The sequence below is a fragment of the Camarhynchus parvulus genome, chromosome Z, assembly GCF_901933205.1.
Source record: "Camarhynchus parvulus chromosome Z, STF_HiC, whole genome shotgun sequence".
NCBI classification, from domain to species: Eukaryota; Metazoa; Chordata; class Aves; order Passeriformes; family Thraupidae; genus Camarhynchus; species Camarhynchus parvulus.
Window position 1 is genome coordinate 22,229,327 of NC_044601.1, and position 54,782 is coordinate 22,284,108.

General features: G+C 41.5%; 2 protein-coding genes across 4 annotated transcripts; both read left to right on the top strand.

Annotated features, from left to right (window-relative positions):
• The first annotated feature begins 15,652 nt into the window (after nucleotides 1–15,652).
• On the top strand, nucleotides 15,653–21,951 carry TMED7 (transmembrane p24 trafficking protein 7). Its single transcript, XM_030969067.1, has 3 exons — nucleotides 15,653–15,962; nucleotides 18,281–18,526; nucleotides 20,416–21,951. Exons 1-3 carry the CDS (start codon nucleotides 15,795–15,797, stop codon nucleotides 20,650–20,652), a joined length of 651 nt encoding a protein of 216 aa, XP_030824927.1. The 5' UTR covers nucleotides 15,653–15,794; the 3' UTR covers nucleotides 20,653–21,951.
• A 9,949-nt stretch (nucleotides 21,952–31,900) lies between these two features.
• Nucleotides 31,901–38,113, top strand: LSM5 (LSM5 homolog, U6 small nuclear RNA and mRNA degradation associated). Of its 3 annotated transcripts, none has more exons than XM_030968505.1 (5): nucleotides 31,901–32,032; nucleotides 32,489–32,584; nucleotides 32,813–32,840; nucleotides 33,456–33,528; nucleotides 37,925–38,113. In XM_030968505.1, the coding sequence occupies exons 1-5, from the start codon at nucleotides 31,987–31,989 to the stop codon at nucleotides 37,928–37,930; spliced, it is 249 nt and encodes an 82-aa protein (XP_030824365.1). In that variant the 5' UTR covers nucleotides 31,901–31,986; the 3' UTR covers nucleotides 37,931–38,113. The 3 variants fall into 3 exon arrangements, with proteins under 3 accessions (XP_030824365.1, XP_030824364.1, XP_030824363.1); XM_030968504.1 differs by lacking the exon at nucleotides 37,925–38,113 and adding an exon at nucleotides 34,450–34,714; XM_030968503.1 differs by lacking the exon at nucleotides 37,925–38,113 and adding an exon at nucleotides 34,215–34,413.
• Nucleotides 38,114–54,782: the final 16,669 nt, after the last annotated feature.

Consider the following 54,782-nt stretch of genomic DNA (forward strand, 5'->3'; position numbering starts at 1 on the left):
CCTCACTGAAGTTCCTACAGCTTGTAGCTAGAATTTTGTCTTATGGCAGCATTGTATGCTTTCTATTTTGCAGTAACATATGGCATAATGATAATTTAGAAGCCTATTTGTGTCAAGCTAGCAAGGGAAAGCCAATGAAACAAGCAATGTTTTTAGGAGAAATTGTGCAACTCACTCTCAAGTACTCAGTGCTCTGTTAAGTGCCAGTGAAGAAGTTCCTACCCACTTTTAGCATTCTGCTTTAGAGGCCAAAAGTAAATTGGGATCCATAAGCACTGTGGATTCCTGTAGCTCCACTTATTATCTGCTACTGCCAGATCAAAGCTTTTAACTGAGTAAACCAATTTATGCTTCCATATTTGAGTCAAATACTCTTGATAATGCACACTCTGCTGATTAAAAAAAGGTGCTTAATCAGTATAAATGCATGCCTTGTGCGCAAGAACCCAGAATTTCACTGGAAACAGGCTGCAGCATTTAAGCTGGGAAAATGGCTGTTGTCCAGATCACCAATGATTTGGAAGGTTGTTTCTGTGCGGACACATTAGGTACACATAGAGGCCTCTAAGGCAATGGCTGCTGGATGACATTGGAGCCCTATGGCCACAGAGAGGGTCAGAAAATTAATTGTTGAAGAGATTTTAAGGAGGAATGGAAAGAAACTTGTTATAGCACCCTGAAAAGTGTAACATACAAAAAGTGAACGGGGGAGCTCACACAGCAATTACTCAGAAGTAAAAGGGTATCACTGTAGCTTCCTGCATAGAGACACAATGTAGATAAGTGTTTGCGTCGCCTCCAAGATTTTCTTATGACAAGTTGTTATTTAAGACAATTAAGAGTTATACAAACAAACAAACAAATCCTCCACTCCCAATGTTTTAAATAACCTAACAAAGGTTATTTTTCTCTTCCAAAAAAATTTTTTTGCTCTTCTCTATTGTGGAGTCACGATTTCCTTTGTTCTTCATGCTCAGTAAAGTAAAGAAGTTCTTCATTTCTGAAGTGAAATAATGTGGACTTAAGGCTAATTTAGAAACAAATTTGCAGCTTCCCTCAAGCCCGCTGGTCTAGGACACAAAGATCTAGTGTTCTTCACTTTCAGGACTGAGAAGCAAGAAGAAGAAAAGAAAAACTCTCTTTAATTTTACTTATGTATTACTTGTGCATTTCCTTAAATAGAAGGTGAACAATATAATCTAAAGCATCTCAAAACTGTTTTCTTTGACTTTAATTGGCTGGCAGTTTGAGTTAAGATTCTTAACTAACCTGAGTTTCAGTGTTGTGCTCCAATCCATTCCTTCCGTGCTGTAACTACTGCTTTGTTTCTGCAGTGTATACCTACTGATATTGGACCCACTGGGTACTTAGGCATAAAATCTGGTCTGTAGGCATCAGTAGGAATTTTGCTACTTTCTTTTCAGTCTAGAGTTCACTTACAGCTTGTTGAATGACTGTTTGGTTTGGTTTGTTTGGTTTTTTTTAAACAGGGGGCAAGATGCAATTAGATGCTATATATCACATTAGTATTTCTGATTACTCCATTGATAACTGATGGTTTATGCCTGAGATTTTCAAACTGTGTGATATGAGAAAACTTTCATTTTCTGTTTTCAGTATTGCTGCTTTTTGAGAAGAAACGTTTCTTGTTAATCTGCCTAAATGGGTCTAAAAAAAAACAAAAAAGAGGAAAGCAGAACAAGAAACAAACCTGCTGGTTCTATGGAATGCAGCAACAGTTGCTAAAGCCATATCAGCAGGACAGAAAAGCTGTCATCACACCAGGAAAATGAGCAACTAACCCCTGGAGACCTTGCTCTTGAGATGTTGGAAGATATTATTATTATTATTATTATTGTTGTTGTTGTTGTTGTTGTTGTTGTTGTTGTTTTTATTATTATTATCATATTTTAATATTATTATTCTATTATCATAATAATTGTGTTCGGGAACATAAATATTAACCTAACATATTCGAATCTATCTTCCTTGGAAATGTGACTCTTTTCAGGAAAAACTGATTTGTGTCAGTGAGCCTCAGACTAAGTGACCTCTGGTGATTTCCCATTAAAGTAAATAATCATCCTTTTTTCTAGCTGTAATAAAGATTTCTCTTGTCCAGTGGGATAGTGGTTCTTTCTCTCTTTTTGTTGGCAAAGCAGGGGGAATATCTTCTTCAGATTAGGAGTACGTGTATTGGTATATTATAACACAACTTAAGAGACAGATCTTCTTGAACCACCCCAGTATATAAAATCACTGCTCCAGGTCACTTAGTTTTCTTAGAAATGAGCAGTGCAGGATCCTTCTTTGCCCCAACTCATAATTTCTGATTACTTTCATTTCTCCATCTTTCATTAATATTTCCATTTAGCAAAGCAAATTCAGTTCAGTTTGGCACAGATGCAAATGACTGAGCAACTGCAAGCACAAATGTCCCATTATACAACTACATTTGGTTCCCATTTTAATCAGTGCAATAACTTTGTAGTTGTATAAATGTGCAATTAAAAAACCTGCTGATACGATAGCATGATAGAGAAACCGTCACTTTTGAGATGCCACTACCCTCCAGCTGAGTATATCATGTTCAGTGCTACAGTTCTTGTCTGTAATAACACCCTACCTAGTTCACCAGTTTACACTCTAAGAAATGTGCTGAGTTGTAACTTCTGTGCCCTTCTGAAGAAGCAAGAGAGGCCAGAATGTGATGCCTTCATTTGGGTGACCTCTGCAGGTGCAGAGATGATCAGTTTGCTGCATTAGAGGTATCATGTATTGATCCTTGGTAAAATTTAGCTATCTCCACACTCAAGATCCTTTTAGACTGGGGGTAGCTGACCTCACAGTGAAAGAATTAGCTATTTCTGGAGAAAGAAAAAAGTTGTTTTCCCTTCTTGTATTTCTTTATTTTCTTGGACAGATGATTTCAAGACAACAGATTTTTCTCCATTTTCTATGTAACACTAATAAAATAGAAAAGCCCTTGTTGAGGACTGCCATCGTGGATAACTCTTCCCCTCAAGTTACGGCTAATATTCTGAATGTCTGCACTAGGAGGAAAGGAATGCATGTCCTCTGACATACACAGAAAATTAAAAATGATCAACAACTAGTGACAATCTACAGAGAGATATCAACAATTTTTAAACCTAATATTATGAAAAGTATTATGGTTTCAGGGGTTATTTTATTGCTTGTCCAAACCCAAAGAAGCTTCAAGAACGCAATATAAGCATATTTAACATGCTTATTCCAGGAAGGAAACAGAGGGTTTTTTGTTCTTATGTTCTCTCACTTTTTTCAGCATCTAGTATATTAAATAAGTAAAAATGCAAAGGGTGTCCATGAATGAAAGATTCCACCAGTTCTCTTTGTCATCAGAACCACATATATTGGCGTCCAGACCTGCAGACTGCAGTAATGATGATTACTATCATTTTTGCAGTTACAGCCCTAAAATTTAAATCCCTCACCAATTAGTAAAAATATCAACCCAGAGACATAAATTTTAACCCAGAAAAATCAGCAGAATATATACTATAACAATCTAAATTCCAGGGAAAAAAAGTGCATGGTTGCATTGCAACCTCCTTACAGCTGTTACAACAAAGTTCTTTATTATCAACATCAATATTTTGAAATGTAACCATGGGTGTCATTTTTAAAGTCTTCTGGAATTAAAATGCTGACACATGTGACTCTCAAAAATGGAAGCAGTATTCTAAACGAAGGCCCTGAATTTCCTGAAATACTTTATTTTCTCTGGAGTGTTTTCTGATGTCAGCTTTCTGTTTCATCTAATGTAGAAAAAACTGTTGTCACAACAGTGCCTGTACCATGGTAAGTTAGTAATTAAATAAACCATACTATGACTATGATTAAACCAGATCTTGGGTTTTATTTCTGTATACAACTTTAATTATTACATCCTTGTTACAACATAGAGAGCTTTCAGTCTATCTTATTTTTGTATTGAAAATGTGTCACAGTATCCTAATTAGTACAAAGATGCTGAAAAATAAACAACTACCTGTTCCTGGCACCAAGATGATCTACAAGCACTTACAATTTTAGAATAAATACATGTCCTAAGAAACTGACTTTTGTTAACTGCCTCTCACTCATCTTCAATAGTATCCTAACCTTTCCTCTTCCATCTATAAGCAAATTTAACTGTTGAAGGAAACCCTTGTATTCTTGGTCTTGCTTCCCTACCACAGCCACTTTAGAACTCTCCCTTCTCTGCTTTAAAATGTCCCTCTGCCCCACCAGACCAGGTTTGTTAGATTATCTGTTTACCACTTTTGCTAACAAAACAAATTAACCTTTTTCACTGAAAGAACCTGTGAGCATCTGGGACACAAAGCATATTGCAAAATTATCAAGTCACTAAAAGCATCTTTTGAAGGCAGCTATGGACATATTTTTATGTAATTTTACAGATTGGCATAAGCACATAATCTTTCTGTGTCTGTGATTATCTACCAGCCATCATTGAAGATTTCAATATGTAATTCAAAACACAGCATTGAAATCTCTCTGGTTTCATAGTTCATACTGTTATAAAACCTGGTTATCTATTAACCTAGTGATAGCTACCTGTCTTACATGAATAAGTCCTGCGGACTAGACTGTATCCCTGATAGAGACAAATAATAAAGATTACAAGTTTGGGTAGATTACTTATGCAAATAATTTGAAAATATCTTCAGAAGGGTCAGATAAGATGATAACCCAAGAAATTACAGGAAGTGGAAACAGAAAATATGAGATTGGAATAAAAGCCTGAAGAGAGAGAAAGGGAGCAGGTTTCATTGTCCACAACATTACTGTTTTCCTGTGCCCAGGATCCAATAAAGAACAACACCAACAACAATAATTTCATAAAAGCCTGGCATCATGCTTGTTCTTTCTTTCTTTCTAAAAATATGTCTCCCTCAAAAAATAGGCAATCCTCTTGCCTGGTGGATGTCCTCATTCATCCCATCCATCGGATTTTGTAACAGGACTTGGGTTACTGTTTCTCCTAACAGAGTGGCAGATGAGCAGCAGATGCTGATTGTAATATCACCTCTCATATGAGCTGTTTTTGTACTTCTTCACAGGTGTTTGTCTTCCACATGACTGACGGCTGAAGCCAGTTCAAAAAGAATGATTAAGGCTGGAATAGGTGTGAAGCCAAGTTTCCTCCTGGTTTCTTTTCTTCTTCCTGCTGTGCCCCAAGTGGCTGGCAGAGCTTGGTCATTGTGGAACAGAGGCTGCTGGAAGTGAATTCTTCTTAAGCAGACTGGCTTTTGTTCAGTTTTGACTCAGGCTTCCAGCCCAAACTCTTGAGCAATCTGTGCTGAGAAAGCTCTCTGTGTCTGTGTACCAGGTTTGTGTTGGTGTTTTTTGTTTTTTGTTTTGGTTTGGTTTTTTTTATTTTGTTTTTTTTGTTTGTTTGAGTTTTTCAGTTGGTTGGTTGGTTTTTGTTGTTGTTGTTGTTCTTTTCTAGAGGCTTCCAGTCAGATTCAATCTGTGATTCAGAGAACCATTTCCTGAAACACTGTGTTCTGTGCAGACGATCTTTATTATCAGCCTTGTGCTAGCATATCCTTTGAAATTTACACTAAATTAGGCTTTAGGTTTAGATGCGGATGAAATTATTCTTAGGTTTCTACACCTCTATTTCTTTATGTGGGTGAATTGTGGAACAAATCAGGGAGGCATACTGCATTATTTTATTTCTTGTCTATTAATTAATTAATTTTGCCCCCGTACAAATGGGTGAGAAAAATGGTGTCTACACATTAAAGTTTTCTTTCTGAAAAAGGAACACATGATTCAACAGCTCATATTCTGTCACAGCCATAATTTCATCATGTGAAATCCAAGGGTGCTCTGTGTTCTAAAATAGTCAGTATGGTCCTCATCTTTTTGTGGACATGCAAGAGGCCAAACCGTTTTATGGGTTTTACTAATCCTTTTCCAGTTCTCTTGGTATGACTTCCAGAATTCAGTATCTGCAATGTCTTTGCACAAGTCTACAAACTGAGACAATCTAGCAATATAATTTTTTGGGTGCACTTATATTAGCACAATGTTCACAGAGCATTTTGTGTAATTGTTGAAGGAGGATCCCTCTTTCATTTTATTAGTGACAATGGTAGACAATCACTCCTGTCTGTCTGTTAGAAGCTGTCACCACCTCTCACCCAAGTTCAAAGCATTTCCAGCCAGCCTTTACCTGACAGCTATTTTTGTTGAATGCTTTGGTGAATCATACAAAAACTGTATGCGCCTTTTGCTGCAATATACACTATATAGATCCTTTACTTACTTCTTTTCCAGTTAAAAAGAGAGGATTGAGGATTATAAATAGTTCTCATGTTTCTTCATCTAACTCCAAGACCCAAAATTCACATTCACCTCTCTCTATCTTTTTCTGCACAAGGCAATTTTAGAACAGCTACAAGCTCCTGGGTAACAGCTTTGTTGTTGCTATTTTTACTCCCACCTAAGAGACTTGCTTTTCCCCTTTAATCCTATTTTCTCCATCCTCATTCCACCTCAAGAAATTCCTCTTCCTCTGCTTTTTCCTCTCCCTCTCCATACTGTTACATGTGGTTTTCATTCTGAAACTGTTTAATGTTTGATCTTTGTCTGGACTTAATCTGTTACAAATTGTCACATCCAGGCTTGAACTCCTACTTTTTAAACACCATGACAATATATTGCTTCTCCAAATTCTTCTATTTTCTGTAAGAATACATGAATGTACCAATACTTTAATCTGTCAAATACCTTAAAAGCAGCAAAACATACAGAAAAAGTGAAAAAAGCCACAAAACAGAGCTCCAGCTGATTCACAGTGGACCTGATTATTATGCTGGAATCACTATGAATGGAGAAGTCCCATCACTACATTCCCTTTTTAAAACCCTTTCTCCAGTTCTCTTGCAGACCTCCTCAGACACTGGAAGGACCTCAGAAAACTGTCTTGGAGCCTTCTCTTCTCCAGGTTGAGGGTTAGGGATGGTTTTGTGGGCTGCTGGACATTGCTGGGTCACGTCCAGCTTCTTGCCCACCAACAGCCCCCCAAGACCTTCACCCCAGGGCTGCTCTCAATTCATTCCCTACCCAGCCAGTACCTGTGCTTGGGATTGCCCTGACACAGATACAGGATATTGCATTTGGCCTTGCTGAACTTCATGATGTTTACATGTTCCAATTTCTCCAGCCTATCTAGGTCTCCCTGCATGGCATCCCTTTTCTCCACTGCGTGAGCTGCTCCACACAGCCTGGTATCATCAGCAAACTTGCTGAGGGTGCTCTCAATCCCACTGTCTCTTGTCACCAACAAAAATATTAAATAGTTCTGGTCTCAAGGTTCCCTGATGAACATAATTTGTCAATGGTCTCCACCTGGACATTGAACTGTTGACTGGAACTGTCTGAGTGCAACCATCCAGTCATCTACTTATCCTTCAAGTGGTCTAGACGCCAAATCCATGTCTCTCCAGTTTAGAGACAAGGATGTTGTGTGGGACAGTGTCAAATACTTCCCACAAATCCAGGTAGATGAGGCCAGTCACTCTTCCCTTATCCACTACCTCTGTAATCCTGTCATAGAAGGCCACCAAATCTGTCAGGCATGATTTGCCTTTAGTGAAGTTTGTCAGCAATCACCTTGTATTTTCCACATTCCTTAGTTAGTTACCAGAAGGTTTGGCTTCATGGCTTTGCCAAGCTCTGAGGTGACTGACAGTTTTGTAGTTCCCTGGATCTTCCTTCCTTATTTCTCTTTTTAAAAATATGGATTATGTTCCCCTTTTCCAGTCAGTGGGAACTTACTGGACTGCCATGACGTCTAAAGTATGACGGATAGTGACTTAGCTACTTCCTTCACCAGTTCACTCAGGACCCGCACAAGAATCTTGTTGGGTCCCATTAATTCGTGCACCTTCAGGTTTCTCAGATATTCCTGAACCTGACCTACAGCTCTTCATTCTCTCGATCCCTGCCTATACCTTCTGCAATTTGGATGGTGTGACTGGAGAACTTATGGGTGAACAAAGAGGCAAAAAAGTAATTGAGTATCTCAGCCTTTTATCTCAGGGTTACAGCCCCGAGTAACCGAGTTTCCTATACCCATCCTTAAAGAGCTCACATTTTTCCTAGTCTTCCTTTATCACCGGTGTACCTATGGAAGCTTTTTCTGCTGGCCTTGATGTCCCTGGTCAGGTTTAATTCTGTCAGTGATTTAGTTTTCCTAATCTAATCCCTGGGTATTCAATCTCTCCATATTCCTCCCAGGCTACTTGTCCTTGCTCCAAGTTTCTGTAGGCTTCCTTTTTTTTGTTTGAATGTGTCCAGCAGCTCCATATTCATCTGTGCACACCTCCTAAGGTTTTCACTTGGCTTCCTGTTCATTGGGAGGCTCCTGAGCCTGAAGAAGGTGATCCTTGAACATAACCCTGCTCTCCTGGGGTCTTCTTCCCTCCAGGGCTTTATCCCATGGCACTCTACCAAGCAGATCTCTCTAGGCCAAGACAGCTGCTCTGAAGTCCAGGGCTTGCTTTGCCCCTCCTCACTGCCCTAAGGATCTCAAACACTACCATTTCATGGTCACAGCAGCCCAGGCTGTCCTTGAGCTTCACATCCCGCACCAGCCCCTCCTTCTTGGTGAGAACAAGGTCCAGCACAGCACCTCTCCTTGCTGGCTTCTCTATCACCTGGAGAAGGAAGTTGCCATCGAGGCATTCCAGGAAACTCCATGCTTAATGCCCTGCTGTATTGTCCTCCCAACAGATAATTGGGTGGTTGAAGTCCCCCAGGAGGGCCAGGGCTTGTGAACATGAGGTAGTTCCTATACGGCCTGTAGATGACTCATGTCCCCTGTCCCTGCCATTCCTTTAATCCGGGCCCATCATCCATCCCCAGGCTGAACTCCATGCACTCTGAGCTTATAATTGACATAGAAGGCAACACATTTTCCTCATTTTCCCTGCCTGTCCCTTTTTGAAGAGGAATATATAAAATATAGAGAATTTTTATTGGTTTTGGTCTTTTAAGATGTGTCAACTATTATGAAGCCACAATATTGGTTCTAATACTTGCAGACTGCTTCTGTAGGCAGAATGATGTATTTTATTAGACTGATTGTGTGTAGTTGTAAAGGCAGTAACTAATTAAGTACTATCATGGTTTAACCCCAGCTGGCAGCTCAGCCCCATGCAGCTGCTCGCTCATTATCCCTAGTGGGATAAGGGAAATCAAAAGGGTAAAAGTGAGAAAACTCATGGCTTGAGATAAAAACAGTTTAATAGGCAAAGCAAAAGCCACACATGCACGCAAAGTGAAACCAGTAAATAATTCACTCCTTCCCAGGGACAGGCAGTTGTTCAGCCATCTCCAGGAAAGACAGGCTTTATCACGCATAAGACTGACTGGAGAATACAAATGCCATCTCTCTGAAGTTTTCTCTTTTCCTCTTTCTTTGTCTTCTCAACTTCATATGCTGAGCATGATGTCATAAGGTACAGAATGTACCTTTGGTCAGTGGGGGTAAGCTGTCCCAGCTGCATCCCCTTCTTAGCTCCTTGTGAATCCCAGCCCACTCACTGCTGGGGTGGGGTGAGAAGCAGAAAACGCCTTGATTCTGCATAAACACTGCTCAGCAAGGAGAAAACCCTGAGTTATCAACACAGTTTTCAGGACAAGTCCAAAACCCAGCTCCACACTAGCTACCGTGAAGAAAATTTACTCCATCCCAGATAAAATCAGCATGAATGTTTTATAACACGTTAAAAATGTAAGTGAATCTAAATCTGAGTGGATACAAGTGCACATATGGAAACACAAGTCTTTCTTTCATTAGGTAAAGTGCAACAGGATTATCAAAATTCAGCCATGACTGGGAGGAAAAAAACAAACCAAAACAAAATGCAAGCCACTGAGAGGAGTGCTTTGGGAAGGAATCTTGAAATGCTTCATTTAAAATCTGGCCAGGGCATCCTTTGGGTTTCCTATCTAAGTCACTGCAGCCAGCCTTTCATTGCCTCTCTCTTCCTGGGGTTTTCAGCCCTTCCCCAGATCCCTCCACTTCACACCATCCACTGAAGTCCAGTTTTGGACTAACAGAAATTGATCTTTCACACATCCTGAGCACTCAAAGTCCTAATGAAACTAAAATATTTGGGGATGGTCCTACTGTCATACCCTAGCAGTATATGTTGTGTAACAGGCTGGGGAAGGCACCTCTCCCTGGAGAAGACTGGGAACTGCTAATGTCAGCTAGAGATTTCTGACAGCGGGTCACATCTGCCACTGATGCTGGGACAGAGACATTTCCCATGGGGTAACATTTCTTCATTTTCCATGGAGCAACTGTTGCAGCTCCCTCCCTGCTGAGAAGATGGGTGCTTGTAAGCCTCATTGCTGTCAATCTCTGTAGGTTATACACATGGACTGCTGGTACCTAAATGGATGTGTAGCTTTCACTGCTGAACTGTGAGCAGTGAACTGAAAGGTGTAGGCCTTGGATGTTGCATTCTGTTGAGCTATGCCTACAATATGTTTGGCTATGATTGCCACTATTTACTTAAATATTTTTAGCTTTCTGATATCCATTTATCACTGAATTGAAAGAGTCAGTTTGAAAGAAAGAAAACCTTAGGTACTGAATATACTTTGAACAAAAACTGAGAAGAGGGAACTAAAGGGATAATGATTTTAAACTGAAAGAGGATTTAGACTATTTAAGGAAGATTTTTGCCATGAGGAGGTCAAACACTGGCACAGCTTGCCCAGAGAGGTGGTAAATGCCTCACCCCGGGAAACACTCAAGGTCAGGTCGGATGGTGCTCTGAGCAACCTGATTTAATTGAAGATGTCTCTGCTCATGGCAGGGCCACGGACTAGATGACCTTTAAACGCGCCTTCCAACCCCAACCATTCCATGTTGCGATGGTTCCATGTAAATTGTGGTGACCAAGAGCTCCCTCTTGTGTGTCACACAAAGAGCAGCATGTCCGTGTCTCTACAGGTCTAGCCTTGGACCAGTAAGTAAAAACTTTTTCCTCAGACATTTGCAACAATGTTGAGTTCCCTACCTCAGAAAGAGGTAGAAAGAAATAAAGAAACAAACAAATAATAAACCACCATGGAATGGAAAACAAATTCTAATCCATTAGACCTTATTACGTACAAACATATTTTTAAAAGACATTGAAAGACTGACATTTCTTGATATTCGTGTTTATAAACAAACACAGGTTCACAAATTGCTGTTGTCAATAACTCAGGACTCTGCAAGAGTGCATGTGACGTATTTCAGATCATAAAAGGGGTCACAGCTTTCCCAATATTCTCCCTTCTTCCAACTCCTTGCACAGCAGCAGCTCTCAGCCTGTTCCTCTGTGAAGCTGTACATGTGGAAAGACAGTAAATGCTTAACTTCAGGCGCACCTAAATTTGGTTTTCATCTAAAACATTTATTTGAATTTGTTATTTTCTTGTGTATTCTGTATGAAGGTGTTTGGGCTTTTATGTAATCAACTAACACAAGCACAGCCAGTAGTGCACTGACTTTTTAGACTCAAAGGAGCTAATTTCTTTTTCACTGAAGTTTTGGAAACATGAGAACAGAGGTTAGAAAATGCACTGAACCTTGAAAAAAAGGATAAATTCAAGCAGTTTTAAGGTCCAGTGACTTTTTCCTGCACAGCATGACTTTGCACAAATCACACTAAAACAGTGTGATGCAAATGTGTTACTATACTTGACTGCACTTCAAGTGTTTTTTGCAAATGCCAGAGTTATTCAATGCCACTTTTTAAAGTACAAAGGCCAGTGAAAAGAAAGATTAATCTGTATTTTAGCCTGTCTGGTTTATTTTAGTAATTTTAACCTATCCAAAATTAAGCACGATACTGGGAAGTAAAGAGGAATTAATTATCTTGACATCAAGGTCTATTATTTATATAAAATCTGCCAAAGCAAGCCCAAAGCAACGGCTTTTAAAGCAGGGATACTTAAAATGGGGAAACTTTACCATTTTAGGTAGTTTGAGTAGCAAGATAAAATGTACTGTGGAATATGCTTTAAATGAGAATTAAATTAAAACAACAAAGTGGAGTTTTCTAAATTGTTACACAGAGATTTCAGGAAAGATATTAAAGGACCGTAAAGGTGAAGAACAGGTTTTTTTTCTGTCCCACTATTTAAATAACAGGAACTGTTATTTCAGTCATAAAATCTTATTTTATAAGTCTGCAATTTCATCCATATCTACAATATCTAACACAGGTAAAAGATCTCCAACTACCTCAGGAGAGTAGCTTGATTCATCAACTAAGCTGAGAAGAAACATTAAGACCTGAATATCTTGTATTTTGGAGATTTCTCTGGTCTTTCTGCAGTGGTTTCTGTGTGCTTTTGAAGGAATGAGAACTGCTTGTACAACTACGGTTCATTAGCAGTCTTCAGGAGAGCATGTTTTAACTGTCTGCACAAGAAACATGTGCCATTTGTCAATTTTCATCTTCCACATACAGAAAGTGGCAACATACACTTACAAATCAAACCAATGTAAAAATAAAATGAATCTGTTTTTTTCCTAGTCTTTGACTTTGCATGTAAGGTAAAAAGGATCCTTAATAAAGTCACATATCTATGCATGCATGTATGGGGGAAGATGTAATACAGTCATCTGCTTGAAAATATTCTGTCATAATAGAGGGAAAAAAAAACCTAGAAAGGTTTTTCTCAGGGAAGAACTATGCTGAGAGCACCTGAAACCGATTCTCACCCTACTTAAACAGATTGTCCAGGAGGAAAGGAAAACTCTTCATATTACTCCCTCTAAAATACATTTTTGAACTTATTATTATATTTATTGAACTTATTTCAGTTTCAAGCTGCTAAGGAATTACTGAAATTCATAAGCAGTTAATAATGCTAGTAACTAGTTCTCTTACTATCATGATTGCTACATATATACAACAACTAGTCCTTAACAAATCTACACCAGGTGAGCTGCAAGCACACCACAAAGTGGAGCTGATGCTATGCAGTTAGTGCTGACAGCTCTGGCTGCTGATGATGTAATGAGGAGTCACCAGGGTTAAGGGGACCAGCTGGAGAGAGCTTTTTGGATGCAGTCTGCCTTCTTCACTCCCTTGATGTTTTATAATCCCTGACCTCAATCCAAAAAGAAGCTGATGTAATCTCATCTACTCTTGCTGATTTATTTTGGAGATTGGAACATCTTCTACACTTCTGCTTATTCTGCAGGTGTCACCAGACTCCTTTCTTGCCTGCTCTGTATCTCACCCCTTCTGTGTTGTTGATTATTTGGTGATATGTTTCCAATCATAATTTCTTAGGGAAGCTTCATTTTGCCCATTCAGTGAAACTTTCAGAAAATGGTTGGAAAGAATGAACTAGGAAGCTCTAACCTGGACATGATCACTTCAGTTGCTGTAAAAAATCACAGAGGAAGTCTTTTTAAAATGTATTTCTTGCCGCATGAAGGAGAAGGTGATTAGTTGTTTCAGTTCCTGCAAGTCTTTGGTTACTGATTTAAGTAAAATAACTGGAGTTGGATCACATGGCCCAGATATATAACTTGCTTTTGAGCCATCTCAGCTATCAGCCAACACTTAAGTACCACCTAAAATAAAACAGTGTGTTTAAATGAAAACAGCAAACATCTGAGGATTAATTGTAAATGGATAATGTCTGTCTCAGCTGTAAGGTGGGTAAGCATCTTGGTAAAGCATCTGCCGTGTCACTATAATCCACACCTGCATATCTATCAGAGCCTTCTACACATGAATTTTGGGTACCTCTGCCCTATGAAGTCCACAGTCCTCAAACTGATGCCCAAGTTTCTTACACAGTGGTGAGGATGAAAATCATACCTTTCACAAGCTAGCACAGGACTTCTCTCCATGGCTAGAGGACTATACAGCAGCACCCCAATGTGGTGCCTCTTTTGGCAATAGGTACTTCATGCAGGTTCAGCCCCTCTTCAAGAGGAGCTGGGTGACCACACCCACTGCATTACAAACTCATGCTCCTGCCTGGAAGGTTTGACCTGAGTTTTTCTTTTCCTACTTTGCCTGATTTGCCACAGAACTGAATATAATAAGAATGGAGGATATATATTCCTTTTTTTTTTTTTTTTTTTTATTTGCAGAAATAACTGAGAAAGGCTGAGAGTGTTGGGGCTAGAGAAGGGAAGGTTTTGTGCCGACCTCAGCAACCTAGCAGTATATAAAGGGGGCCTACAGTGAAGCTGGAGAGGAACTCTTCATCTTCTTCAGGATCTGTAGTGGTAGGATGAGAAATAATGGGTACTAACTGAAAGAAGGTGTGGTAAATAGGTATGATTCGTGCTTATAAAATTGAAAGAGTAATAAATATGGATACAGTAATCAATATTTGGAAATAATAAAACAGTTAAAAAGTTGAAATGCCAAAAAGAAAAGAGAGAGGAGGGGCTCTACACCCCTTTCCTGCAGATGTTCAGGATAGAAGGAAATAGCAAGAGATAATGGTTACCAAAATTAACAAAAAGAAGGAGAAAATCTGGTTGGGTCCCAGGAAAATGCTAATTATAAGAGATTTATTGCTTTGATGCTAAAATATAGTAGAATGTTAGTTTTGGCTTACATTATATTGGCTTGGTGCGCATGCATAACCCAAAGGTGAACTAAAGGACAAAAGAGGAAGAGGAGAGGCCTTCATCAGGACCACCCCCAAAGACTTGTGCGACCACCAAAACGAGTGATGGAGCATGCGCGGTAAAGGTGTTGATCAGGGCGGAGACGGAAGAGTCATGAATCGAAAATGGGAGGAGATGATATCGACACCTGGCTTATAAGGGGGAAGTCTTCACTTGGCAAGCTCGTACGTGAGGTGGCCGGGGTCCAAGAGCCCTGCACTCCGTACCCCGCGGTTATCTTTTGCTTATGCGCTATTATCTGAACCAAATTATCCCTTATTTTAATCAAATTATATTGTCAATATATATTCTCTAAATTATTCAATTAAAATTGCAGCTATCTTAAATATTGTTTGGTTTTTATGAAGGGATAATTGGGCAAACATAACAAAGGGAAACCTAGGTTAGACATAAGGGAAAAAATTCCTTACGGCGAGGGTAGTGAGACACCAGAACAGTGCCCGAGGAGGTTGGGAATACTCCAAACCTGGCAGCCTTCAAGGCCAAACGGAGCTCTGAGCAACCTGATCTAGTGGGAACTGTCCCTGCCTATGGCAGGAAGATTAGGACTCACTGAGATTTCCAACTTTTAACATTCTACGACTCCATGACTGACTGCTGCAATCAGCGTGAGCACTTTAATCCACGTTTTACACCTCTGTTTATTCATTCACCTCTTACTGACTCTCTGCAATCAATGTTGAAGGATCTGCACAGCAGAACTCTCCAGACTCCTCGGAGGGCACCGAGGTCGCTCTTTGCGTGCGCTCGGCCATAGGAGTCCGCCATTTCCAGCTACAGGGCCTACGGGGACCCCGAAAAACTTAATTTGCGGCGCTGAGCGGACACCGAGGGCCCAGCCGCGAAATGACGGGGGAGAGGGGCGAGGCCACGGCCGCCGCTCCCCCGCCCCTTCCCCGCCGGACACCCGTCCCGGAAGCGCTCCGGGAAGGCGCGGGCGCTTCCGGGTGCCGCCGCTCGTCCCCTCGGCCACGCCGCGTCCCGCCCGCAGCCTCGCAGCCCCACAGCCCCGGCCGTCCCGAGCCACTCCGCCCCTGCTTGCCTCTCTCCGCGCCGGGCGATGCAGCCGCGGGGCTCCCGGGGGCCACTGCCGCCCTTGCTGCTGGTGTGGGCGCTGGCGGCCTGCGCGGCGCGGGCCTCCGAGATCACGTTCGAGCTGCCTGACAACGCCAAGCAGTGCTTCTACGAGGAGATCGCCCAGGGCACCAAGTGCACCCTCGAGTTCCAGGTATCCCTGCGGGAGGAGCCGCCCCGGCCTTGGCGCCGCGCTGGGCCGCGGCCCTGAGCCCTAAGCCCAGGCCCCTGCCGGGGGCTCTCCCTTGGTTTCCTTCCTGTCGGGAGCATTTGGGAGCAGTGCCCGGCCAGGGAGTAGCGGCTGGATCCAATGAGAGGTTTCCAGCTTGACTGAGGAAAACTCTGCGGGAGCGGCTGGGAGGCCTCCGTGTAGTGCAGGGCTGAGTGGGACACAAAGTTGGCCCTGAAAACCGGCAGTGTCCGTAACCTGGTGGCTCACATTAGTGACCCTCCTGAACTGCGCAGAGAATACCTAAAGCACGCCTGACCAACAGGTCGGTGTGCCGCCGACGTAATTGCCTTGAGGTTTGTGAAGCATCGACAGGATGAGCACGGTACCTCTTAAGAGCTAATATTTCGTGTTTCAGAGTACAATCCAGGTTTGGCTTACATACTAAACAGTGAAAGGGTGATAGGAGAAGGATGTGGTACAGCATCACTGTTTTGGTGCTTCTGAGTGTATCAGCAGGGCTAGAACTTTTCAGTCTGTCACTTCAGTCGATGAACTAACTGATAGTACAGCAGCAGGATGAGAGAAAACTCATGCCCGCTGACAAAAATCACAGTTATCTTTGGGGGCTTTTGAAAGGATTGTGTAATTTTTATGAGCTGACTTTTCTGGCTGCAGTCCTGTGCTTTCTAGTTTCTCAGTTGCTGTCCCATCTCAAGTATATTTGGGGAATGTTGCTGCCACATATCAGTCCTTGTTATTCTGTCCTGTGTGGTCTAAGTTCTGGATATCTTTTTCTCTACCCAAATATTTCTTGTCTCTGACTGTTTCTTCCATACAGTCTTTTCTGTGCAGTACTTTACCCTGCAGTTTGAAGTGGGTATCACTGGACAGATAAGCATGCTGTTGCCACTTTTATTGGTGACCAGAACAGGATTAGCACTGCTAAAAGAAAAGTCTGGATTTGACCAGCCACTGGCAGCTTGAAGTGCTGTGTGAATGTCCTTTGGCAGTATGTCTCAAGGGCCGACAGGAGGCACAATCAAGTTCAGTGGCAAGGAATCCTAGGGGAGCTTTAAAGTTCTGGCCAATCTTTACTACCTCTGTAAAAGCAATATTTTCAGGGTGCCTACACAACTGAATGCAAGTGACTTCCATGAAAAAGCACACCCTTATCAAATTGTAGATCGTATTTCAAAAATTAAGAGCTGTGTTATTGCTTGCCATCTGGATGCTTTTAAAATTATGCCTTTGTGGAGGACCTGCTGCTCCAGTCTTTTGTTTCAGTTGTACCACTAACGTAATAATTTTAATAACCTGGTACTTCAGTAAACTGATGAGCATTTAAACAATGCCATGTGGACTGAAGTGCAGATACAGAGATACTAAAATATTTCAGTGATTTCTGCACACATATGAAATAAGTCTCTTCCTCCTTCAGCATGCTTTAACTTAAAAGTAAAAAGTTTGCAGCAAGGATAAAGTGTAAAACTGCTATGGTAAGAGTCATCAGAATACCAAGTTGTGAATACCTAAACTCCTGATCAGTCTTTCTGGAGAATCCAGGTAGTAATACACTATAGACCAACAGTAATCAAAGCCTCAGAAATCCCCTTGAAACAATTGTGAAGTTTTGAGTCAGTTGCAGGCATTATCCTGATGTGCTGTTTTTTGCAAGAGCTCCTGTGTCTAACTTCAGAAGGGAGACGGCAGGTCTCCCAGAGCTCGCTCTGTTGACAGCAGCTGACAGGAAAATGGACAGAATGAAGCCAGACAGATTGAAATTCCTGTTCTACTGGTCAAACACCATTCCTGCAGCCTAATGCAGCTGAGATACAGCAGGGCAGTTACACTTTCCTGGCCACACAGGAAGGGAGTGTCTTGCTGCATGTTAGCAGTCTCAGCTGGATGAATTAATTCCACAGAGGACTTGAGTGTACAGCAAATGTCAGACTCATTACTGTCATGTCTTTGCTGTCTCATGGAGTGTCATCTACTGTAGCCTTTGCTGTTGTACAGTTAGTAATAACAAAGTAGCTAAAATTGTTCTCCTAAGGGTTTTAAAATACAGTTGACAGTGCAAATGCTGAACCAGAAGCATTTTTAATTATTTTCTGCATGTCGTTCATAGGAAAATAAATTTGCAGACTTGCTTTGAAAGATTCTCAAATGAATGCATTCTATTTTAAAACACCTGTCAAGGCAAAAAGCTTTGCAGTTTCATCTGCCAGACCAGACTTATTAGAAGAAATATATAGGTGTCCATATTTTTAAAAAGACAATTTCTTGGTTTTTGTTTCCAGGTGATCACTGGGGGTCATTATGATGTTGACTGTCGGTTGGAAGATCCCGATGGCATTGTGCTGTACAAAGAGATGAAGAAACAGTATGATAGCTTCACATTTACTGCATCCAGGAATGGAACATACAAGTTCTGCTTCAGCAATGAGTTCTCTACTTTCACACACAAAACTGTGTACTTCGATTTCCAGGTTGGAGAAGATCCACCACTGTTTCCTAGCGAGAACAGAGTAACCGCACTTACCCAGGTAACTGTTGTGTTTGACAAAAGTTGTTAGGTGAAGGCAATTTTTCTTCAAGTTCAGCTGCTTTAGTTACCTACATTGCTTTTGAAAATTAATGAAGTGGAGCTTTTCAAATATTCTGAATTGCAACAAATAGGTCTTCTTTGTAAAGGTAAGATTTGTAGAACACAAAATAGATCTGAGAAGGAATCACCAAATGTTTAAGAGGAAATTAGGACAGAAACTTAGGGCCACTGTTGTTTGGGTGGTTTGTGGTGTTTTTTTGATTGTTTTCTCTTTGGTTGGTGGGATTTTTCTGAAGTTTCTAATGGAACATCCTTTCAATGACACAGTCTTGTGTCTCTTGACATGTGGATTTCATGAAATAGATATTGGTGGAACAGGGTTTAAAAAATTTACAAGCTCTGGAGAAACTGTCAGAATAATTTCTATATTTAAAACAATAGAGTCTTTTTTTAGGAGGAGAGCTCATGTAACTACTGTTTTTAAACTGGGAAAGGAAATTCTAGCAAAATAAATCAATAATGTCAGCTATATTTATTTGACTTCTAGACATTTGGGCTTTTTAAGTCTACAAAGTGTCAGAGCATTATTGTTATTGTATTTTCAGTATTTTATAGTTTTGTACCACCTGTGCACAATCTAAATACCTTAAAACTTTCTTTGGATCATTTCCGTAATTACTGCAGTGCGCTTTTATTTTGGGCCCAGATTCTTGATACTGTATCTCCTAGTTTCTTTTTTTGCTTCCTTGGTAGGAGGTTCTTTTTGCAGTTCTGGTCATGCTTGTGGCATGACCAAATTTGGGCAGCCTTTCATGGGAGCAGTTAAAGGTAAATCCATAAAACCAGAGTGACCTTGTGTTTAGATCCATTGTGCAGATCAGGATGTTTCTACAACTTACAAATAGCAAAACTTAGTTTGGAAAAACTCATTCTGAATTTTGTCGAGAAGATTATCTTAGACTTCTTCAGACACACCTTGAAAGTTATCAAAATGCAGTTAGACACAGATTTAAGGGACTCGGAGCAGCCCTACAAGGGCGTTAAACATTTCCTTTAAAATAATTTGTGCTGTTTGATCTTCAGGAAATATTCATTTTAAGCCATTAAAGAGAAACGTAAATTGTGAGTAGAAAATAAGTCTTTTGAAGATCTAATGACTGTCTCTTAGTGATCAAAACACAGTTAGGAGTACTTTTACTTACAGCAGATAAACTGAAACTGCAAGAAGTTTATATAAAAAATTATCTAGGACTTGGAAAACAAATAGTGCTTTTTGCTTTTTTTAAAATGAAAAATCAGTAAATTGGCCAAGTTGGTAAGTATTTTTGTATGAGTAAGGTGTGGGGTGTTCAGGAGCACCGAAGGATAACAATTGTCCCTTCTCTAACCAGTTTTTGTATACATGAGTAAGAGAATGGTCCCTTGACAACAGAATAGATGTTGTACAACTTGAGTGAGAATTAATGAAGAATGTCATATTTGTGAAAACTGAAGCACATAGTATCTGCTCTGTATATCTTAATATTATAAGCAACTGCTTTTTTTCCTGTGGAATTAACAGCTGGAGGATCAGTGACATTTCAAAAATATTTCTGGGGGTCATTTTGAATCCAAGTATAAATTTGGAATTTATTCATTAATTCTCAGAGCCTGTTGCTTTTTATTAGTTCTATGGTTTTATCTGCTTCTGTATTTAACAGTGTCACATTTTTGTGTGTCAAGTTTCATCAGTATAAGTTACATTTTATGATATTTGCACTGTTTCTATCTGACATTGTTCTGAGTTAATTCTTAGCTTGCAAAATTACATGACTCCTCATTTTAAATATCAAAGCACAAAATCACTAGAAGGGTTCTTAATTCCGTGTTGTGTGTTTGTTTCTTCAGATGGAGTCTGCATGCGTTTCAATTCACGAAGCTTTGAAGTCTGTCATCGACTATCAGACTCACTTCCGCTTGAGGGAAGCGCAGGGCCGCAGCAGAGCAGAGGATTTAAACACAAGGGTGGCCTACTGGTCAATAGGGGAAGCAATCATTCTTCTTGTTGTTAGTATCGGGCAGGTATTTCTCCTTAAAAGCTTCTTCTCGGATAAAAGAACCACGACAACGCGCGTTGGATCGTAACCAGTAGCAGCAATGCTTCAGGTGTGTTACTCATTAAGATTAGTGGTTCTCCAATTTAACTGTAGGTACAGAGGTCTGAATATATGCAACACTCAAATGTGTATACTCCTCATCTCTTAAAAATCACAAAACGGACCCAAAAAGTTATGAAAGGGACACATAATTTGAAATGTTTTTAAGGATCCTTGGGAACTTAAATATTTTAATTCCTGTATTAAAATATCTGGCAGTGTCTAGTCTCTCTTTATTTCTACTGATATTAATCCAAACCAAGTTTGATTTTTACCACTACAATTAGTCATCTGCAATGTAACACTTTAAAATAACACAACAGTCTAGTGTCTGATCCAAGAGATCATATATATGAAAATCTCATTTCATTTTAATTTTCAGGCTGAATATCTTGGATTACAAAACAAAAAATGTGATTAACTGTAGTGCACTGTTTTGATTTGCTGTTTTAGAAAAATGGAATCATACCCATTGCTTTTTTGTAAAATCGTTGAAAGCTTGGCACTACATTGTGGTACACATTCTTTATCAGCCTGGAAAGTCTTCAGAATTCGCTGAATTTTATACTTCATTATGATTGCTTAAACATCTTCTGTATTAAAATAAATACATTTTCTCTTCTGCAATGTTTGTTTTACTGAAGAAATTGTAAGCTGAGACTACTCAGGAAATCCACTTCTGCATACAAAAAAAATCCAAATTTCCAAGTTTATGTGAAAAAATGTGCAGTAGAATAGGGAGTCTTCTAACTTTGTCATTGAACCTGTGCAGTACTATACATGCTGCTGCTGCTGCTGCTTTTTGGATTTAGGACCAGAAGTGGCTTGGTTAGTTAAGCAGCACAGCACCAGCACTGGATGAGGTTATATTACGTGTTAGGCATGTACAAAGCTTTTTACTAAATTGTTTTCCTAGTGAGAGGGCAATTTGATATTGATACTGCATTGCACAAGTGCTGAAAATATTCCTCTGTGTTGCACTGAGACATGACAGCCTTGTGTATCTAATTGCCACTCTATTTTGTTAGTGGTCAGGAAATGTTTTAAATATTTCAGGTTATCTTTTTGGTAGAGTTATTAGAGTTACATTGCTTTCACTGCTTATGTCTTCAGTAGCTTATGTACTGTAAAATTCTCTTTTATTTTGTTGTGGAAGGTAGTAAATGTATGTACATGCCCATAGTTTGAAATGAGCTGGTCATAGTAAGGTTAAACTCCTTCAAATGGCTCTGGGGCAAAAAAAAAGGAGGCTGACCAATTCTTTAATGCACACAAAATAAACTAAAGTTAAAAATTCATCATATATTACTAGCTCAATGAAAAGAGGCTTCTTACACAAGTTCTTGGCAAGCAGAGAAAGAGTACTACACTCTTACTAATTACCTATAGTATTTCTAGCAAAAATTTGAAATTACTTGTTCAGGTGACACTTAAGCAGTCTGAGGAATTGATCTAAGATGACTTGATTTTAAAATCATGTCATGGTTGAAAAAAATAAAAGTGCCCCTACTCTGTTGCGAACTGATTGACTGCTCTTTTGGAAACTGAAGGAAAACGTCAGACAGCTCAAAGACTATTTAGAAGGTCATGGAAGTATTAAATTTCCTTAAGTAAAATTCAGGATGTAAAGTTTTACTGTCCTGTACTGAATTTTGAATACTGCAGTCTCATTTTGGGATGCAGGTTCCCCAGAAATAGTTAGACCTGCTAATACAAGAAAACAAAAGTCTGCTTTTGTCTTGCGATACAAATCTGTGCCTGCACACAACATTCTTGATTGTACCTCTATGCTTTCTTCTTGTGCTTCAGCAACTGATGTCTAGTACTTTTTGTGCTGCATTGCACACAGTAGTAAAGCAAGTGGTACACTTCAGGTGCAAGTGTCAAATGAAAACATGATTTACTTTTGCTAGTGTTCATTATTTCTGGAGTTTGAATATTAGTTATGTAGCTTTAATCACAACAAAGGCATTTGGTTGAAGGCTTGAATTGTGTTGGGTTTTTTTTCTACTGAGTTGCTCTGTGTGCTGGCAAAAGTGGTAAATAGTGCTATAAAACTGATGATGATCAGCTATTGCATACATGTCTCTTTATTCTTTCATAATGTTTGAATGTGTGAAGTGGACTGTTCCATTCAACGTTACTCCCACAGCAGAGGTTTAGTGGACTTGACTTTTCCATTAAAGTTAGGTGTCTGAACCAGTGGTCTGGCATCCTGCTGCATAATATGCAGCAACAGCTTAAAAATGCCTTTATTTTTCTGTTGTTAAAAACATGGCACAAACACACGTTTAAACGTAGCTGTATATAGTTTTTAACTGACTGAATAGGATATAATAAAACACACATGCTAACACGCAGTGGGTGAAGAAGTGCATTGTGACCTTTGGTTAAAGCTGCACCTTTTTAATATATGAGCAGTTTGGTTAATGGTGTGATACGCAAGAAAACACCCTGCGTTAAAGGGGATATAACTGTGTTTTTAATTGCTAAATGCTCTGGGTTTCAGCTATGCGTTGAATGTTTTATGTTTACAAGACTTCTTTTCGTGTCCTGAAATGTCGGTTCTTTAGTTTGAGGGCATGGGGGGGAAAATTTAGTTTGAATAAGACAAAAAGCAGACCCTGTGAATATTGTATGGGAAAATAAAAAATTAATATATTAATGTAGTCCAATTGTTTTGTTTGCATATGGGATTGGGGAACATTATTCTTCAAAAAATCTTTGAATTATAATTTGAATAATCAGCTTGTGTTTTAATGTACTACAGTTAATCTACCTCCTGACACTTGATCATTCCTTCAGCCATGCTTAGCAAGGTAGTGTGATTATTGGCTCTTTGCTCAGGACATCCTTAATGTAGGCAGTCACAGTCATAAATCTCTTCATGTTGGAGTAGAATTCAAAGTATTTAATTGCAGATGCCAGTAATTATTTGGGATCTACTGCATGTTTTCACATTAATTCTGTAGATACAGTTACAGAGGGAGCTGGAAAGGTGCCTTCAATTAATATTTTCCAATCACAAAATATGAACTTCAAATAAATAGTGACTGAATGTGTGATTTAAGGTACTTTATATTGCGTTGCATAGGTTTAAAGAACAGATATGGCAGGCATCATTGTTTTGTGTGGACACCTTCCAGAATTACTCTTCTTGCTAAGTCAGATGCTAGATATTAAAAAATATCAAGACTGTACAGCAGTTGGATTAAGAAAAGCTTTTGTCTAGAAGTATGGGTAAATACTTCTTTCAGTGATGTGTTAATATTATGGCCAAGTAGTTCTCTGGGGCTTTTTAAGGTGCACGGCACCCAGCATTTTGAAGCAGTTAGTTGTGGTCGGTGGTGCTTTTCTGCTGAAAGGAGATAATCGTACCAAAACCAAAAATTAGACAAAGTGAAAAGATGAATCAGTAGATCAAGTGACATGCATGATGATGATGAAGGCTTTTATTAGGAAGGGAGGAGAAATGTGCTCTGGACCCCTGCAAACGTAAACAATTCCTGAACTACCAGGCTACCAGAGGGCACAAGTGCAGCAGCAATACCACAACTATCTCCTTCAGGAATGAGATGAAACCAAGAGTTTAACACAGGTCCTAGTGAGATGGATGAAAAGTCTTTCACATTCTTCCCTTGACTTGCAGAATCAAGTTCCAGAAAAGCAAGGTTATGCTATATGCACACTGAGGGTGCTACTGATTTCCATCAAGTTAAGTGTTGTGAGACATGAAGGAAAGTGGTGACTCAGCGTAGCTTAGTAGAAGCTCCAGATAGTAACAGCTCTCAAAAGGCTCATTATATGTATTAAAAAGTCCCTGTTGCGCTCCGCAGGGCAAGATGTTATGTAAATGTAAGGTGGTTTCACTTTTCAACACTTCTAAGCAGATTGATTTGACTTATGCCTTCTCCCCACCTGCTGACAGGAACCAGCATACACATGTGAGAGGCCTGGTCAGCATCTATTGTGTGCAGCACATTTTTAAGCACATGGACTGCCTTGTGTGTCCATGTTTTATATTTCTTATTACAGGCTGTTTTGCTAGTGAATTAACAGGAAAGGGAGTGGCATGGGTTATTTGTAGTTTTGTTGCCAGCCTCCTGTTTCAGGATGGAAGGTCCTTAAATGAGTAATCTGAACTGTAGTTTTACCTGAGTGCAGAAACAAATCCTGACAGGAACACCAGGTTCCTTAATTTCACTGTTGATCATTGTGTGTTTAGTTATCAGTAGAGGCCATTGAACAGAACTTCCTTCTTTTCGTGATCTGAATGTCATTGTGAGACACTGTAAAGTTCAGAATACAGCACATGAGAGGCAGTACAGCAGGATGCTATCCCTTCAACAGCCTGCATTGTTCAGGTGCACATTCTGTAGCTGAATGTATTTTTTGATGTGTTTCCACAAGAAGGATGCAGTGACCTCCTGCAGACGTGTGTGACAGTGCATAGTCCCTTATCAGTTGCATATTTAAGAGGCCTCCACTTGATGGAGTATTCCTGGCTTTAGCAAGAACCTTTTTGTTAGGGATGGTTTCTATGCATATCTTGGACATTCTTTCCTAAATTATTGTACAGGGATTTTCCTGGGACCAAGGACAGTAAATTTATTCAGACTTTACTGTAAATAAGTATTCTTTATAAATCAGCAAAAAAGAAAGTACATTGATATATTTGATGTGCAGAATATGAAAAACCAAAGACAAGCATTTTCTTCCTGGAAAAATCAAACAGGAGGAAAAAGGGGTTGGGAAGGATAACACTGATGAGAGACAAAAGCTTTTTTGGCACAGCACTGGCTTTTGGTCTGGTGTTTGGAGAACACAATACCACTAGATGTCAAGAAAGTAACTTGAAAGGGAGAGAAAGGGGGCAAGAGAGGGGAAAGGAGGAGTTAGGATGTATTAAAAACATGGGAAAAAATGAACAGATGGGACCCATGTGCTGGGTTTGTGAGGCTTAAGGAGTGCCTAGTTTGCTCCCTATGGTCAGGAGGTGCTCCATCTCCAGGGGTGCTGGTGGCTTTTGGTGGCTGCTACCCCCAGTACAGGTTTGCAGCACAATCTGCACATGGCAGCTGAAAATCACACAGAATCAACTCTTCTAATGCATATTGGCACACACATAATGAGGAATTCAATGAAAATTACCCTGGGGAAACTCAGAAGAAATATGTGTCAAAGGGTGGGTGAAAGTTGGAAGAGCAGGCAGCTGCTACAGGGAGGGAATGTGAAAAATGGAGAATGGTAACAACCAGGAAGTGCTGCCACCTGTGAAATACTCTGCCTCGCCTAAAACCAGCCTTTAATGCACTGACACAAACTCACAGTGACTCTGCATTTCTGTGTCAGTGATTGTCCTGAACTACTGACTCAAGATAGTCAGCTACCCACTCATTCTGCATGTCCCTTTCACTCACAGAGGTGCCTAAGACATTAAAGACCTCACTTACCATCACACCACACTTGCCCTTCTCTGGAACAAAAGTCATCAGAATCCAAAACTTCACAGAGCAGAAAATGAGTCCATATTTCATGACTTGCACAAATCCTTAGGTCAAGCCCCCAGAGAGTTACACTTCATTAAGTGGAATTGTGTAGCAAATGGAATTTTTACCCTCCTGCAAAGAAATTTTTACCCTCCTAGAAAGAAATTGCTTGAATTTCAAAGTGCAATTAACATCTTAACTCATCTTCTTTACTAATGCATAAAGAAAACCAGTGTCTGTGAGTGATAGGAGCCAGGTTCTGGATTGGAAGGTATTCAGAAATTACAATATTGGGGTGTCTTGCTGTAATGTGAGAATTTCAACATCTGAAATCGCTGCAGAAACTATACTTCTGCCTTTCTATTTACTGGCAGACCAAACATTGCATTCAGTCAAGAGATCCCTGCTTGGTGAATACAAATTGTCACTTAACACTCTCACTGCCTTTAGATGTTTGGATAGGAAAAGCTCTGATGGGCTTTTACCATATTCAAATAGTGATAATTATAAACCTCTTCATCTTTGTCATACCTGTGGTGCATACTGATGCAGCCTAAATTCCCTTGGACCAAAAGTAGTTCTGAAGTCATAACAAAAGCCCTCAGAGAGTGGGGCTAGCCTGGCACTTAAGCCAAATGGATGTGCCTTCTCTTGCGGCCCTACTCCCTCCTCAGGACATCTGTGCATTTCATGGCACACAGAAACATCCACTTCCCCTGAACTCCTAGGAATATATCAAGATAAAAACAGGGATCATTTGGATCACTAAATCATAGCTCCTTCAGATGCATCAACCATGAAATGAACATTTACGCAGGAAGGGCTCAAAGAACATCCTCCAGCCACTACAGCCTTCAGCACTCAATAGCAAATGGCCTGTCATTGAAATACAAGCTCAAAAGTCTCAATGAACATTCCCCTGACAGTAGTCCACTGGAGAAAGCAGATCTGAAAGAAAGGTCACTGATGGAAAATAAAGTTGAAGGAATGCAATTCTGAAAGACCCAGAGCCATCACACCTGCTCATTTAGTTCACTTTAATGAGTTTTACACACTGTGCTGGAAATAGCAGACCCAACACAGATCTGCATACAGATTCACAACTGCATGCTTTCAAATTTTTTGTGGCTATCCTTCAGAGCTCTTCACAATCTTTGAATCAACCAGATGTAGACACGTGGATGGTGGTACGGGATGGGCAGAAGAAACAGGTGCATTTGAATGGGTATTTCCTCACCACATGATAAACACTAGCTCCTTTTGTTGGATTTGGAGCAATAAAGGTTCTTTTTTCCCCATTCCACGGACTAGGCAGTGGATCTGAGGAGGGCAAATCCTTCTGTCTCAAGTTCGTCATTGAGCTTGAGGAAATAACTCCAAGGCAATACTTGCTTCAGGGTTTGGAGCAAGACTCACAACTCATGTCAATTTCCAGACTCCAGGACCGCATGGAAAAGCTCCTACTCACCTTGTGAAACCTAACAACCTATAGTCTTGCTCTTGTTAATGCTTTCAGCCCACCCAGGCCTGCATGGCTGCTATCATGGAAGTGAAGGCACATAGCCGCCAGGAAAGAAGGAGAGGGAGGAGGGAAGTGCAATAGTTTGCTTCCCAGCTCTTTGCCATGCATGCAAGAATGTGGAGTATCTTTGAGTCTGTGGTGATTGATGATGGTTCAAAACTGTTGCACAGTGTCTAGTTCTAGCCTTAAGCTGCAGTTGTAGAAGCTGAAACACAATCTAAAGGAGAGAAGACAGCACTGGACAACCTGTCTGAGGGTGGTGCTGCACCCCAGGGATGCCTTAAGGCAGAGCAGGTGGCTGCTCATTAATTCCAACTCCTCAAAAAACCCCATTCATTTGGAAGGTTTATTTTTAGTATGTTGCCCTTCCAATTTGGCTGATTTGGCTAATTGCCTGTCAGGATTTTCCTTCACATCTTCATTTCCAAAAACTGCTTTCAGGTGTGAAAGAAACACACAATATTTGGTCTCTAACATTAGTACTACAGGACAGCAAGTGGATGCAAAGAGTGAGCTACTAATTTTTCTGCCAACATTGAGAAACTTTCAAGGGCAAAAACTGTTGCTAGATGGCTTATGCAACAAGGTCCATGAGATAACACAGTGTGACAGCAAACTCCTGAAGCTGAGTAGCTGGGTACTCTGAGCATAGCTTTACACTTTCTAGACCAATAAATAATACTTCCTGTGCTCTACCAGGCACTCTGAGTAAAGACAGGATTCCATAGTTTTTATGTAGCTCTGAATTTGAGTTCCACATGTGTTCCCTTGCCATTTCCCCTGAGAATAAGTGCTCACCCAAGCACTGAAGTTGGCTTGGGTGCTTCAAAACTACAGTGCCCTTGCTGTAGTTTTGCCTGCCCTGTGGCTGGGCTGCAAGACTTCTGCTGTGAGATTGTTGCACTGCATTTGGGACCCAAATGAAAGATAATGTGCTTCTATGTCAGTAGCCTAAAGAGAAAGTCTTTAGTGTCATTCTAGAAAGCGGAGAAGGAGAGCAAACAAGTCAGTCTGGCAGTTTTGTGTAGAGTGGCTGGGCAGATGGAGAACACAGGTAAGTATAGGCAGTGTAGAGGCTGCAAGACCAGATCTTTCCCAGACCCAGGCAGAAGTAAAGGACAGTAACTGAGCAGCACTGGGAACCACAAACAGGGAAAGTGCTATGGCCATTTGCACCAGGTAAGGTGTGGAGCTGAAGGGATACAACAACAAATTAGCTGAATTGGCAGAACTACAGAAGTTCAGTCAACACAAGATTTCCCCAGATGGCACACTCTGGCATTCAAGAAGGCAGAGATCCCCCAAAGGTCAGCATTGCAGGAGCTGGGATTACTTCACAAGAGACAGTTTCCTATCGGTGGCTATGGAACAAGAATCTGCTGCTTGTGCAGAGAGAATATTTGTTTTCTCAGATGGAGAGCTCTCTCCAAATGGCAGCAGCTGAGAGAAATGCAGACACCTTCAGTATCAGTCCTCTAAAACTTACGCTCTCCTCAGGCTGTCCAAGTTTCCTAGGCAAGAGAGCAAGGATTGCAGGGCACCTTGGAGAAGCATAGAGCATAAAGAACAGCAAGAAGCAACTTGATGCTGTCAGAAAATTCTGTTACTAGACTTGGGTACCTGTGCTTGGGAAATTTAATGAGAGCCAGCTGCTGGGCACACAGGCAGCAGGCTTTGTGCAACATCAAGATGCCGGGCTCCAAGGTCACAAATTAGTATTTTGGTCCATCTTTGTTCCATTGATGCAGGTCAATGGAAGGGGCCAAGTTTCAGCTGTCAGACAGGTAGCTGAGGATGAGGACATGGCACTCTATGCAACATTGTCAATTGCATGCATGAGGACAGGAATATACAGAAATCCTAGCTCTAAAAAAGAGTCTTAGTGCCCAAATAAGATACAGAGAGCAAGGTCCATGGAGCACTAGGGAGCCTTCTGGGACAAGAGGAGTCTGAACAAGAGGAAAAGGCTGCACTTTAATCTTAATGAAGTGAGGTTTTTGGCCCTAAAAATTCAAAGACTCCCAAAGTAGTACTGAAAATAGAAGCTGGGAGAAAGCAAACAGGCACAGAAGAGCATGTGGTGTAGATGATGTGATGTTAAAAAGCGGATACATCTAGGGTTCAATGCCTCTTGTGAAATACCAGAAAGGAAATTAAAATAAAAACTGCAATAATTTAGGACAGCAAGTTAGACTGCCAATGCCAGTTCATTTTCGCATGCAAAATTAAATGTTGGTGTCAGGGCAAAACTGGCAAATCCTTGCAAGGAGCCTGGAGAAACAAGTTAGGGATGCTGAAACGGTTACCTTCAAAGAACAACAGCCATCTCAGCAGCTGGGATATGGAGGATCAATGGTATTCAGTGTTAGCTTGCTGACAGTTTTCATGGCAAGGAAAGAGTCAGTGCCCTCCCTCCCCTCTGCAAAGCTGTGCCCAATGCCCTCCTATCTCCCCCAATACCAGCAGAATACTCCCCATATCCACTGAGTGCTGTTCTGCCCCTACAGGAGTGCTGCCTGGGCCTTCAAGGCCCATTCCCCCTGACACAGCTCCTGTGATGCCAGCTGGTGCCTGTGCCCAGCAGGACAGGAGCAGGTGGAGAAGGGGTGAGTGCCAATGATCCGCGTCCACAGTTCCAGTGAGCACCTCCTTCTCTGAGCAGGTTTGGGGGCTTCTTGTGATGCAGGGTGGCAGCCAGTGCCCCCCTTGTGCAGCACTCCCCATGCCCAGGAGGCCCAGAGGGCTGTCTCTGGCCCCGGTGCCTACTGCACACAGATGAAGCCAGCTGGGAATGGTGGTGGGATAAAGCCACTGAAAGCCTTCAAAAACCTCCCACACACTCACCTCTAGTGAGTGAATTGATAAATGTGGGGAATGAAAATCTTCACATAAAAGAGTGGGGCCAGAAGCAGCAGCAGGCAGTGATTGCCCCCCTATGCTCAGCACTGGTGAGATCACAATAGAGTCCTGTGTTCAGCTGTGGGCCTGTTACCAAAAGTCAGTAAAAATAAAAACTCCTTAATACTAATGTAGCATTAAGAAGCCAGCATTCTTTATTGAGCTGGATGCACGAGGGGATAGCTCCTCCAAAATCTCATTCATGCTGAGTACAGAGAAAGCTCTAGTTTATATACTGTATTTTACATACACATTGATAGGATTTCCTAGAAGAAACATATAGATGAGAATCATTTCTCTGAAGTCATTAACATATGTTCCCTCCCCTCTCTCCATGTGTTCTTCTGTCTTGGGGGTCTCTTTGGTGATCCCTGGTGGTCAGGGACTCCAAAGTCGTAGCTGACAGCCTTGTGAACTGGCAGAAGCTGGCACAACTAGGCTGGTTGCTTTCCAGTTCTTCTTCCTACAGAATAAGCATTGTGCAGTTCCACAGGTCAATGGTTTTTGAAGAATGAGCATTGTATTAACCCACCCATTGTGCAAACAATTCTTCATCTGGCAACAGGCCCCTCTCTGCAAGAAGGATACTGAGATGCTGGAGTGAGTCCAGAGAAGGGCAACAGAGCTGATGAAGGGCCTGGAGCTCAAGTCCCCTGAGGAGCTGCTGGGAGAGCTGGGTTGTTTAGCGTCAAGAGAAGGAAATTCAGGGGACTTACCACTCTCCACACCTGCCCGAAAGCAGGTTGTAACCTTCTCCCAGGTAGCAAGTGACAGGACAAGAGGACAGCCTCAAGCTGTGCTGGGGAGGTTTAGTTTGGACATTAGAAAGAATTTCTTCAAAGAAGAGCTGCCCAAGGGGGTGGTAAAGTCAGTGTCCCTGGAGTTGTTCAAGGGAGAACCGGATGTGGCACTCAGAGCTATGTTTTGGTTTACATGGTGGGATTCGTGGGATCGGCCTCGGTGATCTCAGAGATCTTTTCCAACCTGCCTTCTTCCGTGATGCTGTAGCAGCTGAGCCATCACAGCCCACACTACACAGTCCGCGGTCCTGGCGCGGGGGCACATCGGTACCGGCGGCAGCCCCGCCGGCGCTGCTCGGCTGGGCCGGCAGGACGAGAAGGAAGGGGGGAAAAGGGGGGATTTCCTCCAACTCTCGTCTCTACCTGGAGGCAGCGCAGAGCGCGACTCCCACGACAGGCCCGCACTACGAGCGGAGGGCGAGCTGCGCCGCGGTCGGAGCGGCTGCCGGCCGGCCCTTCCCGTGGGGGCGGTGCGCCGGGCGGGCGGGCGGAGCAGAGCGGGGCGGTGCGGCTGCCGGCCCGGCCCTTCCCGTGTGGGCGGTGCTGCGGGCGGTGCGGCTGCCGACCCGGCTTTTCCCGCGTGGCGGCGGCCATTGGCCAGGGCCGGTTCCGAGATGGCGGCCAGCGCAGTGTCCAACCCGTCCCAGCTCCTGCCGCTCGGTAACGATGGGGGATTCCCGGGGTCCCCAGTCGGAGCCCGGGGTGGGGTCCCTGTCCTGGGGGTCGGGGCGGCTGCGGGCCCCTCCAGGGGCCGAGCTGCGCTGGCGCCTGGCGGGAAGCGGGAGGGCGGGAGCGCCAGGCGGCGGGGCCCGCCCGCGGCCCGCGAGGATTTCGGGGTCTGGGGCCCGCGGAAAGGGGAGTGTGAGTAGGGGATAGGTGTGGGGGTGTTGGGGTCTGGGGGATGAAGTGTGGGGCTGTGGGACTGTCTGAGGGAGGCCGGTGGGAGTGGGGATGGATGTAAGGATGTCGGGGGGATGTGCTGTCTTGTGTGGGAGAGTGGAGGGGAGATGTGTAAGGTTATGTGGAATGTGTCTGTTTGTGTAAGTAAACACAAAAAAACCCGTAAGGCACGAAACCCTTGCTTTGTAGAACGTATGCTTTTCTGTGTATCTACAGAACTTGTGGACAAGTGCATCGGTTCACGTATTCACATCGTGATGAAGAGCGACAAAGAAATTGTTGGGACACTTCTAGGATTTGATGACTTTGTCAGTATCCTTTGATGGACGTATAAGGCTGCCTGCTTTATGTTCTGGCCTAACTAATTTATAGCTCTTGAGAGTTTTGGGTTCACCGAATAGAACTTTTTTTTTTATGGATCGGTTGTATTCTGATATTTTCTACTTTCAGGTAAAATCACATTTTGGCATAAATGAAAAGAGCATTAAATAGTCTAGTTGTAAAATCTAGGCCTTATTTTCCTTGAAACTAGATTTTCAGATATGGTGCTGGAAGATGTTACGGAATTGTAAGTATGTTTTCTGCCTCTTGTTGCTATTTAGTGTTTGGTTCACTGAGACAAAATACTGTGTAAGATCTGCAAAAAAAGTGTTTTTACATCTATGGAATACTTACCAGCTGAGTAGTTTAACATTGGACTTAATAGAAAGTGATCTGTTCAGGACAGCCATGTCATACAGTAGCTATTGTGTGGTTTATACTTGTATGGGAATCCTATTTGTAGTCTTAATTTTGCATGGGTTGTGTGGGAAGCTTTCCAGTATTTAATTTGTTTTTGCAAACAAATTAAATTCTTTAAGACCTAGGCTAAGATTCAACAAGGTAGCAAACTTAAATATTTTTACTTTGTCATAACATGTTGATATATCATATTCAAGAAATTGTTAAGCTTTAGAGGGTGAATACACATCTCCATGTACTGAGTCGAAGAGACCTTTTCAGTTAGCTTTCTGTACCTAGGTGCTCCATTTATCCAGGTTATGCTGCCATGTAGTTGATGTATTTGTTAGTTCCAGCAATGGCCACCTTAATGCAGAGATTTCTGTCCATTCTGTGGTCAAATCCATTCTGTGGAGCCATTGTCCCTGGTTCTGTGTTCTAACTGTTTCTAATGCTCCTTCAGTGAGATCACACCTGAGGGCAGAAGAATCACAAAGCTGGACCAGATTCTGCTCAATGGAAATAACATAACTATGGTGAGTCATGCATGTGTTGACTTTCTGTGTCTGTAAATTGATCAGCGATTGTATTCAACTCCTTTAAGCTGAGCTTTCCTGACAGTTCCACTACATCAGGAAGTTTCAAGTAGCTTGCCTGCATAGCTGGCCACAAAGCCTGGACTTCCAGTGCAAGGGCATTCCTAATTTTGTGGGAAGAGGAAGGCTGAAGTGAAAAGATCTGAGTCTAATTTGTCTCTGTATGAATGAGGAATAGTCTCCATTGTGTTGTTTTACCTATCTTGCACCTCTGCATTGTGTGTCGGGGCAGGTGCCATTCTGTGTTAATTTCTAAGCCTTTTTTCTGCTTTGGTTATTGTTCTGCATGTTGAAAGGACAGCATATGTTCTGACTCCTTGTATGGGGTTAAATTCCTACAATTCAGTTAGTCTGGGCATGTGTTGCCCTTGAAGAAGAACCTGGTGAATTTTCAGCAAGACATAGATACATTTCTGCATTAGATCTCATGTGTCTTTTGGTAATGTATCTTCCCATATCAGGAAGTCCATGATTTAGACTTTTTCTTATTTTGACCCCAAAACCAGTGAAGCGCTTTCACTTTGGAAGTGCTCAGCTGATAATGAAAAAGATACCAGTAAAAGTAGTGGTTAATATTTTTTTTTCCCTCATGTTTTGTCTTTTGTATTTCTTTTTCTGTTCTTCAGTTCTTTGCTTTCTTCACAAGGAGGTGCTATGCTGATTTACTCCCTGCTGCCTTTTTGGTTTGTGTGTCTCTGGCAATAACTGACTTCATCTGTTGGGAGAGTGAAAGCCACTTTTGTGGTCTAGCATGAAGTCTCCATGTCCTGAAATGTTTGTTGTAAAGTAAGAGCTGTTGTGTATGGGTTTGTAAAGCTTAACTCTATGGAACTAATGCAAAAATGTCTTGTACTTTTATAGCTGGTTCCTGGAGGAGAAGGACCTGAAGTATGAAGACATGATATTCATATGTACTTTTTATATATATATGCAAAATCTAAATAGAGATTTTGGAGTAGAAATGTTTGGGTATGGATTGTTTGCTTTGTTTACACAATTGACGTACAAAAGACAACTCTTAAGGAAGAGTGCTGGTGGTAATGTTGTTTTTTTAAGTTGAAATCATGACTTTCTTGTAAAGGCATCTGAATCTCTTCTGAATAAAAGGCTTTTTCTTCATTGGTTACTGTGTTCGGTTATGTGAGTGCACAAGTTTGGTAATTGTATAACTACTTAATGGAGTAGAAAAATGACAGTCATGTTTCGGTTGCCATCAGTCATCATTTTTTCTACATCTGTTGCATTTGTTTCTGGCCCAAGTTTGTATAATACACAAGTCATGAGCCAGGATGTTGCTGTGGTTTGGCATACACACAGATACTGAGCTGGATGTTTTGTTTGAAGGCTGTCACTGGAAACCTGTCAGAGTTCTGTAGAGTTCTGAAAGCCCTTCAGACTGGCTGCATCTGTTCGATGCTCAGCAGCGTTTGGTTCTGCTGGCCTTGAGGTTCAGCTCTTGTGGACCATTTTGTCGGCTGATATCCTTCCTTACAGCAGAGGCCCTGCAATGGCATTTGGCAAGTGAGAACAGACAGAACTCGACCTGTTTCATGTTCTGGGGCTAAAAATCCCCAAGGCTGGTGTTAAAACTTCTCACTGGTGTCAGTGGTCACTCTTGCTTTCACCACTCAATGATGCCATGTGTACTGATATTGGGAGGTGCCTGTGGCTGCTTGCGTAGTTTGGAGCACTCATTTTAGAGTAAACAGGAGTCTTGTGTGTCCGTCTGTTCTCCTGTGATCTAAAAGTGTGACAGATACTGCAAGCTACTATTTTAGGATAATTTCTGTAAGTAATTGCTGTTTTGTTATGATGCCATGCTCCCGGTGTAGCTTATGCTTCCATAGTACACCTCTCAGCTGGCTTCTATATGTAAATGTCTTTGCAGAGGAATCACAGGTGTCTGCTGTCACTGTAGACAAGGTGGATGCAGCATAGGCTCATGTGGAGAGGACGTGCTTTTCCTTCCCATGACCAGAAGTGAGATGAGTTGAAGAAGGGGGCTCAAGAGCAAGATTCTGGAAGGAAGCTGCTTTACTAGATCTTTCTGCCTTAATCTGACAGAAAAAAAGCTGCGTTCTGCTAGCTGAGTGTGAGCTCACAAAGCAGTGACAATCTCTTGCTGTAGCCTATTAAAAGGGAGAGGGAGTCCCTCCTCTCTCACAGGGATAATGCGGCTTCTGGCTCACATGTTCTGAATAAGTGATCTGTGTTTGGATTGTGCCTTGGCAATCTATACCATTACTCCCTGAATATGTTTGCTTTTTTCCTTTCTGTCTCCATTTCTTCCTTCAGCTTTTTTAAATACATGCATTAAAAAAAGATACTTTTTTTAAAAACTTAGATTTGATTGAAGCATCATCTGTGGGTGTTTGCCTCAAACACTTTCCTAGAAATAAGTCAAGTCTTTTCACAAGAAATGAGAACACTTCAAAGATTTCTAGTCCAATCAGAACTACTGTGTTGGGCTATTGTTGAATAAAATTTTGGTTTTGTTCCAGCTGTCCAGTTTGTATGCACTTGATTTCTACTTCACTCAGTGTTTTGAAAACAGTCATGCTTCTGAGAGAAGAGTAGATCTTGACTCAAAAGCAGCTGTTACTCTGACAGCATAAACATCTTGTTTGTTGCCTTGAAAAAACCCAAACAACTTGACACTGCCTCAGTTTTTGCTTGATTAGCTGTGTTTTGTTCTACTCACTCCAGAAGGAGTAAGACTTTCAGAAGACATTTTAATTCCTGACTCAGGTCTGCAGAGATCCTCCTAAAAACGGTTTGTGCATGCAAAACACTGTTAGTCCTTTCTAAGATGAAACATTTTTCCACTGTCAGCTGAGAATACAAAGTATTCCAGGTGCATCTAGTTTGCTTTGCATTCATTATTCCTGTAGCCTGTTGCTTTGGAAGTGCAGCTAATAAGCTTGTCCAGTCAGTAAGTAAGTAGTGGTAGTTTTTGTTCCTCCCCTAGAAATCCAAGCACTTAATGATACTGCACTGCCTTCTTGTGGACACTGATCTTCTCCAGAATACTATTCAGGGTGGCACCACATGTAGGTAATTTAAAATAATAACCTTAGACTTTAAAAAGATGGAAAACTGAATGAGGCTTTAAGCTTAGGGCAAGGTAATTGTTAAATAACTTTGTGGTTATGATATGCACAGTAGTGATTCTCTTCAGATTTATGTTTGCGTTGCTTTCTGTTTTTCTATAGGATAGCACTGGTTGCAGTGATCTTTAGTTCTACTACCTGGCTGTCTTAGTATGGAGAAAGTTCCCTTCTGAGAATACTTGCTCATTCTGTTTTGGGTATAATATCCTCACTGAAATTATTACAATGATTCCTGTCTGTCCCAGGTCACTGGTAATTCTTAACACAGTCAGTGCTTCCAAAGCTTATCATAGTAATTTAGCAGTCTCATCAGTAATGCGTCATTTTGCAGGTGTAGCAATATTTTGGTCACTTAAAATACAGTCAGACACAATGTAAGCAGAGAACACTAGAATATTTATTCCAGCTTCAATTCCAACGAATCTGACCTCGAGGCAGTTGATTCAACGAGTCAGCAAATATTTTCAGGAGCTTGCTTTGACATTTTCAAACTACCATAATGAACAGGAATCAAAATTCAGCTTTGTTTTGACAGGTGCTGCACTAATGCTGGGCCACACTTTTGCTTTCTGCTAAAAGAGAGAATGAATCTGAATTAATAATTTATCAACAGATTCTGCAGCTTGATGTCCTTTTCATGAAGACACTATGGTTGGTTAATTAAACTGTTAGAAACAAAATCAGGAATTCAAAAACTGTGCAATTTTATTTCAGAAGTCCTTGCTTATATTTGTACAATATATTGAATAGCTTTCAATTTTCTGCAAAACCTAATATATCTTTCATGACTTTTTTCTATAAACTTATAAGGTCACATTCTCTTGAAGCCTTCTAGAAGCGCAAAATAAGCATTACAAATGAAGTATTTGTTGTTTTCACAGGAAAACAGTTACAAGAAAAGACAAAAATATACCTGTTTAATCCATTATGAAAAAATACTTCAAGCAGATTGAATGCAATCTTCATACATCAGTACTTAATACTGATACTTAATTTGTTAGCTGTTTTCTTTTTTTAATAATGTATTTAATCAAAATTTAAAAATACATTTAAATATGGCAAAGTACTGCAGTTTTATTCCAATTAATGGGTTCTCAAAACCCAGAGTAACCTTTTTAAATCTAATTCAAACCTGTTAACATTCGTGAGTATTTGGTTTAGGTGGTTGGTTGGTTGGTTGGTTGGTTTTGTGTGCTTCTTTTAATGGATCCTCATTTTTTTTTCAGCACTGATTCAAAAGAGTGGCCTGCAGGAGCCATTAAGTGCAAAGGGATGTGGCAAGTCCTTCTGTCACCTGCATTCCCCTGGCATTCCATTTGGTGAAGAAATTGATGTGGCAGCAGCCCCTGCACAGGAAGAGGAAAACACAAGTTATAAGGATTTATAAATAAGCAGTTAAAATGTTTTTCCATTCAGTAAGCACTGGTATATTGTCATGATGTAAGAATGGTACTCCTCAGTTCAGTGCCCCACTGAGGCTCTCCCAAACTGTGCACAGTTTTTGACCATGCCAGAGGCTGATGCACAGTAAGAAATATGATACCTACTCAATACTGCAGTGCTCTCTGGCCCAGGGGTCTATGAGACTACTTTTGAAATTAATCCCATTGTCTGACTCAGCTCTTTCTGGGGTTCCATGTCACTACAGGCCTTGCTTTTCAAGACCCAAGATGGTGTTTGGGCACAGGGTACATCTTCCAGCCATCCCGTGGTGGATTCCACCCCTGCCAGCACATAGCGCTTGCCTGTGCTGGTTTGTGGAAGTGCAGTCTAACTAGCCAGGCCTCCCCATATTTGTATTTTGGGCATTGTTCCCCATATCACAGAGGCTTTACTTGGCCTGCTTGATTGCAGTGCATGATTCACAGCAAAGGATAATCTGGGAAATAGTGTCCATGGTTAAGTCCACCCCTCAGTCCCGAGCCTGTCTGTATTGTTGCATCTCTTCTCTGATGCCCTGAAGCATCATGGGCCCATTGAGCCAGAAATAATTCACCCTTATGTTCCCAGTTCACATCCACCTGAGACACTTTGATCTTGGCAACCCAATCCACCTGTCCATTGTTGTGATGTTCTTCAGTAGCCCAGCTCACAGCTGCATGTAAAAGCACACCTATGTGATGTGCTTTTACAGCCAGCTTTTCTCTCCAAGCAGTGATGTCTTGTCAATCTTCAGCAGCCCAGACAGGTTAACCTCTCTTCTACGAACTTAAGTTTTTCCATTGATCCAACCATTCTTGCAGAGTATTTGCTAGTGTTCAGTAGTCAGTGCAGAGGAAGGGTGCTGGCCATTTCTCTTGTTTAGTGATATCTAAAGCCATCTGGATGGCTTTCAGGTCTGCAAATTGACGTGATCCACCTTGTCCTGTAGTAGCTTCTGCAACTTGCCATGTAGCACTCCATATAGCAGCTTCCTATTTTTGATTTATCTCCAAGATACGGTATTGGAATAATACCAATATAACTGGATGGGACGTGCCTGACCTTGTCTGGCCCTTGCTGCTTGAGCAAAAGGCAGCAACTGTGGTGGTTTCACCTCAAAGACACCTTTGGCTAGCTGGATGCTGCAGCTGGGCGCTTGGAGGCAAGTCCAGGCTTGCAGGAGCTCAGGTTTACCTTTGGCAGAGAAGCTTCAAGGCGATGGTGAAGGAAAAGGAGTCAGGTTCTGCTGGAAGGTTGTGATCCAGAGCTTTATTCCTGGCCCACAGGCCTCCGAACCCAGCAACAGCTCCAACAAAACCCCCTGAACCGTGTGGTTGTTCTTCCTTTTAACCCCGGGGAGAGGGGGAGGGAAGGGGTAGGGATCCCACCAACCAAGTAGGGGGGGAAGTCTTAAGGGACAAATGACACCTGGATGGCCCAATGTCCTCCAGGGGGGAGGTATCTTTTGAACTCTGCCAATCACTGGACGCCCTTCTGGAATGCCAGGATTGACAGACAGCGCTCAGCAGGGGTCAGGATGTGGAAAGGAGGGATGATTGACACACCTGGCACGGAATTATCAGGGAGGAACCTGGGATATCTGAGGCAAACCATGACATCACGCTGCAACAGTACAGCAGGAACTGTCAATGGTGAGGCCATTTTCCTTTTTCTGGTAGCTGATTATATGATGGAGCCTCCTCAGTACGTCACCTTTTCGTCCTCCTCCTCTGATGATGGTCCAAAATGTTTGGCATCCTTGATTTCCAAGATTCCTGGGTGATTGGTATTTCCTATTGAGTTTGCTGAGTGATCATCACAATTCACTTACTCCATGTAGCATCAGTGCCATGATGTGTGGCAGGGACTGACTTTTGAACATCCAGCCCAGCACTGGCAGTCAGTGTGCCAGGAGGAGCTGTGCTTAGGTGCCAATCACTTCCCAAGCACCTCAAAACCCTTCATAAGCTGCCAGGATCTCTTTTTCAGGTGGCGTATATCATGCCTTAGATCTCTTGTATCTCTGAGTCCAGAACCCCACTGGTCATCCTGAAGTCTCCCTGGGTACTTTTTGCCAGAGACTTCAGGAAAGACCATTCTCCCTATCTGCATTGTAGAGCAAATTTTTCACATGTGCTCCTATCCTGACTGGCCCAAAGGTTACTGCATGAAGAATCTCCTGTTTAGATCGTTCAAAAGCCTGTTATTGTTCAGGACCCCACTTAAAATTATTCTTCTTCTGTGTCACATAATATTGAAAGGGTTTACAATCTGACTGTAATCTGTAACATGATCCTCCAGAAACCTGTAGAGGCTAGGAGGACCTGTTCTTGCTTTCTGCTGGTTGGTGGGTACATAGCTGCTTGTTTGTTTACCACATCCCTTGGAAGCTGATGACATCCCTCTTGCCATTTTACTTCTAAAAGCTGAATTTCCTAGGCAGATCCCTTGAGTTTGCTTTGCGTTATGGCAAAACCAGCCTTCAGGAGGATCTGGATTTTCTTCTCCCCTTTCTCAAGAACCTCCTTTGCTGTGTTGCCCCTACAATATCATTGATGTACTGCAAGTGTTCTGGAGCCTCGCCCTTTTCTAGTGCAGCCTGGATCAGCCCATGGCAAATAGTGGGGCTGTGTTTCCACCCCTGGGGCAACAGTCTATTGTCAGTCTCCACTCTCCACTGGGCTTACACATTGGCCATATAGGACTAGTAAAGGGCCAGCGAATCTTGCTGACCACTCCCTGGCTCTCCAGCTCTCAAATAATCTCCTGGATGAGGGTTACAGAGTCCTGGTTGGTGTGATATTGCCAACTGTTGAAGGTTGTTCTTCAGTACCTGTTGTTCTTCAACCCTCAGCAGTCCCACAGCAAAGGGTCCTCTGAGAGATCAGGTAAGATCATCCTTGAGAGAATACCTTTCCCTCACACTTGACACAAACTGTCTCCAGTGGCTGAGAGTTCCTGCGCTCTTCCCAATCATCTTGTCAATGCCCATATTCCAGGACTGAGATCCCAGCTGCTTGGCTTCACTGCCATCCAGTTTCATATCATGGGCCATGACATTCCAGAATTAGAGCAGCCAGGTCACCAGGAGCTCTCCTGACTAAAGGTTGAAATCTATTTGTATATCTCAGAGCTCACTTGAGGATTGGGATTGGGTGACAATCTCCGGCCCTGCCTCTTCCTCTTGTTTTGAGGGCTCTGCTTCCTCTTCATCCCTCATGCAGTCAACTGATTACATGTTGGATTTCTTTTTCTGTATAGGGTTGACTGCTACTGGTTGTTCCTCTGGTTCAGCAGCAGTTTCAGTGGCCATGGTGCCTGCTGGTCTGCTTTCTTTCTCTACTCCTGGGAGTGATGTCTACTCTTGAGCAGTGTCCAGTAAACAGTAGCCAGGACAGAACATGTTATGTAAGTTTGTGCCTCTCTGGAGCTACTACAGCATTTTTCTTTGACATATTTCATCACTTTATCAGGTTGTTAAAGTGATGTAGTTGTTCACAGGTGAACTGCTGAACTATTGGAGAAGTCCTCCCAACACTGGCTCGTGTACTCCTACATTCCATGCCACTCATTACTATCCCAGTTCAGGGCAGATCTCTGAGTAAACTCCCTAGAAATCTTTCTTGGCTCTAAATATGGTGTGCACTGCAATGAGGAGACCTAGCAGACTTAGCAAAAAGAACATACTTTCCTTAACATCTAAATGGAATTCAGAATTCTTAAAAGCTGTTGTAATAGGCATGAAAGGGTAAAAGGAAGTGAAAGGTTGGGGAAAATTATCCTCCTCTTTCCTCTCTTTCTTCCCCATAGACTGGATGCTTTTAATAATTGGCTCCCAAGGGTAGCACCTTAGTTAAGGGTAGGAGGGCAACACTGAACCCACATCCCAAATGACCCTTGATATTATCATGTTATGAGCTGATATCAGACAGTGCAACAGAGCAATCCTAATCCCTCTCCATGCTTCGAAAAAGAAATGGGCACACAGTACATATATGGAAATGTATTTAGTTTCTATTGGCCAGATTTTGGTACTGGGGGGGATACAGGGATGGCTTCTGTGAGAGGCTGCTGGAACCTTCCTCACTGACTGGCAGAGCCAATGCCAGCTAGATCCAGGACAGATGTGTCACTAGGCAAGGCTGGGCCAATCAGAAATTACGGTAATGCCTCTGCAACAACATATTCAAGACGAAGGCAAAAAAATGTTTTTGCACAGATGCAACTGTGGCCAGAGAAGAGCAGAAGAATATTTGAGAGGAACAACTCTGCAGACACCAAGGTAAGTGGGGAGGGAGGTGGGGAGTTGTGATCCACCTGCAGTCTGCGGAGGAGAGCCAGGCTCAGGTGAATGCCAAGAAGAGGCTGTGAATTCATGGGAGGCCTGTGCTGAAGCAGGTTCCTGGCAGAGACCTGCAGACCCGTGGAGAGAGAAGCCCATGCTGCAGCAGATTTCCTGGTAGGACTTGTGACCCTTTGGAGGATTCATGTTGGAGCAGCCTGTTCTTGAAGCACAGAGTGGAAGAGTAATCCCTGTTGCAGCAGTTTGTGAAGAGCTGTTGCCGACAGGATAGACTCACATTGGAGGAGTTCATGGAGAACTGTCTCCAGCGGGAGGGACCCCATGCTGGAGCAGGAGAAGGATGCCTCTCCCTGAGCAGCAGCAGAAACACACAATGAACTAACTGACTGTCCATCCCCTGTCTCCCTGTGATGCTGAAGGGAAGGAGGTAGAGCTGGGAAGGTAGAAGAGGTGGGGGGAAGGTATTTTTGTTTTATTTCTTGTTATCCTTCTCTGATTTTGTTAGTAATGAATTCAATTAATATCCCTAATTCTAGCTGGTTTTGCCTGTGACAGTATTTGGTGAGTGATCTCTCCTGGTCCTCAGCTCATGAACCCTTTGTTTTATTTTCTCTCTCCTGTCTAGCTGCAGAGAGGATGATAGAGAGGCTTTGGTGGAAGTCTGCCATGCAGTCAGGGTCCACTCACCACGGGGTTAGGTAGCACACCCACATGAGTAGACCAAGCAGCATTGTGACCACTGGCTCTGTACCTAATACAACTAATGCTTAGATCAAATAGTTTCCAGTTCACACTGGCCAGATCTGTTATTATCTCAACCCTTCAAGCCCTACACAGGGAGACAAATAAGGCTTTTGTGGTTTAGTAATGATACTCTCCAGTTCAGTGCCCCCACTGAGACTTTACTAAAATACACACTGTTCTCTCTTGCTCCCCCAGGCCGCTGCAGCATGCTGGAGAGGAGTATTGGAGGCATATTGGAATGAAATACCAAAATTGCCAGATGGAACGTGCCTGGGCTCATCTGGCCCTTGCTGCTTGACCAAAGGCGGCAGCTGTGGTGGTTTCACCTCACAGACACCTTTGGCTAGCTGGATGCTGCAGCCGGGCACTTGGGACAAGTCCAGGCTTGCAGGAGCTTGGTTTTCCTCTGGCGGAGAGGCTTTAGGCGAGGCGAAGGAAAAAGGAGTCGGGTTCTGCTGGAGGGTTTGGATCCAGAGCTTTATTCCTGGCACACGGGCCTTTGAATATGGCAACAGCTCCAACAGAACCCTGAACTGTGTAGTTGCTGTGTCTTTTAACCCTGGGGAGAGGGGGAGGGAAGGGGTAGAGATCCCACCAACGAGGTAGTGGGGGGAAGTCTCAGGGGACAAATGACACCTGGATGGCCCAATGTCCCCAGGGCTGAGAGGCATCTTTTGAACTCTGCCAACCACTGGACGCCATTCTGGAATGCCAAGATTGATGAACAGCTCTCAGCAAGGAGGCAAGGGAGGGGAAGGGAGAGGTTGTTGGCGCACCTGGGGAAGGAACTGGGATAGCTGAAGCAGGCTATTACATCGCACCGCAACAGAGGCATGAAGGGTAATGGGCATTGGTTAAGATAAGAACAACTTACTTGAAACAGCAATGAGATACCAAATGGTAACAGCAACAACACTAATGTCAGAGGGTATAACAAAAGAAACAATTCACATGGAAAAAAAAAACCAACCTGGATAATAAACAATATTAGACAGCTCCCTTTGCCACATTTTCTTGACCAGAAGAACTCCTTCTCTCCAGAGCAGAGTCCCTTTTCCCTGCTTCTGGCAGTGTTGTGAGGCAGTATGGAATAACCTAGACATGCTTTCTCCTGGCTACTGCAAAAGATGAACCCTCTCCTGGCTAAAATGAGGACATATGTACTGATTTCAGTATTTAATGCCTAGCGATGGAAAAAAAAGCACCTCTTTCCCCCAGTTTTGGCACTGTAGCCCCTCAAAGCCCTGACTGACCAGCCATGCAGGTCAAGAGTCCAGCCACAAGATGCCAGAACTTATTCCTGACCCACCTGCAAGTCATCTATTCTCTTTCTTTCCTCTGGGAGTTGGCACAGATAGGACCCTGTCCCACCACTGAATCTGTATCTCCTCTGGCAACCAAGTAGCATCTGCAGTTCCCTTGCAATAGCTGCCGCCATAAAATCTTACTGTGATTTCACTCATTCTTCGTGTACTCAGTGAACTCTTAAATGCATGCATGAACAAGACATGGAGAAAATTATCCTTTTAACACTCTTGGCACAAGGCACACTAGAACATTTCCTGCAGTAAGACATGTGGCAGCTTCAGAAAAATTAGACATTTTATTGATTGTGTCCCTTACACTCTTGAAATAAATCCCTAATCCTAAGTGGAAAGCACTAAGTAGGCACACAGGCAATGCTACAGGAAATGTATCTAACTTGACAAAAAATGAGAAGTTATTAAAAACCATTCTTTCTTTGCTGCTTAGAAAAGTTTATTTTCTGTGTATTGTTTCTTGTATAAAATAGTTCTGCCATAGCAGAATTAACTAGATTGACTGCCTTGTTCATGTTTCTCCCCTTACACCATCATTGGGTATCTGATCCGGACCTTCTAAAGGTCATAAAATAACTGTATCCACTGTTTTCAGAAAAACAGTAAGCATAAACACACTAATAGCAGTAATCTCCCTAATGATTACCCAATTCTTGTTAAAACCTTAGTAAGATGACATGCAAGTTAGCTCTCTAAAGGTATATTTTAGTTCCCAGCACTTACTTTCCAGCTCCTTTTTTTTCTTTAAACGCTTTGTCCGGTCAATGGCAGCCAATTCAGCTTTCAACAACCGGTAGCGTTTCCGGATTTCCTGCATTTTTGCTTGGAGAACTGTTATGCGCTCGGTGCTACTCAAATTTTGCAAGTCAGCTGCAAGTTAAACAATTTCTGTTAATTATTGCATTGCAGGAGTTCCCAAGCCTTCTGAGGCTTCAATGAAGGGGGAGGTATTCAAATCTTAGGGATGTGCTTTGAGGCAGCAGGCAGCAAAGCTAAGAAACAGCAACTGCTGTTTATTATCACTATCTTGTCTGACACAAACACACTGAAACTTCTTCTTACAAGAAATACTAAACAAGTCCTGGTTCATTATGGCAAAAAGGAAGGGGAAGATTAAAAAATTTAAAATCTTAGAGGCTGAGCAAGAAACAGATAACAAGGAGTAAAACAGCAAGAAAGGAAAACTATCAGGATATATGGCAAAATTAAGCAAACTGGGGATGGAGTGATTTTAGAAGTAAAAAATCCTCAAAACCAGAAAATTCCAAAAACCTTCTTAGAGTATACCACAAGACCACAAGAGGCATGTTTCAAAGATACTTACACGCTTGAAAACTCCATTTGCAACCTTTGGGCAAATGACTATCATGTTCTTTTAGATCAGACTCCCTCTCTCCACTTTGCCCACATTTTCCTGTGGGAAGGTAGATTGTTACAAAACAAAGCAACTTTCCCACCCAACCCAAAGCTTACCAGGAGCTGTCTCACTCTAACATGACAGAATCCATCCTGGTGCAGCAGCTTGGTGCACAGCTTTCTGCACCACGGGTGCCCAGGTACAGGACCGCAAACCAGGTCTGTAATGGGGCCCCTCTAATTCTGGCATGCTGGGAAAGGGAAACCTTGCACTGGAAACACCGGCCAGTTAGTTGTTGTGCACGTAGACTCAGATCTGTTCTGTGGATTTATGGGAACCAAAGTCCTACAGACCTAGAAGGTTGATAAAAGTAGGAGACTGTGGCTCCACAATCCATCCCAAAAACTGGCAGGTATTTAACTGAATGTGTGTGTGTGTGAACATAAGGAGGTAGGGTAGGGACACACTTCCTGGAAGGAGAGTCTTGAATACGATCCAGCTGCTCAAGGTTCATATAGCCATAGTCCACTCTACTCTCCAACTGGATCACGACAGCAGTGCACTTACTGCTTTAGAATCACAGCCATAAATAAATTGCCTGCATCAGAAAATAAGGCAAAGAGGCATTGTAATGTGTTCATGTAGGTGTCAAAATTATCCACATGTTTCTACTTATGGAGCTATATAGTCTTTAAAAGACTTTGCAAGACTGATTATTACGTCCTAGCTCCTATTCACCTTTTTTAATATTAATTTCAAACAAATGACATGGTACTTTCACACATTTTATTTCACACTGAGCTGCTGTACTTACTACTTTTATTCTTCTTTTTGATGTTCACAGATGTTTTGAGGCTTGTTTTCTGCTTTTTGGAGGAGCTGTCTCTTCCCTGAGCATTTTGAAGATTGTTTTGGCCTCTAAACACTATAAAGGAGCAAAAAGACCCCCAAAAGTAGAAAGAAATGGAAATAACAACAACAACAATTAAAAAAAAGCCTGCATTTCTCTGCATTTTTCTCAAAGTATGTACATCTGTGATTAACAAATCAATAGAGATATATTTTTTGAGGGCTGCCTATTGACCTCGTTCAAACTCTCACCTTTGTTGAACGAAACACATTTTGTTGCATTCTTTTAGAACAACATTTCCAGATGAATTATAGTAACACACCTTAAGGGCATTTTGAGGAAATTCAGTTAATTGTTAACTGAAGTCTGTTGCAATGAAAAAAACAAGGAGTATAGTCAGACAAGCATTTTCTTCCTCAGTGTTAAAAATTTTTCAGGCACTACAGCACAGTGAAAGCACCTGTATTTCTGATGAACTGCAAAAAAGCCAGTCACTTTCATATAAAAAACCTTTTGGATCCAGCCTTGCCAACAGATAAAATGCAGGCAGCAGTACACTGACATCATGTGCACAAATGTTGTCTGTGTTTATTATCCTCTTCTCTTTGGTGGTCTCAGGATGAATCTCAAAATCACATGAATGTGAAACCCAGCTAAGAAGGTCAATGTTTGATATCAGCTTGACTTCCATTTTTCAGAACATTAACTTCACAAGGGGCAATGGTTTCCCAAACATGCAATAACTGGCACTTTCTCCCACAAATTAAATGGCTTACAGAGAATAAAGTTTTATGCAAGAAACAGCATCTTCTACTTATAAGCAGGGCACTCAAAATGCTTTCATCTTGCTACAAGAAATATTCCTTACACACTCTATTACAGATTGTTCTGGGCCTTTGTTTTCAAGTCCAGTATAAAACATCATTCTTATATACTTTTTCCTCATTGAATCCATCACAATTCCTAACAAAAGGCCAAGAAACTTCCTGGCAGTTGTATTTTTTTTCACTAGATGATTGCACCATTTCCACACATTTGAAGTAGAGAGTCGGCTACTATTTCCTACAAAAATTCACTTCCCAGCAGAAAACTATAACAGAATGAAGATACATGTGCAATGGTAAAATGAAAGTTGCTTAGGTTGAAGACAGTTCTTTTTACCCTTTCCTTTACCATTTTCAGCATGCTCTGGCTCTGATTGATTACCACTACTGGAGCTGACACTGGCATCAAAACCTTTTGAAGAAATATTTTGGTGAGAGTGGAGATCTTGCATCTGCCCTGCAGTATTCTGTGCCTCTGCCATGCCATGCATTTCACTTGTGATGCTTTGTTTCCCTTCTTGATTTGGTGGCAGACTCCTAGAGACAATGACAGTGGATTGATGGTTACTATGCTCTGCTACAGCTACAGCAGAAGGTGACTCAAGAGTTGGAGCACAGTTTTGCACTAAAAACTCCTCTTCCTTCTCTCCATCATTTTTATTCTAGGTGAAAGAACAGATGAAAAGCTTTTCTCATTTGAGCAATTACAAGATTGCCATCTTAAAATTATGCAGTGCTTGCAATTAGTTAAACATTCAATGTGTAGAGGAAAGCTCTCCTCTTTAGTTAAAAGTCTACAAGTACCTTCCTATGGTCCATGCTGAGACCTTTCTATTGAAGACACGAACTTTGTCAACACCCAGAGAGATGTGAGAGCAAACACAGCCCTAGAGTGCTGCAGGAGCAGTGGGGCCACAGGGTGACAGGCACAGCACGGCAGCCGTTGGGCAGTTGGGCAGTTTGTGGCCGTTGGGCAGTTGGGCTCGTCCTTGGCACAGCGGTTCCAGAGGTTCCACCATGCGGCAGGGGAAGGAGGGGGAGAAGGTGGGGCAGCAGGAGCACTGACTCCTGTGGCAGAAGGAAATTCTTCCTTGTAGCCCACCACCTGAGGAACCTAATCTATGCCTAAATATCAGTTAAAAAAAAAAGAAAGAATTTTGAAGTAAAGACTGAAATTAAATGATATGGATACACACGAGTCCTGTTTGCTCTCCAGAATCAGCAAAGGGAGCTCCCAGACTTCACCCCATCAAGTTGGCTTCCAACACTGATGAAATAGATTCTTCTCATTAGTTTTCTATTAAGTCATGCATTATGAAAAGAAAAGAAAAGAAAAGAAAAGAAAAGAAAAGAAAAAAAGAAAAAAAAAAGAAAAGAAAAAAAAGAAAAAAAAAAAAAGAAAAAAGGAAAGGAAAGGAAAGGAAAGGAAAGGAAAAGGAAAGGAAAAGGAAAGGAAAGGAAAGGAAAGGAAAGGAAAGGAAAGGAAAGAAAAGAAAAGGAAAGGAAAGGAAAGGAAAGGAAAGGAAAGGAAAGGAAAGGAAAGGAAAGGAAAGGAAAGGAAAGGAAAGGAAAGGAAAGGAAAGGAAAGGAAAGGAAAGGAAAGGAAAGGAAAGGAAAGGAAAGGAAAGGAAAGGAAAGGAAAGGAAAGGAAAGGAAAGGAAAGGAAAGGAAAGGAAAGGTGAAAATCCAAAAATCTTTATGGGTAAAGTTTTCATTTATAAAAGCCTGGGAAACCACTTTTCCTGTCATGTATTTATATACCAATCAAAAGGAAGCAGAATAGGGTGTACTTAAGAATGTATCGAGCCAATATTGGGAGCAACAAGGGCATAAAAGGGAGTGAAACTACCTTGATTTTCTTTTATTCTAATTTTTGGTACTTTCCTTTGGTCTGCCTTTGTCATTCATCATATGTAAATGCAAAACTAAATTGTACATGTTCATGGTTTTTAGCAGCAATTATGACATTTGTAAGAGAAGTTACTAGGAAAAAAAAAGAAAATCCTGAGCCATATAAAATGGAATTTGGATTTGAATAAAGCAATAATTTGTGTACTTTTCAATCTGCTAAGTTTCAGTTAGGATTCAATTCTCCATGTGTCGAGACACAGAGGATGAAGGCTTTATTACACTGACAGGTAAGAGGAAAAGGTGTTTCTCCAGTCAGCACTGAACAGTAGAGACACAAGTAAAACACACCACCCAAATGAAAATTCAGATGTGCGCCGGCTAGCTACATACAGACACGAACAGGACGGGACCACTGATGGATGCGTCGGGAACTGTTTATTTTCCAGAATCTGTATAAGACATGGTTTTGTCTATGGAAAGATCGTGACAGTTCGCATCCAGGCAGCAAGCCAAACAATTTTGCTGTTACAAGATACCAAATACTCATCTTAGCCAATTACACAGAGCAAAAGTATCTTGACAGTGATTCTAACCAATCAACATAAGTACACGTAGCTTGGGTTAAAACAATGCTTGCTTGTTCATTCATAAGAAGACAAAGCATAAAACCTTATTCATAAAATTCAACCTTGCATCTAGAAACTTTTTGCAACTTAGAAAGCTATTTCGAAACACTAGACATAAGTCTATTGTTCTATTCCTCACGTCTTCCTGCAGCTAACAAGATGCATCAGCAATATTAACAATTCTGTCATAGCTGAGGCCTGACTGTTTTCCCACAAACCTGAAACCCTCTAACTTTATGGATTCCTACATTTCCCCCTCTCTCTTGACCTAAAAAGAAACCTTCAAAACCTTGTCGCTTACTACTTGCGTTTCATAGCCATACTATAATATTTTTGCTTACTCTCTGCTTAAGACCTGTTCTTGGTGCTTCTGAGCATTGCTATCTTACAACACAGCAAATTAATGCTGAGAAGGCCCAGTCAGTGTAAAAGATAGAAATCACATCTGACAATAGTTATAAGTCATTGTTCAAAAAACTCTTGTCGATTCCAGGGTCTTAATTCAAAACCCTCTTCCATTTCTATACCTTCATCTACATTTTCAGTGAGATTTCAAACACTTTCTGTGATTCCACTTCCTAATTCTCTTTCCTGTATAACAAAAATTTCTCTGACTGTTTTGTTCATCATTCGACGCACACAATGAAGTATGCAGGGGATCACTATTAAAATCACAACCAGAACACCCAATACATAGAGACCTATCTTGCAGAGTTGCCTTAGCCAAGGTGCAACGCTCCATCCTTGGAACAAGTCATCTATCTAGGATTCGCTATCTTCTTTAATTTGGGCTGTTAAATCTTTCAATTTTTGTATACTTTTGTGAATGGATTCAGAATGATCTGACAAATTCATACAACACAATCCTTCAAATTCCTCACAACCGTGTCTTTGTGCTAGTAAAAGAAAATCGATTGCTGCTCTATTTTGAAGAGCAGCATGTCTAACACTATCAACATCGGTTAACATATCACTAATTGCAGAGGACGTGGCATTTGTTTGTTTACTCAACCAACATCCAACCCGATCTAATTGTTTCAGTGCCACTGCTGAAGTCCATTGGGGTAAAATATACTTGCGGAAACCCTTCTTGTTGCTTTCCAAGGCATGAAATCACTTCTACAGTTCTCATCATAATGACGAACAGATCTTGCTCGCCTTTGTTTCTTTTTCATGACCTCTTTGGCTGTGGGCGCAATCACAGTGAGCATTCTAATGCTACATGGGCCACCTTCAAGGTGTGCTGGAATGCCTTGCCACGCCCTATCTCCACAAATGAACCAATATCCCTTGGGCAATTGTCTTGGATATTGGTCAGCCTCGGAAAGCAAATCCCAACTGTTTGAAGAATTACACTAAAAACTTAAATTTCTGTATGCAAAATAATAAGGAGTAACATTGTATTTTGGAGGGTCACCTTTTCGCCAACTACTAGAGGTAAAGGTAAAGCAAAAATCCATGGTTAAAGAACCAAGGATTTCCAATTCTTGGGGTTCAGATGCAGCTCTGGAAAGTTTTTGGCCCAAACGTTCCAATTCAGTGTGGGATCATTCTCATTGACAATTTGACCTGGCTTACCATTGGATTGCTTTTTTGACCAAAGGCAACTCTTTTACTGGCACACCAACCAGACAGGTTGAGAAAGGCTTTTCTGGTTCTGAATTAGACAAACATATAGTATCTGAGCCGGCTGCCTTGGCTAAGGTCACCCATACATTCGTTTTCAGCTGTTCCACAGGAAAATCTGCACGACAAAAAACAATTAAAACACACACCAAAACCAACATACAACTTGCATTTGATCCATTCTGCTCATGAGCTAAATTTTGGCAAAATCCTCACATATATACCAATTTTTGAAACCTTGATTGTAGCCTTAAAAAAGATTTTCCCTTGAAGATCCAATAAAGGATCTATATCCTAACAAAAGCAGAAAACCTACACTTTTACCAAAAGTCAGCTTTACTAAACAATCATTTGACATACAACTAACACAATTATAAATAACATTCGTTGACACAAAAATCAGAGTTTGTAGGTTCCAGCGATGCACAAGGAACGCCAGGTGTGACCCAGGATCCTTCCACTTGGCTCACGTCTGCGTACTTGCTTCCTCGGTTCTGGACTTGTCAACACATTCTGGGGTGCGATATGGCTTGACGTTTTTGGCAGCAACCCCCTTAATTCCAGCACCTGTAGAGATAGAAGCATAGCCTTTGCCCCAGGTGATTAATCGGAAAGGACCTTCAATTTGACCAGATTCAGGGTTTCTAATTAAGACAGGAGGATTTTCTTTCAGTTTTGCCTGAGAGCCATTTGAAAAATGCTTAAAAATCGGTGGGTCTGGTTCTGCAACCGAACTGTTTAAAAAATTAAAAACATACAAAGCTTTGTTCAGTCTTATCTGTGGTGTGACCTCTACTCCCCCTCTCTGTTGATCTAGAATGCATTTTAATGTTTGATGTGTCCTCTCGATGATTGCTTGGCTTGTGGGAGAGTGAGGGATACTAAAGATGTGACGAACACCCCATTCTTTTAAAAATGTGGCCAATTTTTGAGATATATATGCGGGACCATTGTCAGTTTTTACTTCTTGGGGCACACCAATGAAGCAAAAGCTTGCAAAAAATGATGGCAGGCATGATTGCTTGTTTCACCTGTGTGAAGAGAAGCAAAAATTGCACCAGAGAACGTGTCCACTGAAACATGAATATTTTTGAATTTGCCAAAAGAAGGGTATTTTGTGACATCTGTTTGCCATAATTGCAGACTTTGCAAACCTTGTGGGTTGACCGCTCCTGTAGAAACAGGAGGCTGCACAAGCTGACAGTCAGGGCAAGCACTAATTATTGCTTTAGCTTGATTTTTGGAAATTTGAAACAGTGCTTGTGCGTTTTGGTAAAAAAAGGCATGACTCAATTTTGCTTGTTGAAAAATATTTGGCAAAGTGTTTGAAATAACCTTTGTCAGTTTGTTTGCTCTTACATTTCTTTCTACTAAAAATCTAGGAAGCGAAGAATGAGCCCTGATGTGAGAAACAAAATATAGGTTAGTTCTATATTGCAAAGTTGTATAAAGACATGAAAGCTAATGGTATAAAGTATCATTACTAACATCTTTCAAAATTGAGCCTTCTATTCTCTTAACTACATTAGCAACATAAGCAGAATCAGTGATTAAATTGAAAGGTTGTGGAAAGAGCTGAAAAGCCTGAACCACAGCAGCAAGTTTAAAAATTTGAGGCGATCCCTCTACCAATGGAATGTCTGATTCCCAAGCATTAGTTTCTTGATTTAACTAAGTTACAGCTGATTTATGGCTTTTGCCAGAACCATCAGTGAAGAGGGTTATGGCATTTAAAGGTTCTTCACTCAATTTAGGTTTCTCTCTAAAACTCAATTTTGATTGTAATAATTTGTGAGCTGTGTAATGAATAGAACACACACCTGGGAAGTTCAACAATGCACACTGCAAATCATCAGAATTTTGCATTACTTAACCAAGGTAATTTTTTTCAATGGCAAATAGATAACTGCAAATTCTTGGCTTGCTAAAGTTAAAAGTCTGGTTCTGGCTTTAATTACAATTTGTGCAATTATTTCTAAAGCTGTGAAAATTGTCTTTGGAAACTTGTAGGGAAGAAAAATCTATTCTATTATCAACAAAGGATCTGTTTCAGAAGGGTCTTACTGGAAAATGAGGCTACAAAGTTGCATCTTTTCTCTCAAAATTGCAAAAAGAAAGGCTTGTCTGGAACACAGCAATGAGCTTATCTTCTTTGAAGAGCTGATGTCGCAGCTTTGGGTTTTTGTTGTAGAAATGTCAAGTCTAGCATCTTGGATTTCAGTCACAATACTAGTACAGGTTGGCTCTATTTTTGTCTTCAGTGGAGCTGCGGTGAGCAAATCATCTATGTAGTGTAGAATCTTGAATCTTGGAAACTTTTGTCAAACTGAAGAAAAAACTTGTACAACAAGACATTAACAGATCATATACATCATGATAACCATGATCTTATGTCATATAGAAAGCTGTCTTAGTTGGAATGTTTTCACATGACAATTCTTTTTTAAAAATGACTTGGTTTAACATAAGCAAAGTAACAAGTTTGTTCATCAAAGTCTAACAGCACAGTGCTAACAGAGTTTTTTCTATTGTAATTGTTATAAAAGATACTGTGAATTGGTTAAAATCAGGGAAGCTACATTTCGACAATCTGCAGGAACTAAATTGAATGAATTAAAAACACATTTCAACACGTTATCAAAATCAGGAAAAGAAAACCTGCTTTCTTTTAAAGCTTGACGTAATTCTTTTATATCATGATAAGTGAGACTCTCATATCTGGGGTTAGCATTGTGACGACCATATCTTACAGGTAAAGCAAGAAGTAGTTTCTGAGAATCAAAGTCTTTTTCTAAATTTTGATTAATATGGGACTAGTCAGGTAATATCAATGGTGGCTCTGAGATCTTTTTCTTCCTTGCTTTTTCTGGCTTGGAAGAACAGACAGTTTCAGTGAGATTTTTTGTTCTGGGACTTTTGCTAACTTTAAAGTTCTTGGCAGAATTGTTGTTATAACAACCAACATTTTTGGGATCCCCACCAGTATGGGCAGGAGAAAATGACTCTGATATCTGGGCTGGGCTACCACCGGAGGGGCACACCCCCTCAGGATCTCTGCTAAGAGAGACAGAGGAGTCGCTCGCCCTCTGCCCCAAGGGCTTTGGCAGCGGGCTTGGATCTGAGTCATTCTCTTCACTTTTGCTGGAATAAGTATTATTAAAT

Coding starts and splice junctions, on each gene's coding strand:
- TMED7 (XM_030969067.1), top strand. CDS start 15,795: ATGCAGCCGCGGGGCTCCCGGGGGCCACTGCCGCCCTTGCTGCTGGTG. Junction 15,963..18,280: donor AGTGCACCCTCGAGTTCCAG/GTATCCCTGCGG, acceptor TTTTGTTTCCAG/GTGATCACTGGGGGTCATTA. Junction 18,527..20,415: donor GAGTAACCGCACTTACCCAG/GTAACTGTTGTG, acceptor TTGTTTCTTCAG/ATGGAGTCTGCATGCGTTTC.
- LSM5 (XM_030968503.1), top strand. CDS start 31,987: ATGGCGGCCAGCGCAGTGTCCAACCCGTCCCAGCTCCTGCCGCTCG. Junction 32,841..33,455: donor CTGGAAGATGTTACGGAATT/GTAAGTATGTTT, acceptor ATGCTCCTTCAG/TGAGATCACACCTGAGGGCA. Junction 33,529..34,214: donor ATGGAAATAACATAACTATG/GTGAGTCATGCA, acceptor TCTGTTCTTCAG/TTCTTTGCTTTCTTCACAAG.